Genomic DNA, 54,866 nt, shown 5'->3' with positions numbered 1-54,866 from the left:
CTCAGGTTTATGATATCAACTATGAGCAGGCATGGCCAAGAGGTTCTCTGACTACTCAGTTCATTGAAGCTCGGGAGGACTGGATGAGGGATGCGATGAAGATGTGGTCTAAGAACAAAGGTTTCTTCACAAAATTCTCATAAAGACATTGTCTCAGTTACGCTTCGGGTACAATGTAATTGAAGGTGTACATGTACTTCCAATAAGTGTTCTACGGCCAAATTTAGGGGGGGGGGGCTAATTTACACTTTCTGTATGAAAGGTTATTACAAACAAATGTATTCATGTTCATGTCAATGTTCAATAAAATATAAACTCATAAAACTATTTCATTTAGTATAACGCCCACACTCTCATTAGTTTACAGTTAAAGCTGGTCATCACAACCATCATTCAGTGACACTGGTTGTAGATCGTTAGGTCAAGATCACACCAGCTACATAACGCAACCAGGTAAAATGAACAGGTAACAACAACAGGTAAAGTCAGTAATGTCTGAAGCGTTTAGCCTCTGCTGTTGAATCAAGTTGCTTTTTTAAGTGATGCGATGATAGAGAAACAAAACTTTGCCCCGACTGTCTTTATAGATGTTGTTTCCTACCAATATAGAAATGATCTCATTAATAATACAAACATTGTGGGAATCTCGTCATCAAATGCTTTTTCCGGGATTGAAAAAGATATAAAATAAGTCGTCATTTTGTACGTCAAATTGCGGACGATAAGGAGGAGTTTCCTGGGATCGACGGTAAGTTGTATAAGGTAATGTTACTCCTCGTCCACTATTTTGTTCTTTTCTTTTTTTCTTTTTATTATTTCTTTCGCAAAACTTAATTTAGAAACCCGGAAATTGTTATTATAAACAGGAAACACTATGTATTTTAAATGTGTATTCTCAGTTAGAGCTTAACCTGTTTTGGTATAGACCCAAATATGACAAACGTATACAGCAATTATCTTCAGTTTTGTGTATTATATGTTAAGTATATGATTCCATCAGTTAAAATGCTTGAATTATAATGTCCCGAAGAGAAAAATCACATATTGATACATCTTTTACCATATCAATAATCATTTAACTATAGCAGATTTCAAAACGATATGTGTAGTTAGCTGTGTGTAATCGGCATTCAACTCATCATTTCATAACATCAGAAAAAAAAACCTCGAGAACGACATAGTTGTTTACTTTGATATTCTCGGCTTTTATAATAAGTGAATTAGCAATACGTCTAAAATGAAAGTAAAGGTAGAAGAGTTTACGTATAAAAACTGATAGATTAAGCTAACAAGGCATTGACACGTGAATGCGATGTGTCTTGTAAAATGTCCACTTTCAATCAAATGCACTATCAAAAACTGATACAAAAATTATTAGAACGGTTTTTGTTTTCCTGGTACTCCATTTACAGCCTCTCCTTAATGACATAACAACGACCAGTACACTATGACGTACGAACTAACGTCCTTCGACAATAATTATATACGGTAGGTTTTTTGTCATACTTGAAAATGACATCACTGGTAGGTGACCCATAAACAAACTGAACACACACGTAGTCAACGACAGTGACAGCTATTAAGGCCGAACAATGATTAAGGTAACTGCTCTAAATAATTGCATAACGGTGTTATGAGGATGGCAAGTTTAATAAATTATGTTACTTTAATTGTCCTATTTTTTTGTGTTAACGGGATGCTACCTCTGCCAAGTAAAAACAACTTTAAGTAAACCCATTTGTGAGTCCATAGTCCAACACAAATATCTTATATGTACCAAATATGTAGTTAAAACATCTCGGGAAGACAACTTTTAGCATATTTTATTGTGATACAGTAGGCATAGGTTTCGCTGCAAGCTTTTCCAATTCAGTCATCTCCAAAATACCTACGGTAAAGGGGCAATATAACTAAAGTTAATTGCATACCAGACTAAATGATGAATAAATTAAGTTGCTATGACGAGAGAACAATTTCTAAAAATCTATTCCTAATATCAACAATTTGATCTTATTATTATAATTAAAGAGTTTCATGATATCAGAATGAATAAATGAATTCTTCTCTTTATCAGCTGTTTATGGATTGTTCGGCTCTTTTTAGACCAATATAACCAAAGAAATTATAATCTTGATACCCGTAATTCAAGAAGTAGAATAACTGGTATAAATATTTTACATCAATCATTCATCAATTTATAGATACAAATGCATTTTAACTTTTAGATATAAAAAATGACCGACGTCAAAGTTATTTAACTATAAGGTGGCTATCAGGGCGTACATTACCATATGTATCTTTTTTTTCCTAGGCTGTCTCGGCCATTTTTTGTTCAACTTTTTTAAATTATAAATTATTTAAACCCTTTACTCATTTTCGCGAATCTCAAAGAATAAATTAGCTAAATACTCATTTGCCTAAATTGTGTTTCTCAAATAAAGTTAAAGGCTTATCATAAGTGGATATCATAAAAGTACAAAATGTACATGTACACGTATGCTGAATATATATACATGTTAAGGTACTGTTCTTTTCAGTCGCGATATGGTACCTTCCAGTTTCACGCTGTCCCTGTCATCCATTGAAATAGATAGGTGCATGGGGCATAGGCTTTTACCAAATTAATTTCAGTTACAGTTAATTTACATACCTTACAGCAATTATGATACAGGTATATATAAATATATATATATATATATATGAATGAAGCGCGCATTTGATCGCAACGAAAACGTAGTTACGGAGAAAAACTGTGGACAGGAAATTGAAACTATCACATCCGATCGGGTATCAAACCTCTGATCAATTTAGTGAAAGAATACAGCAATAACGTTACCAGTGTGCCAGTTAAACTCTATTAAAGGGGATACTGTTAGTTCACGATGAGAAATGTGTCCGTATTGCCTAGATAGCTGTCAAGGCTCAAGCTGTCTAGAAGTACATGTACTATCGGCAATAATGTTATGACCACCTTGCGTATACCATTACTATTCTTACATTAACTAATTTTTGAGAATGCTTATAATTGTTTTTGCAGGATGTGATAATCATCGTTTAAAGATGATTTTTAAAACCTTATTCGTTTACTTAATTTTTCTTTATATCTACTTTCGCTGTTATCGGATTAGGATAGGTGCTATCTTTACAGCTACTGTAGTTGTATATCCTGTTCAGCAACTTAAATAGCTGTCGGTACAATCTCACAGTAACGGATTGATATATCCCGGATGTATCTCATCACTTAACGGAACCGCTATAGAGAGGGCAAGACTCAGAACGTGCTACACATGATCTTTATTAATGAAGGAATGATATAAGACAATCTAACATACAAACCTTGTATTGCAGAAAGTTTGTTTCCATTTGGTGTTACACTCGATTTTCTAGCCTATCGAAGATCAACTACGGCACCTACTCAAAGAACCCGTCTAAACATTCACAAATGTGATCCAAAATAACAAATACATGTATCTATTTTAATAATGCAGACCTGAGGGAGGGATTGTTTTGGGTTATCTGATGCATAGGAAATTCCTAATTCCACCATCAACAAAGAAACGAAAGAAAATATACAGGCGATCAACGATTACCAGACCAAAGGAGTCAAAATAATTTATTGACAGAGATTTTCGGGAGAAAAGACAGCAAAAAACATTTGACAAAGTATCTTCATTGAAGAAAAAGCTCAGGTTTATGATATCAACTATGAGCAGGAATGGCCAAGAAGTTCTCTGACTACTCAGTTCATTGAAGCTCGGGAGGACTGGATGAGGGATGCGATGAAGATGTGGTCTAAGAACAAAGGTTTCTTCACAAAATTCTCATAAAGACATTGTCTCAGTTACGCTTTGGGTACAATGTAATTGAAGGTGTACATGTACTTCCAATAAGTGTTCTACGGCCAAATTTAGGGGGGGGGGGGGCTAATTTACACTTTCTGTATGAAAGGTTATTACAAACAAATGTATTCATGTTCATGTCAATGTTCAATAAAATATAAACTCATAAAACTATTTCATTTAGTATAACGCCCACACTCTCATTAGTTTACAGTTAAAGCTGGTCATCAGAACCATCACTCAATGACACAGGTAGTAGAAATCGTTAGGTCAAGATCACACCAGCTACATAACGCAACCAGGTAAAACGAACAGGTAACAACAACAGGTAAAGTCAGTAATGTCTGAAGCGCTAAGCCTCTGCTGTTGAATCACCAGTTGCTTTATTAAGTGATGCGATGATAGAGGAACAAAACTTTGCCCCGACTGTCTTTATAGATGTTGTTTCCTACCAGTATAGAAATGATCTCATTAATAATACAAACATTGTGGGAATCTCGTCATCAAATGCTTTTTCCGGGATTGAAAAAGATATAAAATAAGTCGTCATTTTGTACGTCAAATTGCGGACGATAAGGAGGAGTTTCCTGGGATCGACGGTAAGTTGTATAAGGTAATAGTACTCCTTGTCCACTATTTTGTTCTTTTCTTTTTTTCTTTTTATTATTTCTTTCGCAAAACTTAATATAGAAACCCGGAAATTGTTATTATAAACAGAAAACACTATGTATTTTAAATGTGTATTCTCAGTTAGAGCTTAACCTGTTTTGCTATAGACCCAAATATGATAACACGTCTACAGCAATTATCTTCAGTTTTGTGTATTATATGTTAAGAATAGGATTCCATCAGTTAAAATGTTTGAACTATAATGACCTGAAGAGAAAAATCACATATTGATACATCTATTATCATATCAATAATGTTGAGAACGACATAGTTGTTTACTTTGATATTCTTGTCAAAGACAACTTTTAGCATATTTTATTGTGATACAGTAGGCATAGGTTTCGCTGCAAGCTTTTACAATTCAGTCATCTCCAAAATACCTACGGTACTAAAGGGGCAATATAACTGAAGTTAATTGCATACCAGACTGTATGATGAATAAAATAAGTTGCTATGAAGAGAGAACAATGGATATATAAAGGTATCACTATGAGTGGTATTTAGATGTATGACTGTAAAAGATATGCAGATGCACTCATATGACTGTCCTGGAAATATTATAGCATGATGAGTATAGAAGTAAAAGAGAAATGAGAGTCATATAGGTATGACTACGAGAAATAGAGGTATGGCTACAAGGAATATATAGTGGTACGACTACAAAGAATATATAGAGGTATGGCTACAAGGAATATATAGTGGTACGACTACAAAGAATATATAGAGGTATGGCTACAAGGAATATATAGTGGTATGATAGCAAGGAATATATAGAGGTATGGCTACAAGGAATATATAGTGGTATGGCTACATTGAATATATAGAGGTATGGTTACAAGGAATATATAGATGTATGGATACGAGGGATATATGGAGGTATTGTTACAAGGAATATATAGAGGTATGGTTACAAGGAATATATATAAAGGTATGGTACAAGGAATATATAGATGTATGGCTACAAGGAAAATATGGAGGTATTGTTTACATTGAATATATAGAGGTATGGTTACAAGGAATATATAGAAGTATTGTTACAAGGAATATATAGAGGTATGGCTACAAGGAATATATAGAGGTATGGATACGAGGAATCTATAGAGTTATGGATACGAGGGATATATAGAGGTATTGTTACAAGGAATATATAGAGGTATGGTTACAAGGAATATATAGAGGTATTGCTTCAAGGAATATATAGAGGGATGGATACGAGGAATCTTTAGAGTTATGGATACGAGGGATATATGGAGGTATTGTTTTCATTGAATATATAGAGGTATGGTTACAAGGAATATATAGAAGTATTCTAACAATGAATATATAGAGGTATGGATACGAGGAATATATAGACGTATGGATACAAGGAATATATAGAGGTATGGTTACAAGGAATATATAGAAGTATGGCTATAAAGAATATATAGATGTATGGTTACAAGGAATATATAGAGGTATGGATACGAGGAATATATAGATGTATGGATACAAGGAATATATAAAGGAATGGATACAAGGAATATATCGTGGTACGACTACAAAGAATATATAGAGGTATGGCTACAAGGAATATATAGTGGTATGATTACAAGGAATATATAGAGGTATGGCTATAAGGAATATATAGTGGTATGATGACAAGGAATATATAGATGTATGGATACAAGGAATATATAGTGGTACGACTACAAAGAATATATAGAGGTATGGATACGAGGGATATATATAGGTATGGTTACAAGGAATATATAGAGGTATGGTTACGAGGAATATATATAAAGGTATGGTACAAGGAATATATAGATGTATGGCTACAAGGAATATATGGAGGTATTGTTTGCATTGAATATATAGAGGTATGGTTACAAGGAATATATAGATGTTTGGATACAAGGAATATATAGATGTATTGATACAAGGAATATATAGGAATGGATACAAGTAATATATAGCAGTATGGTTACAAGGAATATATAGAGGTATGGTTACAAGGAATATATAGAGGTTTGGATACGAGGAATATATAGATGTATGGATACAAGGAATATATAGGAATGGATACAAGTAATATATATCAGTATGGTTACAAGGAATATATAGAGGTATTGCTTCAAGGAATATATAGAGGTATGGCTACAAGAAATATATAGAGGTATGGTTACAAGGAATATATAGATGTATTGTTACAAGGAATATATAGAGGTATGGATACGAGGAATACATAGAGGTATGGATACAAGGAATATATAGAGGTATGGTTACAAGGAATATATAGAGGTATGGATACGATGAATATATAGATGCATGGATACAAGGAATATATAAAGGTATGAATACAAGTAATATATATAGAGGTATGGTTACAAGGAATATATAGAGGTATGGTTACAAGGAATATATAGATGTATGGTTACATGGAATATATAGAGGTATGGATACGAAGAATATATAGAGGTATGGATACAAGGAATATATAGAGGTATGGTTACAAGGAATATATAGAAGTATGGCTATAAAGAATATATAGATGTATGGTTACAAGGAATATATAGAGGTATGGATACGAGGAATATATAGAGGTATGGATACAAGGAATATATAAAGGTATGGTTACAAGGGATATATAGAGGTATGGATACGAGGAATATATAGATGTATGGATACAAGGAATATATAGTGGTATGGATACAAGTAATATATATAGGTATGGTTACTAGGAATATATAGAGGTATGGCTACGAGGAATATATAGAGGTATGGCTACGAGGATATGTAAAGGTATGAATATGATATGGGGGATACGTAGAGCGTGGGGTATGAGGGACATATAAAAGCAGAACAGTTTAGATATACAGAGGAATGGTAATTGAAATATACAGAATTCAAGATATACGTTGGGTACATACACATATGAACAGAGGACTAGTAAGCCTATTCGACTTATAAGCGACAAGGACATATACAAAAAGTGTACGGGACATAAAGGACAACAAGAGAATACCGAATTGTTGACAAAAACGTAGTTCGATTTCAAAATCGACAAATCAAAGGCCAAATATCAACAAAGTAAAGATGTTCATGGATACCCTTCAAAAAGTACAAGGAGGATAAGAAAATATTGTCTTCTGCGACATCGACGACATCCGCCATGTAAATCTAGGACTAATCCAAGTAATGTCACACCTCACATCGATAACAAAACCGAAATTCACTCTTATGAGCAAAATAAAAAAACATCGACCTTTACATCACACAAAGAGATAAATTTTCCTATAGTCTTTATCAAACTGCATCTTTAGAAACCCCGTGTCCGCCAGCAGTCAACATCTGTCATGGAATTTGCGATATTCGGAGCAAGCCTTTAATACCGAATCAACTGCAACATGTAAACACCGTATAGTAGGGAAATCAGGAATGTTACTATCAAGAAAGGGAACGTTCACGATCGGTAAGGCGAAATCGTCCCGCTTATCGTACAACCCAGTAGTAAGCCGTCCCTGTTTGTCATGTTGAAAGTGAAGATCTGGGAAAAGGGGTTAAGTAGAAAAGTCTATAGTTTCCTTGATTTCAAGCTCTGGAGGGCATATACGACCATTAAAGGAGATATAAGGCTTTTGTGTTAAGAGATTATGAGGGGGTACATGCATATTTAAGTCGATATAGATAAGGCCTAGAAACAAAATATTAGGAGGTGTATGTACATTGTAGATGTATTGGGATATATGCATTAGGTTTGTGTGTAAAAAGTTAAAACATATTTCATTGTGATAAAGCACGCACCGATTTCGCGACTAGTCATAACAACCTAGTCATCTCCTAAAAACATGAAAAGAAGCAACACAATATATGATAATTGCATATCAAACAGTATGAATATATCTAGTTGCTATAAAGATATTCTAGGGATATATAAGTGTATGAATAATACGGACATATAAAGGTGTTGTTATGAAGATAAAGTGTTATGGATATACTGTATACATGTATAAAGGTGTTATGAACATACTGTATATAAAGGTGTTATTATAACATATAAACGTATGTCAATGATAGATAAATAAAGGTATGGTTATGGGGGATATATAAAGGCAAGATTATAAGTGATATATAGAGGTATGGCAATAAGGGATATATAAAGGTTTGGTTATAAGGGAAGTAATATATAGCAGTATGGTGGGATATATAAAGGTATGTTTATAAGGGATATATAAAGGTTTGGTTATAAGGGATATATAGAGGTATGGTAATAAGGGATATATAAAGGTATGTTTATAAGGGATATATAAAGGTTTGGTTATAAGGGATATATAAAGGTATGGTTATAAGGGATATATAGAGGTAAAAAAAGGATGAGGTGCGTGTGTAGAGTAATTACGAGAGTGTATATAAAGAAATACATCATGTAACACAAGATATAACGCGGTGTGCGAAAAGATGGGGTAAAGAGAGATGAAGTTGTTATATAAAGAGGATACAATAGTATTAAGTGGTAAAGGAAGTTCAGATTGTTTTGTAAAATAAGATGGAAAATGATGTAATGGAATGTAGTTTAGGTTGCCACTGGGCTAGAATGACAAATGAATTGTAATTATAAGAGTTTTGTTTTTAAATGTAAGCGACAGTGTCGCATTCAAGTGGCAATATTTGTATTTGTGTTAATTTCTAGATGTCCCCATCTTTTTTTTTGCCAATGTCATGTATAACTTTACATATTGCTGAAATAACTTTTGGTGGATGTACAATGAAAGTACACCATATTCTGGCATTTCAATAAATGCTCATTTTCGACTTATATTAGTCTTTGTGTTATTGATTGCAAAAAAACATAGCAGAGTGACTCATGTTAGTATATAAAAAGATGATGGCATAAACAAATAACGCTCCTTTCCTAAAGCGTTCATCTATCCATCCAGCTCCTTACTGTGTTCTTAATCAAAGTGGCTGAAGGTAACAGAGTACAGACAACCATTATATGTTATACAACAAGTTCTCTTGAACAAGTTTCGCATTGAGAAACATTTGCAAATTAACAAGAGAAAGAACCCAGACGTATCAGAAGTTCAGCAAGTGACAAATACATGCAAATGTGCATTCCACGTAAACAATTTCCGTGTCCATTGCGCACTCATGCAGGCGATCCATGCATTACATTATGTCAATCAAAATGAAGTGTTCATATACAAAACATACATCAATAACATAAATCATGTAAACAATCCGAAAGTGGTTAGAATATAGATAAGTTATTTAACAATTTCTTGGTTTTAATTAAATGTTCATAAACCTTATGTTATTTATATCATACATACAACACGCGTAGTTTATATTGTTTTCATTAAACAGGCGCCTATTGTTAAATCTAACAGTCAACATGCGATCTTACGTTGTTTTATAAAATAGACAACAGTCGTAGCCAATGTTGATTATATCTTACAAATGATAATTTAGTCTATGGTGTTGTTGCATGTATCAAATAGGCAAGTTGGCTCAGAAATAAGACGTCGTCTTTTATGTTATTTTGAGTAAATCGACAACAGTAATAGGTTCGTTATATTATACACAGGTGTTGTTTATGTTACGTGAAATGCACCTGAACGCATTCAAGGTAAAACTTGCAATTAGATTCAATTTGAATATCAGACAGACGAATCTTTAATAATAAGTCATTCGTCTGCCTTGCTTTCCTTAAATCAAACGTGCATCCGAGTGATATTGCATATTACGTGACTCTAAAACGCACGCTTTAGGTGTAAGTAGGTGATTTACATTACATTTCACTAATTGTAGGTTATAACATGTATAAACTTGGAAATAGCCTCGGGAGTTTTCGCTAGAAATTTTGTAAAGCCATGTAAGTTTGTTCATAAAACCAAAAACCTTTTTCCGATGTGTCCGTGTATTACTAACGATTAAATAACATAGCAATAGCTTTCTACCGGAAATGATTATTTCTACAATGAGGGAGTTTAACGTCCAAAATTGCACACTATCTACCACGATAAAGATAGGATCATCGTGTTTAACACATGTAGTTCTTTTTTGTGGCTGAAACATTTTTGAGATTGACGAGAAATATCCTGATGGGTCCAACGTATTCTATATTTTATTTACATATAAAAAAAACGCTTCTCTACGCATCTTTTCCACTTACAGTACCACTTCATGTAGGTGACAGTTTTGATTGCATATTGTTTAGGACATTTTCAACTTGTATTTAGAAATTTAGGTCATTCCGAGAATATAGTATCCATGACAGAGTAGCAGGTCGTTAAGTACATTTATTTAAGAGAAACCACAAAACCACACCAGGATCATTTGTTTTCGTAAGAAAATTAAAATATATAAATATCATAATAATATATTGATGATCCAGTCCACTTGGACACTTTTGTAAAACTACAAGGCCAAGAGTGAAATCTAACTTAATTTTGTGAATCATGATATGGTTCAAACCACATGCATCGCAAAATAAACTGGAAATCTAGAATGGTGACACCTCACTGAAAAATCCTGGATCCGCCCCTTTACAGTCTAGAGACGCTTCACCATCCGGAGCAGAAGGGGCTATCTCCGGTTTTATATGGGACGCATGCTTTTCCTTTGAAACGGTGTTGTCTTGGTTCTTGCCTTTTTATATTGGATTTCCGATTTTTATTTGTCCTTTTTTAACGATATAGCGTTATGTTTGGTATTAAAGCGAATTTTTAATTTGCAGGAATTTTTTTATTGAGTTAGAGTATCGAGATATAATGAAATAATACTTAATTTGTATAAGTTAATGTGAAATGTTATGCATACTTCTGTACTACAAAACGATATTGAAAAAATCACTGTTAGGTAAATACATTAGTTAGTCATGTTGAAATAAAATATCATAAAAATAATACATGAGCATGCATGACCCCGCATCGAGTCAGAGCTGTATCATGGATAGTTAAAAATGTTCACATAATGACAGGAGCGGCTTAATCTTTCAACAAGAAATCTACCCAGTATTGGGGGGGGGGGGGGATTCTTTACCTTTGTTATCTCTTTCTAATTTCATAAATAAATATCTAAGAAAGCCCTTTATTTATTTTTTGTTTCTGAGAATGTAGAGTGAAAACGTATTTCATTGTAGCGTTCATATGCCATGACTCAGTTTTGGAAAATGCATGATCCTAGACGTTAAGCTTAAACAACCTTCATGAAGTGATAATTATTTTCTGTTGAAGTATTTAACGATACACTGTAGCACAAATGTCCGAAACCAGGAAATAGAATTAATCCCTTCATTCTTGAATTTCATTAACTATAGTTATTGTGTTTCCATGTTGTATCAAAACCACAATCAAGTCCATTTAAGTACTTAAGCTAACGGAAAGGAAATAGCCATTTACATAATAATATATTGTAGCTGTCTTTTTTGTGTGAGAATTTCTTTGCGGTCTGACACCGTATATCCTCTTTTGCAATACTAACGTTACAGATGTTGATAAATTGCTAGCCTATCGTTTAAGTTTAAAATCTGACCAAGTTGATAATTATTTCTGTTCGATAAATGTCGTATCAGCGAACGTGCTTACACGGAAAAAAATGTCAGACCACGAAAAGGTCTTTTTTTTTTAAGTAAAACTTCCGAAGTGTACTTCGCTTCCATTCATTATTAATTCATTAAATTTGAAATAATTTAGCAAATGTTTAATAATATCGTAGGCGGAAATTTACTTTCAAACAAAAATCAAGGTCAGAGTGATTAGGAACAAGTGTCAATGACACGTATTCGCAACTACATATACCATACTCGAGCTATAAGTTATTTATGTTAACCACTGGTGGGTAAACGGTGAAGAATTAATTAATTTCAATGTCAATTTAAGTTACAGCTATCATTTGAACATCACTTCATCACAGCTGACATTTATTAGCCTTTCTAAAGAATATTTAACATCTCAAATCGTTTGATATAGGCAGTCAACCGCAGCACACCATAACGGTGTCCTATGTGATGGTAGTTTGCAGTTAAAATGATGAGCCAGAATCCTGTATATCATCAACTGATTAGAAATTCTGAAGGAGTGTACATTTTGTAATTGATATTGCTGTCAATTACACATAGAGCACTTGTGAATACTGATGTTCATTCATATTTCGAACTTTCTTCAGAGAGACAGCAGTGTACTTGGGTCGAGGTGCTCCCACTGTTAATCAGTGTCCACTTACATCAAAACGGGAGTTACTAGTAACTTGCTAATCAACCGATTTGCAGAATAATACTAGGTATGTATATATACAAGGATCCTTACTTGTTAAGACTTTTAAGTAGACAGATCAAATGTCCTTGATATGTCCTTGATGCTTTTTATGAATGGATGTATTTCCGTGTAATATTTGTTGCGAGATTTGTATGCAATGTTTTGGTTGCATTTTTTTTGTAATCTATTATAAAGTGTCTTATATTCCTCGGTTCTGTCTAATTTAATTACGTTTGGCGGTTTCTGATAGTTTGAGTTTCATACATAACAATATTTCATAGTTACCATCATTAGACTCAGCCAACACAAAAATGACAGGAAAGCAGATCCAGTGATAGACGCAATGGACATCTTCATCTACGACTAATAGGGAACATGGCGCGCGCCATCGGACAAGAACAAATAAACCATGTAAACAGAGGAATATATTAATATTCGACTTAAAATTAGTTGCTTTTATTTGTTGTTGTTGAGTTGTTCTCGAACAACCCATTGGTTTCTACTAGTAGTACAGTAGTCCGTGAAAGGATTTGATGTGACAACATCAGTCCATAGTAATAAGATGTGACTTATCCAAACTGAACCCTGTCTGCAATCCTGTATAAACAACACTGTAGGATAATGAGAGCATAATGTGAATGCGCTGATAACTATATTGTATTGTATATATTTCTATGTACTACAAAGGTAAATCAAAATAGAATTGTATCATCCGAAATCTGTCTAAACCAGCGGTTTTTCTGGTCGGTTCTTGGTTTCAACAGGTTTCATGTTAAAACTTGATATCAATTTCTATAATGTAAGTGTAAGAAATAATTTTTAATTCCCTGTTAAACAGGTTCTTATTAAAATTTGAACAAAATAAGTTCCGCATCATCTATATAACGTGTTCATAATTATTTTGCTAACACAGTGTCAATTATTCTATGACACTGTCTTACCACTTTGTTATGAGTGCAGACAATGTTAACCGGTGCAGAATTGAAATCACATGCCGTGAAAAAAGTGCACCATTTCAAAACAAAGTCATGAATATGAAACATTTGAGGAGTAAGACTATTGGGATGGCCGATTTACGCGTGAACAGTGTCTTGTCCTTACCTTCTTTCAAAGCTGTCACATCCGTTGAATCTCGCTGTCAGATTTATTTCCGTAGGACATGAGCACGAACATGACAGGGATGTATATAAAGATGTAACCCCGTCACGTCATTACCTTAACTACTTATCATGACATTTCGTATTTCATGTTCCATTACTAAGCTTTTTAAGCGTAACGGAATGTCTATACATTGAATTCTCAGTGACACTAGAATTCATTTAGAATTTGACACCATTGTTTATTACCATGATTTGATTTTATCAGCGAGTAACCTATTTGTTTATATTTCTCAACAAATACCATAGATCATGTATGAGGTCTATACAAACACTAGTAAAACACGGTTAATGATCCCTAGACTGGTTTGATGATATTCAAGCATATTTATCGATCATCAATAAAAGATTATTGAACACAGAGGGGTTTGTTAAAGCATACATATAACCAAAACAATAAATATACAAATGAAAAGAATATGTCGTTGACAAAGCGTTCTGTAGAAGAGGTGACATTGCTTGTAAGGCTCATGTCAGATAACAATGTAAATACTTTAATTAGATTACCATTCATTAACATAGGAAAGGAGCTATCCATGTGACCCAGACGATCGCAACATCTCAGACAAACAGTAGACAATAGCCCTATAGACATTTTATTTCGATGTCATAGTAATAGAACCCACTTGATTTATTGAGTTTAAATCCAAGGATATACAATGTAACTATGCTCAATAGAGACATCGTGAAGAGTGTCAAACGTGGTACAGCAAATGAGCAACCTTCCAAAACACATTATTGTTATTCCGATGTATCGAGTGGAAGGTCATTATTCCTTTTATCATTTGTTCTTTTCTGTTCGGGTCTTTTCATTCAGTATTACTGGCATAGCAATTGGTCCTTGATTGTGGATACTGTTTCCATGCATCATGTACTTGTAAATTTATTCAGAATGCAAAGTCAGGTACGAAGCACTCTAAAAAGAACTATTTGATTTTTACAGAAAACATGGGAGCCCTTGTAACTTTGATTTTCCTGACAACCTTCAGCCTGACATTAGGTGAGTTATCAAGTTTTCTCTATATCTGGACTTTATCTTGATTCAGAATATATATCATGACTGTCAATATTTATATTGTTAATTTTCATTAATATTAATCATATATAAAATATTTAGTATCACCTGTAGACTTTTTTATTATTTCATAATGAGAAATCGGGCAGGGATTTACCTCTCAATCTTTTTACCTTGAATACAGATATATATCGCCCAGTGTTATAATTCTTATATCGTGAAATATCTAAACTGATGCGAAGAGAGATTAGAACATCAGGGCAGACACAATATGTGTTGGTTAACTCGTGGTTTAAGGCAGAAAAGAAAGTATTCTGAGAACTTTCCGACCTTACAAAATGCCTAAAATGTGCTGTGTCGATAAAGACATGTTAAACATAACCAAATATTAGGATTATAATGATATCTGATTGTCGTCAAAATTCGAATATTGCTCTGACTTTAAAAGAAAAAGAAAAGAAAACAGGAACGATGTTTAGATGATCTATACAGTTGACAATAAGTATTCTTCTACAGGAATTCCTGTGCTAAAAAGACCACTTTCTGTAGATTGATAATATTTAGAGCGAACATGATTTACCGACTTGAACAGCTGATTCTTATTTGCGAGGACGTTAGAAAATACGTTTCACTCAACATATACGTCTTACATTATGTATGTTCGTGTTGAACATGAACTTGCGAATTATAACATATTCGCTTGTAGGTGCGTAAGCTCTTTGATTTCTGGGAAAAGTTCTGAATGAATACAGATATTATATATTTCTAGTTCCAAACATAACATATATTGCCAGGTTTATAGGATGAAATAGTATGGGTATTTTGTATGAAGATATGTTTTTATCCTAAGTATTATTTTTATGACTATGACACGTTACGAATATTTTATAGATTGTTTATCTGTTAACAGGTCAATTGATTGTCCCACAAGATATAACTATCGAACAACAACAGGGAACATTGTCAGGGTTAACCCAGTTTGGGGCCAAAGGTTCTGGTGTAATCAACGGTCTTGCTTCGCCGCAGGAATTATTAGTCGCGAGTCTGGCTCCAAGCCATCACGAAAGTCGAAAGAGCAACACCATAAAAAAAAAGTTTCCGGTTGCGCCGACGTCAGATTTACTTGGTGTTGCCGACGTTCAAAAACCGAAGGAAGTGACTAATCAAGGTAAGCCACCGGACCTAATTAACAAACAAAAGTTTTCACCTCTGCCGTTAGGTGTCGACTTTCTGGGCACTTCTATATCATCCCAGGAAATTATAGAAATGACGAGCCGAGGTGATAAGAAAGGCCAAGGTCTCGTGGCTCCAAGGAGCTGGAAGAACCTAGTTAAGTCGAATCCAAGGCAAGTTGGAGACCGATTTGACATTGTCATCGAAAAACGTATGAATGGTAATGAGTTGTCTCCTAGTGCAAAGAATTCAAAACCGAAGGAAATTAGACCCATAAAAGATGTGCCAATTAACAATGCGAAAAGTTTTCTTCATGAACCGGAACTCCCATGGCTAAATGCAGCAGTGGAACTTACTCCCGAACATACATGGACGGAAAACACAATAGTGCGCTCTAGTATAGGACCCATGGAGATGGCTGAGATTTCGACAAATGCGGTGAAAGTGCGCAAGGCCAAATTAAATTCAAATGTGAATGAAATTATGAAGACTACAGCTTCAAATGCATTATACGCAAGCAGTACTCCAAATCCTGTTGCTGCTATGAATTCGAATACGGAAACACACGTTACAAACAGCTTCCATCTTAAAACGACCAACAAGAAACCAGTAGCGCCTAGTGCAGTGGGATGGACATCATGGGTGGAACCTGTTGCAACCGCGACTTCCCCGGCATGGTTTGAAGGTCAGCAAACTGTTCCAGACATAACAACGGATGGGAAATTGATAACTGGATCAGAGGTGAACTCCTTATACAGTCCAACTGAAGTTACATTAACAAAAGAAAAGAAAACAACACCCAAACCTGTCATCAATGATCTTCCTGTGGAACTCCCAACAGCAAATGTATTACAAAAACCGAAATCAAAGGGATTCTTTGCAAGTTGGAGTCCGTGGACAGGTACACATGAGCAAACTACTCATCAAAATGTGGCATTTACCGACAGCATCAACACTGGTCAACAGGAAACTGTACCAATGTCTCCCGTTACTTCCTCAACAATTCTAAGAAATGCAGAAAACGCACATAAGGATATTAACTCAGATCTAGGCAATCAAATCTTCATTCGAGAACAAGTCAAAAACGTGCAAAATACAGAGAACGTTAAGCAAGGCATCAACTCGGATCTAGACAATCAATTAACCAATCATCGAGAACTAGTCAATTATGTGCAAAATACAGAAATCGCAAACCAAGATATTAACTCCGATCTAGGGAATCATATGGTCGATCGAGAACTAGCCAATAAGGTGCAAAATGCTAAATTCGCAAACCAAGGTATCAACTCGGATCTAGGCAATCAAATGGTTAATCGAGAACTAGGCAATAACGTGCAAAGTACTGAAAACGCAAATCCAGGTATCAATTTAAATCTAGGCAATCAAATAGTCAATCGAGAACTAGTCAATAACGTGCACAATACTGAAAACGCAAATCCAGGTATCAACTCAGATCTAGGCAATCAAATAGTCAATCAGGAACTAGCCAATATCGTGCAAAATACTGAAAAAACAAACCAAGGTATCAACTCGGATCTCGGCAATCAAATAGTCAATCGAGAACTAGTCAATAACGTGCACAATACTGAAAACGCAAATCCAGGTATCAACTCAGATCTAGACAATCAAATAGTCAATCAGGAACTAGCCAATATCGTGCAAAATACTGAAAAAACAAACCAAGGTATCAACTCGGATCTCGAAAATAAAATAGTCAATCGAGAATTAGTCAATAACGTGCACAATACTGAAAACGCAAATCCAGGTATCAACTCAGATCTAGGCAATCAAACAGTCAATCAGGAACTAGCCAATATCGTGCAAAATACTGAAAAAACAAACAAAGGTATCAACTCGGATCTCGACAATCAAATAGTCAATCAAGAATTAGTCAATAACGTGGCGAACGCTGCACCAGACAAGCAAATAGTCAGTTATGCAGACATCGAAAACGTGGTCAAAAACTTAGCAGGAAAAGAGACTGCAAACCCTGAACTACTCAATGAAGTGTTAACTGCTAAAACAGGTAGACAAGAAGTCAATACTGAAGTAGTTAAACAAGCTGTTAGTACAGTACTAGAGGCAAAATCTACTAAGCTAGAAGTTGCAAACCAGGCAACAGCATCAAAGATTTTGGAGTCTTTGGACATGTTGAATTCTAATACACTCCCTTCAGACGTACTTAAAGGTGTTAGAGAACCGAAACATTCAAAGTCGAAATCGCCATTCGATACTTTGAACACATCGCAAAAGAAGGCTGAACAGTCAGCAAACACAACAAACGAAATTGTAAAAGGAAACATCACTGAAGAAATAACAATGTCTCCCGCATCAAACTTTGATCCCATCCTTCTTCCACCGGCGATATCGGCTGGAGCCAGACATGGATTTCAGCAAGAGGAAAATGGGCAAAGCTCGAATGTACAATTTGGAGTTTCATATTCACACTTGGGAACATCATCAAATACTGCACTAGATCATAACGAACTGACAGGAAGTCTCCCTAGTTTAGGAAGATCTGGTGAATCTCATCCAAAACGTCGCTTTTTTGTTTCTCCTAGTCCATCGGACCTTATTCCACCACAAGAACATCTGCATGAAGGCATCCTTTTCCCAATTGAACCGCACTTTCCTTCTGCGATGCTTGACAAGAAACATTCTACGTCCTATAATTTTGCCAACGTAAACCAAAACCTGGATCAAGGAACAATTCACTCCCTTTCACATAAAGGACATGTTGATATGATCAATCCTCTAACAGGACATAAGGATATTACGTCAGAAAAGGTTCCGTTACAGCCACAAACTACTGGTAATTCCCTAGACAAAATGCACAGCACAAATACTATAAAATCTAGGAAGAATGCAAATAGTATTTGGAACACTAGATCAGAAATAACTGACTCAAATCCCGCTGAATTCGTCCGCTCCGATAAGTTGGCAACTTCTAAGGATGAAGCAAAAGAACGCAATGTACTGTTGGAGCAGATAAGAGAAGCATTGTTCAATCTTAACGGAAATACAGCTATAATGAAACCATTAGACGGGATGAATCTTCTACCGAATGATCCTGGGTTGACGCATGCGCTTATAGGAAGTGTAAATGGTTTTGCTAATATTCCAAGAACAGTTTTAGGAAACACGGTTACAACTGATGTTGGAGTAAGCGCTAGCAAAAGAGCTGATAACCACGACCACCACCACTCATTGGAGAAACATATAGACAAGAGTCTGTTTAACGATCATAACAGTTTCCACAGAGAGCACAGCCTAACAGATCTCTCTGGTCATATCACATTAGACGAAAAGGCCATCCGACAAAAGCTGCTATCTCCTGATACAAGTTCGACTTTTAATCATTTTCCTTCACACGAGGGACACAATACACACGCTTCTTTCCACAGAAATCAGATGGGACTGACTGATTCACTCAGTAGGGCAGATGTGGATTTATCTCAGGATCTTTCGAATAGTCCTATGCTAAATACCCCTATTACAATACGAAATATGCAAAGACATATAGAGGAAACAAATAGAGAAAGTGCAAAGCTACGTTTCTTTACGAATCCTAAAAATTCGGAAAATTTTATAAATCGTAAAAACGATCCAAAATCCAAAAGGAAAGAAGAGCGAAATAAACAAAAGGAGGTGGAAAAATCTCAACAGCCAACAACAACCCAAATTCCGTCGACAAAACCAACCGAGGAAAACGGGATCTTCATCAATAATAATTCCATCTTTTTCGATCCAGACACGAATAGACCAGTTGATCCATTCAATAACGTTTCCTCGGATGTTCTCCGAAACGCTCATCATGCCTGGGAAGACGCTGTTGCAAATGTTAAAACACATATTGATCCTATTCCTGAAATAGCTGCAGTGGTCGGTGACAAGAAAAATGCAATTCGCGTTGGATCTGTTTCCGCTTTTCGCGTTGGGGAAATACCACCTTCATTAAATCAACCTCAACCACCACAAGACCCAAATGCTGCTTTTCATTTTCTTGATCCTGTCACAAATGATGTAGTACCTATTGCTGCATTACCGGATGTTTCATCTAACAACAATGCGCAGGAACCGAACCCTCACCAGCCCCATGTTCCTGATATCAGTCAAATGTTTGGCCATGCCTTGTCTAATGGAGCAAAACCTACCATTCCTTTTATCAATCCCATGGCATCTGCAGGTGACATGAATAGTGAGGATGGTTTTTTTGTTGGGCCTATTTTGTTTGGTCCTGTCGAGGATCCACCTCCTAATGGAGAAATCGAAATTAGTGGACCCGTCCTAGCAATGGGGATATCTCCTGGAGATAATACAAATGGAAACCATGGGCCTCAGGGCATTGATATGAAAAAAATTCTTCAAGGAATTTTCAAAAACAATAATAATCAGCAACACAAAACTAAGATAAATACTTTTAACTCTCCTTTTTCTTCAATTGACGGATCGTCAAATCGAACTGCAAGTAAATTGACACATGCCAATGGTTCAAAACCTAAAACGATTAAGCCAGTATCCTTAGGACGCCATGATATCAATCCATTACAACAGATGTTAGGTGGATCAAAACAGACGAGCATGCTTCCGTCTACGCATTTCCCAGTAGATTCCAGTTTAGGACATAGAACATCGACTCACACAAGTAAGCAAAGGTTGCATGCCCCACACGATCCGGATACACAGCCTAGAAAAGGAATTTCAAAGAAATTATGGAATGCTTTGGTAAATATTCTGAAGGCAAATAAGAGGAAAGAGTTTTTATCAAAACAAAAAGTCAGCACCAGTTTCCAAAAATCTTTTCCATCAACAGTTCGAAAAAACAACATTATACAGCGTCCTGCCCAAATGCAGTCAAATAAGCCAAATAAAATCGACATTCAAAAAATAATCAATCTAGTGAAAGCCAGACAGAAGTTGTTTGGACTAAAAAAGAAGTTAACAGCTACCCAAACTATGAAGAAACACCACACTATGACCGGCATTTCGAAATCCCCACTGGGAGGAAGGAGCCAAATCCCCAACAGATCGGTAATGAAACCAATAGCATCGACAAAACATGAACCCATGCCGACTCTGAGATCATCTGCACCAATTTATACAAACTCGGAAAGACTAGAGCATTTTCAAAATAAACGTTATCAATTATTGCTTCATTTAATGAAAAATAGACGGCTCAAAAACAATCATATGATGACCAATGTGCCGAACATACGTTCAAACCTGAGGCCATCCCACATCAACAGCGTCGCCAGACCGGCACAACGAACAATTGGTCATTCGTCAGTGAACACTGATAGACATAGGTTTATTCCAAAGCTTAACTCTGCTCACAGATCAAGTGTAGTGAGACCTATCCCTCTATCGACGATACACCAATGGCCATTCTCAGCACCTGTTGCAAGCCAGCATTCGTCTATGAATACCCAACATTTCCTGCCCAGACATAGAGTATGGCCTCAAAACCAAATACGTAAGTAGCGAGTGTTTTATTGATATTTATAAAAAACATCATATAATATTATAATATAAAAATGTATCGGCGTTGACGAATTTCTATAACAGAAGATAATTCACCTAACTTTTGAAATTTTGAAGTTGGAACGATACAATTCAAATGATATCAAAGTTAAGAAAAACGTGTCATATGAAAAATATCCCTGAATATATGATTGACTGGTTTTATTCTGATATGATGTGTTTACCAACAGAACATTGAAAAACTGAGGTAAGGTTGGGTTGTTTGATAGCTTCAAAAACGTAAAAGGCCCTCTATTCACATCCACAATTACCTCTTAACATCTACACGCTTTGTTGAGTTCTAATTTTGCTCTAACCTGATTTTACGATCACATTACAATGATGCACCACATTCAATTAATGCTTGACAAATTCTTTTGACTCACCTTCACCTCTGTTTACAGCTTTCCCTTTCTAATTCACTTTTAACGTTTTGATCGTTAGACTAACATTAAACATTAACGCGATAAATATCTCCAGACAGAATTGTATTTATCCATCCAAACTTAAATTTCGCACATTTGGTGTAGACGACACACACAACTTACGATAGCATAGTTTGTAACAACTACAGTAGGCATTACCTGCATTCCGTTCGGAGTTATAATCTAATTAGATGCATAACATGTCTGCAATCTTATTCAAACTTATAGAATTATAATTCTCGACAGATTTCTTTGCAATATCTATAATAATATTTCTCTTTGATTTTTATATTAAGATTGCATATATTTTCTTCAAATCTGAGACAAATTTCATTTATTGGAACAACTAACAGCGGGTATCGGCAAACTTTCTCCAATGTTATGATTATGACGTCATAATTAGAATGATGTCATGATAATAAATCCAGGTTTATGGTTTCGAAACTGAGTTTTACTGGTTTAAATAGTGGCAATGATGAACAGAGGTAAATATATCAAAGGTATAAAGAATTCATAAGTATCCACACATTTTTTTTTAAATTGATTGACAGCTATCATTTTATATTTGCTATCATTCGTTTTCTATTTTATTTTACAGATTATGTCACCAGTCATGTTTTCATATGAATGGAAGATCTTCAAACCAATACGGAAAACTTTAAAAAATTACAAAAGTTTAAATAAATATTTCCGTCCAAAGTTGCCAGGCTATCCAGCGTCGATTTGTAAGCATAATCTGACGTTCTTTCAGTTATGTTGTTTGCATATGAGGACATTTTGAACAAAATGGCGCCAAAAGAACTTTCATTTTTAAAAATGTATTTTTTTTCTGATTCACCTTTAACAAACTTTTCTAACTGACTATCAAGTAAAAATAATACATAAATAGAAATGGCGCCGGACACATCCTGTAAAATTATGAAAACAACTTCGACGAAGAAAAGTAGACTTTTTTCTGGACTCATGTTTCCAACCCATACGTTTGGTCACAAATAGAAGTGTTCATAATATGGAATTTGATCAATAGATATCTTACATTGAACAAGTTGTTTACGAACTTGTAGCATAACTATTGTACAGGCTTGATAAATTGTTACAATAGACGACATTATATTTAGATGTGTATCATTGTATATATTGTTATTACATTAGGCAAGGGAAAAGAAGATCACTCACAGGTGATCGCTCTGTTATCAGAAAAGTATGAGTAACTCCATTAAGTATTATCTACTAGTATTCAATGATGAGTCAATTATGCTTTAAACAAATTGATTAGGAGATGGTTAATATGTGTTCCTGATTTTGTCAACCTGATCATTTATTTATTTTCCGTTGCTATTAAGATTTTATTTAAAAGTGAGTGTGAAAGTGTGAACGTTTTGTTATATGATTTTAATAAACAATAATATCTGTACTTTTTTCTATTTCTGTCTCCCATTTCTAAATCAGCTTCTAATTTTAGCTTTGTCGAAAAAAAGGACAAAAAGGTAGAACATTGATAAGAAAGATACAAATGGAAGCTTAATATATTATACAAAGGTAGAAAATTAGTAAAAAAAAAAACTAAAAAAAAACGACCGGAGGCTAAGCTTATTATCCATATATACAAAAATGGGTAAAGAAAGACATTCACTAGAAGCTAAGATGTTGCATATAAAGATATAAAAGGAACATATGAAGGTTTTATAGTAAGTGCAGCAGATCAATTGTGTAAACCCTTAATTCTACAGGGAGTCACATCAGTCGCTTCATACGAGCAATGTCATACAAGAAGGCCCAATCTTTCCTTACACTTGCTCATATAACAAAGCATATCTGGTTCATGTTGTCTTCCTTTTTCTTTTTTTTCTTCACAAACCTTATACGTTAGCTTTGTTTCTACCAACGCTTTATGTAATTTTTCACAAACAAATGAGGACACGCTCTAATAAGAAAAGGAAAAGAAAAGATGTAGTCCCAAAAAACTGAAGTTGTTAAACATAGTCTATTTACATCGAAAAAAGAAAAACTCCCGACAGTTCTAAAGTTTTACAACAATTTGGAACTTCCTTGGGTATTATTTCTGACCCTACATTGGCACGTATAAGCAATTGGTTCCATCTATTTATAGTTTAACAGCTAAATTTATAAATATCCATATTAATGGCATATAAATACACACAATAGCATCCAACGTCATTGTGATAGTTAAATATATAAGAAATGACGCATAGAGTAGTAGGGAATTAATACGAAACTATTTGTGTTATTTCATATATAGATATATTATATATGAATAAATAGAAAATCAAATTTAACAGTTTGAACCTTTTGTGGAGCTTAAGTACTCCAATCTTGTATGCATATTTGTATGTAGATACTGGGAATTAACGCTTTTAATTTGGATTAATTAGGGAAGAATTGCACAACACTCAACATTACATGCATTACATAATACCAAAAAGCATGATATCTATGCCTATGAAACATCAAGCATCAGTTAATTGTAAACCATTTTTAATGGTCGCAAAAGTGAATATCAAAATAGTAATAAGATAGATGGAGATTGTCAAGACGATTCGACATTATATATATCATACAGCTATAAAACAGCATGACACAGCAGACACAACATAATGTATGGATGTGTGTGGATTGTTACGCGTGAATTACATAACACGCCTAGTAAAGCAGTGCTTAACCGTACCAGTTATATATCTCAAAGAATTAATGTGATATTCAATATTAATCAATCTTCATATTTTTTTTTTGATGGCATTCTCAAATAATTTATGTTCAATAACTATAACTACATACATTAAATGCCATGACTCGCCTTCGCTTTCAGACACTAATAAATAACCGTTGTATCACCTTGACATGATTTCTCCTTACAGTGAGTAATATTAATCGAAAGCATATAAAAACAATGAAACAAAATCCCGAATTAAACATTTCATGATACTTTGCTTGTATAGGTATACATGTATAGACATTTTCCTGTTTTGATCTATTATGGACGTCATTAATCATACGTATATTTTGCCTAAATTCATGCAACAGCTTTCCTCCGGAAAATTGTTTGCATTTATTAATTGCAGACAATTCGATATCTGATGATTCTTTCCATTTAAATAAAGGGAATGATAATCCTTTCACTACAAATTGAAATTTGAATTATCATTTTGTGAGGATACATGTCATCAATAATAAAAATAGAGACCGATTTTCATCAGCATATTTTTAAGCTGTCAAGTACGGAAATTGTATACTTTTACATGTAGCTCGGGGCTAAAATTTTAAATTTGATAAATGAGAAAATATGAAGTTAATGGACATGTTACTGGTTTTCAATTACAAATATAGAAGATTTAAATCGATTAAAACAGACACAAATAAACCACAGCGTCAACATACTACCATAATTATACCACTGAGTCAACATACAAACAGATGATATAACACAGCCTCAACATACACCACTGAGTGGTTGAAACTAACTAACACAATATGCACCACAGTGTCAACACAAAACACAAAATATACCACAGTGTCAACAAACAAACACAAAATATACCACAGTGTCAACGCACAAACACAAAATACAACACAGCGTCAACTAACAAACACAAAATACACCACAGCGTGAACAAACAAACACAAAATACAACACAGCGTCAACTAACAAACACAAAATGTACCACAGCGTCAACTAACAAACACAAAATGTACCACAGCGTCAACAGACAAACACACAATACACCACAGCGTCAACTAACAAACACAAAATGTACCACAGCGTCAACTAACAAACACAAAATGTACCACAGCGTCAACAAACAAACACAAAATACACCACAGCGTCAACTATCAAACATAAAAGGTACCACAGTGTCACCACACAAACACAAAATACAACACAGCGTCAACTAACAAACACAAAATACACCACAGCGTCAACAAACAAACTCAAAATACACCACAGCGTCAACTAACAAACACAAAATGAACCACAGCGTCAACTAAAAACCACAAAATGTACCACAGCGTCAACAAACAAACACAAAATACACCACAGCGTCAACTATCAAACATAAAAGGTACCACAGTGTCACCACACAAACACAAAATACAACACAGCGTCAACTAACAAACACAAAATACACCACAGCGTGAACAAACAAACACAAAATGTACCACAGCGTCAACTAACAAACACAAAATACACCACAGCGTCAACATACTACCATAATTATACCACTGAGTCAACATACAAACAGATGATATAACACAGCCTCAACATACACCACTGAGTGGTGGAACTTAACTAACACAATATGCACCACAGTGTCAACACAAAACACAAAATATACCACAGTGTCAACAAACAAACACAAAATATACCAAAGTGTCAACGCACAAACACAAAATACAACACAGCGTCAACTAACAAACACAAAATACACCACAGCGTGAACAAACAAACACAAAATGTACCACAGCGTAAACTAACAAACACAAAATGTACCACAGCGTCAACAAGCAAACACAAAATACACCACAGCGTCAACTAACAAACACAAGATGTACCACAGCGTCAACAAACAAACACAAAATATACCACAGCGTCAACTAACAAACATAAAATATACCACAGTGTCAACAAACAAACACAAAATACAACACAGCGTCAACTAACAAACACAAAATACACCACAGCATCAACAAACAAACTCAAAATACACCACAGCGTCAACTAACAAACACAAAATGTACCACAGCGTCAACTAAAAGCCACAAAATGTACCACAGCGTCAACAAACAAACACAAAATACACCACAGCGTCAACTAACAAACACAAAAATGCTCCACAGCGTCAACTTACAAACACAAAATGAACCACAGCGTCAACTAACAAACACAAAATGTACCACAGCGTCAACTAACAAACACAAAATGTACCACAGTGGACACATCCAGACACAAAATATAAAACAGCGCCAACTAACAAACACCAAATATACAACAGCGTCAACTAACAAACACAGAATATACCACTGCGTCAACTAACAAACACAAAATATACCACAGCGTCAACACACAAACACGAATAAATCACAGTGGCTACATGCAAAAACACAAAATTTACTTTAACTGCGTCAACAAACACACAAAAATATATCACTGCGTCAACATACAAACAAAAATATACCATCGTGTCAGCAAACAAACGCAAATATACCACATCGTCAACAACAAAACACAAAATATACCACAGCGTCAACACACAAACACGAAATATACCACAGCCTCAACACACAAACACGAAATATACCACACAGCGTCAATAAACAAACACAATAAATACCACAGTGTCAACATACAAACACAAAATATACCACAACGTCAACATTTAGCAACCTATATGTACCACTGCGTCAACACACAAATACGAAATATACCACACAGCGTCAATAAACAACCACAACATATACTTCAGCGTCAACATATAAACACAAAATATACCACCGCGTCCAGAACGAACACAACAGCGTTTCTTAACAATCACAAAATATTCATCACCGTCAACATACAACCACAAAACATATACTAAAGCGTCAAGAACCAATGACAAAATTTACCACTGCGTCAACATACAAGCACAAAATATACCACAACGTCAACATTTAGCAACCTATATGTACAACTGCGTCGACAAACAATAACAGAATATACCACCCCGTCAACTTTCAGTAACTACGATGTCAACATACAATCTCAAAATACACTACACTGTCCACACTTAACCTAAAAAAACACAGCGTCAACAAACAACGATAAAATGTGCCCAAAGCCACAACGACAAGACAACATGATAAGTTGAAAAGACACCAAACCGAAAAGGAAGGCAACATCAAGAATCGTGGAAACCAAAGAAAAGATTACATCAGAAACCGAAGGAACATCGAAACAAGTTGAAATACAACATCATCAGTAATTTACTTTTCTGTACATGTATAATGGCAGAAATATTTACAAATGTGTTTATTTTGAATTTGATTATTAGGATATTATTTAAGTGAGCGTGATGAAAATTGTTTCATTATGAAGATTTATATAATGGCTGTTCAAATCACACTATCTAAACAATGGTATAAATCTAGTTGAATCTACTTGAATCCATGTAAGTTCAGTACAAAGATGAAATCATGCATACACTTCTTCCTGATATGCAGACTATACTTATAAATAATTGTACTTTTACACTCATAAATTATACTAACCGCCAGTCGCACCTCATGCCATCAAGTCCTTTTTAAATGTAAAACATATATTTTCTATTTTCGTTTCAGTAATTCGAGATTTTCATGATATTTTACTTTTTCAATAAATCGTGCTTTTCTGCTTATGACAAATAATCTTTCAAAAACGATATACATTCTCTGCATAAACTTTAAAATTTATAAAAACAATAAATTAAGATACAATGTTAAGCACACAAGGCTTTGACTATTTTTGCCTGTTATAATAATGAATTGCTATATATCAACATTTTGGTTAGGATAAGAGTGACAGTGAGTATCCGACAGATCCCAGGATAGAACCTATCACTGTGACCTTTACCCTACCACCATTTCCTTGTTACAGACCAGAGGAACACTTGGTATTCAACATACCGTGTGAATGCTCCTCTACTGTGACACATGTGATTATCACATGACAAGATCACACTATAAAATTACAGTTAAAAAATCTTCAGATTGATATGAATTTGTATCAGTGATTTAGTGTGTAATTTAGATTTTTTAAATGACTGAAGGAATCATAAAGCAATTTAAATTCAGTGAAGCGATATTGATTTATAGTTGTTCATGCCTTTTTACATTACATATGGCAGATTTTCACAGAATTTGCATCAAACATATTTAATCAATGATATAGGAAAGTTTGGATGACTAATATTAAGATCCAATAGCACACCAAGTAATTATAATATTTGTTAAATGATTCTTACATGTAAGGCAAGAAGAAATTATACTCTCAGAAAGAATTTTTTTTAAAGAATGTCACGTCTAAAGCATGTTCATCTCTTCAAGGAGATTCTTCAGTTTACATATATATATATGAAGATTTCCCGAATAAGAAATTAATGTTTCTATACAACATACTTCTAGTGAAGATGATGTCTACTTGATCTCTGACATCTTAGGTATAACAATGTACAATACCTTTTCCATGATAACCCAGAGCGTGCTATTCATTGATAGGTAACTACATGATAGTGACGATTTTATCGTTACCACAAATAGAAACAGCACCTGGCTGTTTTTACCTAGACCGGTTTGTAATGTAAACAAGTCATTAATTCAGTTTGTTTCAAAATTAATTAAGGAACACCCTAGATGAAAGTCACGATTTTATCCACCTCTTTTTATATTAACAATAGAAAATTCACGAAGTCCAAATTATATTCCTCTAATGAGAAAAATAATAATATCAACTTTACTCATTTGATTTCACAATAGCAATAAACATACATGTCTGCCTGTTGCATTAATTTTACTTGTTACAGCTGATTTACTTCTCAAAAGCCTAATATTATCAAGATGAAATGTATAGATGTGCCCCGTTGTCCACTTATAAAGGGATCTCAGGCATCGAGGCTTCAATGTCTGGCTGTTATTTTGATCTGATTTTCATCTGTTGTTTAAGTGGCTATTATGATACAGACTTTTCTTGATTGTGTGACCTACAATCGTACTGTATTTGACAAAATACATAAATGCGGCAACGCATGTAATGCAGGAAACCGTTTTGCTCTTCGAGAACGTCTGGTTTTGTGGGCTTTCGTCAGAGATGGAAATTATGTTTTTTTACTTTTTCGATGGGTTTTTTGTTCGTGTTGACAGTTGTAAAGTGTCGATTCGGATATTTTCCTTTGGTATCAAAGACGCATTAGATTTTGAGTTCGGATTGTGCCCTGATGTGATATACATTTACGATAAGGTACCTACTGGTTTCATTTTTTCTTTTTTGTCAGTGTCTATACAGACCTGACGAATGTTAGATATTCTGGAGACCAGTAAAACAGTAGAACAAATAGGCTGGTATTCTATTGATCAAGCAAGTTAATTATTCAATTCCATATCCCCTCCCTCTCCCACCCCCACTCCCACTCCAATAACACATGCTTACGCTTATATGTACAACGATACATACATATTAGTACAAATTACATCCAAAAGCATCATTAATATCAATAGAAAATTTATTAATTTCGTTACATTGACAGGCCTTATAAATAATTAATAAATTATTTTATGACAGTCAACCGCCCACAAAAAAATAATACATTTGACTTTTTATACCGGACACGAACAAATCATATTTCAATTACATGCATGGTTTAATGTCGCACAATTAGTTTTAAAACATTTTCTTAATCGATTGATATACAGGCATTTTATTGAACCCCATACCAATAGGTATTCAATATTCTATACAGGAATGTAAATGAAATACAGAAGGGCAAATGGCCTATTAATGTCAGTTCAAATTACCTGAAATACGTCGAGAACATTAATGTATAATGACAGGAAATGAATTACTTTTCGCCCGCATTCTTGCCTGGCGTTTATATATAAAGTAGATTGAATGAAGGACATATTTCATTTGAATTACAGGTATTGCTACCCTTTTTTCATCACAAAAACAGTCAATTGACGGAAAAATCTATCTTCATTATGCAATAAGTATATGATTACAATTACTTTTTTTGTTTTTTGTTTGTGTTTTACGTCCTATCAACAGCTATGGTCATTCAAGAAAGTGCCAGATTTTGGTGTTGGAGGATAACTGGAGTTTCAGGAGAAAAGTTACCGACCTACGGCCATTACCTGGCGACTGCCTCACGTAGGTCTAGGGCCCACGTCCCAGTGGTGGAGGGCTAGTGGTACATGTAGCAGACTGTTAGACGTCTTAACGACTTCGACACCACGGCCCCAAACAATTTATTGACATTTCAAACCAAATACTAATTAAAAGAATAATTTCATAACATCGTTTTACAGAAACATCCGGCATTCTGGCAATGGAAAAATATATTTATTTTATTATTGAAAATATTTGTTAGGGTACAATCAGAATTCTGCAAATAGAACATAAGCATTGTTTTACTTTTTTCGGTACGTTACATATTCCTAGTCGTAGCAATATTTTTATAGAGTTGAGGTGGATCATTGATTTCAAACATCCTGCATGTGAAAACAATATCAAATATAATCAAAAAGACCAATCACCGAGACAGTGTAACCTATCGACTATTAAGAAGCGCATATGAGAACTAAAAATACACCGTAGCAATGTTTTAAAGCAAAAACTAATGAAGAAAAAAGATATTATATAATGCCATGTCAAGTCCTTTCCAAAGAAAGGAGGGCACGCTGAATAACAGATACTCAAAGTCCCTTACTGGGAAAAGGGAGAAAACTGAAAAACAAACAAGGTCGAAATAAAAATTGATAAAATTATGTCAAAAAATTATGGAAGGAAATATTTACATGGAGACCATTGAGAAAGTACGGGGAACAATACTAGGTGTTCCGATAGGGTTTGTTTTTGTAGGGAAGGGAGAGGAAACAGTGTATAACAGACCTTTATTACCTTACTGAAGACGGAGAAGGAAGGACGGTAAAGCCTTCATTATCAAAAGAGGATGTACATGAAGCAAAATATAAAACAAAGTTCCTTTCGCATTCTTGAAAATATTTCAATGTCTCCTACAGATAAATGAATAGTGCCTTTGAACTCTCGTTTGACATTGGGTTTCAAAATATACAACATGTAGCAAAATTGAAGGAACATTCAAATCTCTTACATGTATGCAATTGTGTTGCTATGTACATACATGTACACATACACAAACAACATTAATTAAAAATATAAATAAGAATTTTCATAATAGTTTTGGAGCAATATTTAAGAAATAGTTATTTGAAATTTGTTTTATAGGTTTAAACATTTTTATAGATTAAGGGGCCAGAAAATTCCCAAACAAGAAAGTCTTAGGACCTTCGGTTTAATTATGTGTATTATTTCCATGATTTTTTTTCTTTCTGTAAAATGTCCTGTTACAGACCAATATAACACAATCTTATAGTGTTTCACGAGGAATAACTATAAAATGCACCAGTCTGTATAAACAAGGAGATGTTCGACTGTAAACCTGACCCTTGGTGTTTTTTTTAATTTATCATATATAAACACAAAAGTCATACACGGATGAAAATATCCACCTCGATTGTATCACTGCCCTCCAAGACGACGTTTTCATACTTTTTAACGAAATGGGTCACATGAACAATAAATCCCGTCGATCAGCAGTGACTACGTGTTTGTACCAATTATGCATGCATGTGTCTGGGACATGATTGAATGTAAACAAGGCCATAATTTAATCAATGCGAAAATGTTTGTATATTATGAATAAAAGATTAACAAAAAATTCGTAACGAAATTTAAGTTATTTAAGAAAGAATTAGATTAATTGGTTAAACAGCTCAACTTGACAATTGAACCACATTTCAATCTATAATATAGACCGACGATTGATTACACCTGAAATATATAAAGCTGTCATCTTTCGACAAGCTTGTAGGACAGTAGAAGGCTATCACAACGAGTTAAACGACCGGAACAGTACTACATGATATATGTTACCTAGCTGTGATGTGCAAGAGCTGAATACTTAGACTGCATCACGATGTATAACACAATTTTTATCAGGTTTGTATGCATATGAATATTAAAAGCTTGTCAATTAAATATTAAAATGAATATTTAATCAGGTAGATCGAGTTTTGGTCTATAATAAAACAAAGTGCACGGGATTTACGTTTAGTGCATACATTCAGTACCAGGTACAATATAAACTGTTCACAGAAATTGGTTTGGCATCCTAGCCTAAACTTTGAACTTTATATATTTGCATGTTGAATTAATTAATGTTTGCATTTTTTATTATTCTTGGAAATGAGACAGTAATTTCTTGTTCTTTGAACATCATAAAGCATTCCAGATAGAGCTCTACGTTTCCTGCTATAATGAAATTGGAGACAAAACAACACTTTGTGAATGTTCATTAAAAGATGAGCTACGAAGATGAAAAAGTAGCACCCTGGTTAAACGAAATAGGAAGCAGATATTTTAAAAATATGTACACCACTTGGGTCGTCATTGTAATTATTCCTCGAACCATCAAAACCAAGTGTCCGTTACAAATAACGTTAAAACACAAAGTGAATAAGTCTTTATTCAAAGTAACTACTGAAAAGGAATCACTAAAAGTTATGTAAAAATGGCGACAACAACGCACTTGAAAGCTAAGAGATCGTTGTTAATCGCATCTATAAAAGCATCCTGATACTAAGGACAGATTTTGAAGTATTGACTGCAATGTTATATAATGATCCCATACGCAGGGAAAGGATGTATGTCAGAACTGACAAAAGGACATTTATAAAATCTTGAAATTAAAGCATTTATGTTTGCCATGGAGAGAACGCTCTTGTCATTTTGATAGTATAATGCTGAAAAACAGGAGTCGGTGATTTCTTTTATTTCAAGTTCCACAGGATAAGAAAGATGCTAGATGTTCTAAAAATCCTTGTTATTCGGAGACAAAAAAAAAACATATACATATAAATATATAATAAAGGATCAGGTTAATATCTCTATCGTTACTTTCAGCAAAACACTAACAAATTCCTTAACAAAGTCAACACAAACACAGATAAGCTAGAAGTTGTGAGCAGTTATTCCTCATTGAATTTTTTTGGATTTTTGGTTTTAAACAGTCTTGCACTAATCTGAATGAAAAATAATGCCAATCGCTAAGTTTAGCATGCGTGGATTTAATCATCCTCTGCTAATTTTGTCTTGACATCAGCATAATTGAATTATTTAACAATTCTATACAATTATATTGAGTGCATGCTATCTGTCTCCAACACTTCACAGGTGCATTCTCGTATTTTTAAGGGAAATACAAATGTGTCTGTGTCTGCAGAGGAAAAGACCTTTCACTGCATGTTACAGCTGTCATCATAACTCCTGTATTATCGGTAATTTATTGAAGTCATCAAAACTTCATGTCATAGTAATCAAGAAATAGGGTTTACGTTGAATTCGCATGTAGATAGAAATAGTCATGACGACGATCGCAAATCATTCTTATGTAAATTAGAATTATTTTGTTACAATCTTTTGTGTCATCATGTAGACTGTCAGTACATTGGAACAGTCAGTCAACTTTTACACAGTACATCACCATAAATAATTTTGTAACATGATAAAGCAATAAATTAGATGCTATAGAAACGTATCGTCACAATGAGTGAAAAACTTATCCATTAATCGAAAAAAATAATTCCTGTACTGTAGGACGAAAGAGATCACTAAATAAGTACTCATCGAATATAAAACTGGGTCACCTGAAATAAGTCCGCGGACTTCTGAGTCATCTGTTGCGATACGTTATAGCTTTAAATTATATAAAATGTTTAATTTATGGAAAGGAGCTTATTTTTTTAATAAATCTAAATCTCATTTTATAGTAAGAATTACCTCACATCAATTTCTATATAGAATCTATAAAAACAAATCAAAACAAAAAAAATAAAAATCCAACAATAAAACCCCAAAACTAAATTCAAAATTTAAAACAACAAAATCGACTTATACAACAACAAAATCCAACGAAATCAACGAAATACACAAGCATCGCTAGTGTGATATATTGCTTTCGCCAATCTTAATAAAAATGCTGTCGATCAGAACATTTATAACACACGAACCCTATTACCCTCTGGTAATTACTTTTGCCAGCAGTATTATTGATTCGGAAGTACTTTAAAGCTTTACTCTAATTTTTGTATCGAGAGCACGAAGTCTGTGTGTCCCACATTTCACAGGTGCATTCCAGTTTGTTTGTTTTTTGTCTTTAATTTTATTTAATTTTTGCTTGGGGAAGATCAGTCTTTTCCTGCATTTGAAACGTGCACTCGCGCTAAATAAATCTGTCTGGTGCATTCGTAATGATAAATCCCGTCTAATCGAGTAACGCATGGAAATTATCAAAACTCTAAGTCATATTGATCAAGTGTTGTGGTAACATGGAAAACCGAATATAGTCATGCAGATAACCGCAAATCAGTGTTTGATGTGAACTGTAGGTATGTGGTATGTGGTATGTGGTGTGTTACCTTTTACTTAGGCTGTTTTCATGAAATAGGATCAATAATAAATTAAACAGTATAAAGATTAAATCGACAAACTGAGTCACACAAAAGAACCTAATCCTTGGAACACTACATCTTACGCGATAACTCAGCATTTAAAATAACTGAGAGCAATTTAGAAAGCCCTATTTATTGAATTAATCTAATTTTCATAATTGCAATTATATAACAGTTTCAATAGGTTTTTTTTTATGTTTTAGTCACAATGAAGACTACTACTAACATTCACGCCTTCAATCTATACAGCTCAACTGAGACATCCTATGCTCTCTATACGTATGGACAAGTTGTCTCCCTTGGACTCAGTAAACTAATATTTATTATTATTAGGTATTTTATTCCATGATACAACTTTCTCTTGTGATATCTAAGTACAGCTTATTCATGTTTACATTAGGGAAATCAGCGTCGATATGTAGAGGTAGCACAAAATACAAAGGAAATTTCAAAACAAAACAGTTAGTTATGATTTAAGTCCACAAAAATATTATGGAAAAACACCTAAATTAATTAATAGAACGTATTTATTCCAAAAAAAAAAAAAAATAAATAAATAAAACGCAAAAACAAGCAAACAAAAATACCAACGCAGTCTACGATAAAAAACACAAAGTGTAAATGTCTTTATCAAATATGTATATATATTAAATACTTAAATCAGGTTGTGATGGTAATTGCCTCCATTTGTATATGAGAATAAAACCTCTGAGCTAGTTAATTCCTTGTTCATAGTTCATCGCATCTATATGAAAACTCCTGATTATTAAAACTGGCTGTGGAGTAGCGGATCAGCTGTGATATGTAGGTTCCATACACACGGAAAACTAGTATGTTACCACTGAGGAAAAGAAATTGAAAAGTAGTAAAAATAAAGTCGTCAAGATTGTTAGTGTTTTTCAATGAGATGATTGTAATTGTCATACTGTAAGTAAATATCAAGATATGGTGCTGAAGAATAGAAGGATGAGAGAAACAACAAAGGAGACGAACTGAAAAGGAAAGAAAAAAACAAAGACAACAAAGAAAAACAAAACACAAAAAAACAAAATAAATAGACATGAATACATGTCGTCTGCAAATGAGTTATACATCATTCGAATACCGCTGTAAAAGTATTCACGTATTCACTTATTAAAAACATGTTTCTTTTAATCTTTAGTATTCAACAAATAATAAAATTCTACATTTCTTTTGCACAACAAGAGGCCAATGAGTAGGTTACATAGAAGGTAAATATTAGTCACCTGAAAAGACATCCTGGAAATAACACTTGGCATTTCATTTTATAAACTTTTTTGGGTGATATGTCATATTTTAGAATATTTAATTGGCTTAAGCTCCTTATTAGGGCAGTTTAAAAATAATCAGAAATATTTGTAGTTTTTTTAAAGTTACAATTATTGATTATGTCTTTTACAAACAGAGTTGTTTACATGCTTCTTTGCTAATAACAAATGCACGTTTGTCAAATAGAAATTTAATGTACGACCATGTCAAAATCAGATGACATAATCGGAATTGAGAATCGCCCCAAGTAAAGGTACCTTCGAGTACAGAAGAGACAAGACACGAATGACCATGAGAAGGAATGAAAAACTAGATTCTTTCGAGATTTATGAGTTATTTACACCATTTATGACAACGTTATAATATATGTCAAATTCACTCAAAAAAATCTACTTAGAAACAATTTGAAGACACGACGGTATGATTCAAGTTTTAAATAATATTTCTCATTTCTGTGGACACTTATATATCTGTGCCTCCCACATAGCACACATACGTTCCCGTTTATTTTTTTATTTTTTTTGCAAGAGAAAATATGAATCTTCCAGAAACAGACATTGCACCGCAGGGTGCACCTGACATTCTTAATACCGTCAAATCTATTACAATGTAATGTATGGAGATCATTAAATATCCAAGTCATAGTGATCAAGTGTTATGGTAAATAGTCTTGACGATCACATGACGATGTTCGTCAACTGTTCTTTGACATAAGTTGGAAAAATGCTGTCACAGTCTTTGTCGACTGTTTTTACTTTTATTTAGTGACAATCTGTCAATAATATACAAAATGTTTTCATAATATGCGTTAATTATTCAAATTTATGTAGCTATCAAAGCGAATAATTTAAACAAAATGTATTTTTCTGTCAATTATGTAAGAACTTTTTATTTAAAATTCAAAAGTTGGAATTCAAGTAATTAAGAATCAATTTATTAATGTAAATATCGTTAATTTAATCAGTAATGAATATTGCATGATTTCCTCCATCAAAATAAGACTGGGTCGTCTGTCACAAAAATTACCCTTGGCAAAAGGGAGATAATTCTGTCAGATTAAAACAAAAATAAATACGATATCACACAATGCATTTACGGCATTATGTCTGTGGAACACGGGTTTCCCATGCTTTAATTAGACGAAAGGGCCTATTAGAAGATGAACCAAGAAGGGAATCGTTTTAAAAGACTAATATTTTAATAAAATTGGTAACAGCACACACGGAAATGACATAACGTTTTCTTCTTCTAATGTTTTTATCAGATTTTGACACATAAAATTTATCAAGGTATTTCGGTCACACTTTCTACATTAGTGAGCTGTTACATTTTTCCTAAAACGAACGAAATATAGAACCTAAATGATACACTTTTGAATAAAATACGTAAATTGATTTTGCATACTTTACTCCTCATACGAAAAAGAGCATCATCGATACACAAGGGGCTACACTGCGTTAGCGAGCCGTAACGTCTGAAGTATCGAGGATGGAAACAGAGTGGGAAACAGGAAAGTTTTCGTGTCTTATTTGTACAAAATATTTAGTATATATCAGAATCTGTTTTAAATCCCTCAGTACAATCTTTATACGTGTGTTTGGATAGTTGATAACTGACTAATGGTGGTGAAACGCACATTTCCTCTACCTCCTTGAATACGAAAAACAGGTAAGAAAAAAACCTTTCTCGACACTTTCACTTGCATAATTTGGACGTTTGAGACAAATGACAGATAGAATATGGCAGTTCTCAGTGCTATACTGTTGGTTACTAAAGTATAAGGGACTATTTCTTTTACTTTTCATACAAATTACTTTATTTTGTTATTCTGTGTTCTTTGTTGTTTTTGGTGAAATATTTCATGATATTGAATTCCAAGCATACACACATACACGCCTGTTATATGTTGATCATGATAACGAAAAAGGGTGTTAACCTCAAAGATAAAGTTTACAGTTATAAGATTTAGTTTATATGCATATACTTGTTCCATGACTTGTAAAATAATTTAATTTCAACTTAAAATATTATCATCAAGAGAGTGTCACGCATAGCTTACTGCTGGTGTGTCACAAGGCTCCGTTCCCGGTTCTCAGTTATTTCCTATTTATGTAAATGATAAATGAGAATTTAGAATGCTTATCTTAACAAATTTATCGGTAACACCTACCTATTATGTATTTTAGTTAATCATGTCAAACCCTTGAAAATGAAGGATGATCTTTAAAAAACAACAACACTTATATTGTAAACACTCTACCAATTGCTTTATCTTCTTCTGAATTAGACATTGATCTAGTATTTGACAGCACGGAAGTTGACTTCACACCTAGGTCCAGCTGTTCAAAATGTGATAAGCTTAATAAGTAATCAATGTAAACTTATTTTGGTGTAACTTTAAACACAACCATTTACTGCTATTTTAACCTTTCCAGAGAGAAAATTACACGCAAACTTATGAGTGTTTTACCTTGTCTACTGACCAAATTGTTAGAGGTTTGAAAAAGGCTAAGGCTGTTTCTCACTGTTAATACAGGTTGTTAATGAACTAGACTGTCCCTGCAGGTAGAGCGTAATAACTGTACCTGCTGCCCCCATAGCATGATCGTAAGAGGCGACTAAATTTGGGATCTTATCTTTTATCTTCTGTCTAAACAACTTTTATCTTCCTCGTGTCTCCCTTGACAATGCCTCACTTTTGTCCTTTAGTTGAGCGTTCGCCCCTGTGAGGAGGGCTTTGGGTTCTGTCCCCTGACTGAGACGTTTCTACTCCTGCTAAACGCTAAGAATTTAGGAGTGGGATATGGCAAGCCAACTTAACATTTATTCAAAGGAGCAATGTCGATCCTGTATTTCAAAAAAAAATATAAGATATCTTATATAGCATATGAGATATCTTAAATACTATATAAGATATCGTATATCGTATATAAGATATCTCTTATAGTATATGAGATATATCATATAGTATATGAGATATCATATATAAGGTATCTTATATACTTTATGAGATATGTTATATAGAAATTAAATGAGATGCTATATAAGATATCTTATATGATATATAAGATATCTTACATAGTATATATGATATCTTATATACTTTTATAAGATATCTCATTTAATTTCTATATGAGATATCTCATATCGCATATAAGATATCTTATATCGTATATAAGATATCTCATATAGATATAAGATATCTTCATTGTATATGAGATATCTTATATAATTATATAAGTCATCTCATATAATAAGATAAGATAATAAGATATCTTATATAATTCGATGAAATACAGGATCGACATTGCTCCTTGATAATGTTAAGTTGGCTTGCCATAGTGGGACTTTGCCTATAAGATAAAATGAAATACCACACTTTATTACCAATTCTAGAATATGTGTGTGAGGTTTAGTGTGGTTGGAGTACGACTTGGAAGCAGCACGTGCAGTAACAGGTTCACCCTCCTATGCTGATAGAAAATCCCTACACTAAAAACTACAAAGGAGACAATAGCTTAGAAACAGACTCGTAAAACACTTTCTAATCAATAACATCACAGACCTATTCCTCATATCTAACTTACTGTCTCCCTCTACGAATAGAAAATAAAACTAATTATATTCTAAGGAATGCAGGTAATTACATAACCCCACCCAATTGCATCACTGTCATGTCATTTTCTCCCTTCTACCATTAGATTTTAGAAAAAACTCACTATCCGTACATCAACCCTTCAAAAGTGTTTTACATTTTAAAAAGCGGTAAAAATACAAACCTAAATTTCATTCCAAATTTGTTTTTGTGAGGTTAACTAAAACATTGCGAAATTCCTTAGGTTATTAGTTTAACTTAATATGATATTAGGAATTAAATAATTTCTGCTTACAACTATTTAAAACTTTGTGGAAAAAATACCCATTTGCCAATGCGATAACCAATATCCTCCTTGATGCGATATATGTAGCATACTATCGCTCGGGAATACGACCAGTTAATGTTGAATCTATCACTGCTTTATTCCAGAAGGAAAACGATGTCATTACTGTCGTCTTGATTGACCTATACAGTTCACTTGACAGATACATATTCACGATGTTTGCTTATAAAATAGTATATGTGTGTGTTAGGTCTGTCGGTTGTTACATATTACGATCTTAATTAAATCCACAGACCCAAGGACCACCCATGTCTTAGCCCAATAGATAGAGTAATTTTAACACGTGTTAAACTTATTTAGCACTATTACAATTTATAGATCACTGGCATTGTCAAAGTATTTCATTTCAGAAAAAACCAATACGTTTGAAACAAAAGTCAGCTTTTGAAAGCTTAGAAACTTGACACACATTTCGAACTTAAACACGTAAATCAGAGAGGACTCGGATTGGCACCCGGAATGGCTAATATTATATCTGTTTCAAGGGATATAACTCAAAAGCAGTTTATAAGACAATAACTCTGATCAACCGTTCAAGTTTACTGTCACATGAAATGACCTGCCAAATTAATGATGAAAACATAATTCGATATAGAGGTAACCAAAGGACTGAATAATTATGTTCATGCCACAATTCAGAAATTCATATCTACTGCATTACCCTAAGACAACGTTTCGTTATGAACGCTTTAAATGAAATTTTAAAAAATCTATTGTTCTCCCGATTTTTTGGTTTTTTTTCTTATATATCACTAGTCTGTTCGAAGTCAATTTTTTTTATTTATGTTTGCTTTAGGTTGATGATTTGAGTGATTAATTGGTGATGACTTATTTGAAATATATTTTTTCATAGCAACATTCAATCAGAATATGTTTGAATACTTCTTTTGAATTTTTGTCCGAAGAAAACACGAAATATGCAATTCTAGGAAAAATGAAACTGCTGCGGTAAGATCCGATTGTTACGTCCTGTTTAAGGTTTTCTTCTGCTTTAACAGACCAGCAAATTTGATACTTTTTTTGTCAACAACAATAAAGGTTTCGTCATACAATAAAGATCAATTTATTATAACAAGGAGTTAATTAGGAGACCACAAAGACGTGAACATAAAAAAAAATAACAAACCAATATATTTTATTACAGTTTAACAACCGTACCGCTTCGTACGGATAGTGTAATGTCGCCAATATTTCGGGGGAAATAACGAAAAAAAAAAGTATATCAAGGAAACCAAACTTTGATGCATCGGTTGGTTCGTCAGGGCGTAACGATTTTCAGTATATCATCCGTGTTGACCTTACCTTACATGTGCCGGAGAGTTTCGTATTTGTTAGCTTCACATACATCTCTCAAACTGTTAAAATATATAGACAACCGTTCTATACGTTGAAATGAATTTGTTTTCATTTAATTTTTATTATTTCAAAGTGTTTATTTAGGAAACAAGCATAAATACACTCTTGTTTACTTTGGATTGAAAGTAAACAAAGCAATATCTATTTTAGATATTTCTTAATACGTTATTTAATAAGGTCTCGGGAACGCGTCCTACTTGACTGTATCATTTGGCCACACGATGGACTAGCTCTCGTTGGCGACTAGCCAATATAAGGAAATATGCACAGTTGTCTGCGCACACACTGGTGTACCTGCGTCACGCCTGCACTCTCATATACATGTACATACGCCATAACCAAGCGTGTGCATGCCTTGTCAGGACGTGACCTCCGATGTCAATGCTCCTCTGAATGTATAGTGACCATAACATAATGTCATCTGTCCATTGTGTGGCAAACCATACCGTACAAGGGGGTGTAAGAAAACACTGACCGCTCCCAACGTGACGGCAACATCGTCTTAGTGAAAATGGGGCACAGTAAACAGGGTCTGTCGGAAGTTCGAACCAATGAAAAAAAGTTCGTTTGTCTTATTTTACTTAAACAAAATGTATATATCGTTTGAGGGCTCCCGTACCACTGCCAAACCCAGTCACTATGCATTGGAAACGTGTAACCGGTATGGCAAATTACTTTTAATCAATCAATTCTAAAATGAAGCCAATGCCTTGCGAAGCTTAACGAAAAATAGTAATTAAGAGAAAAGTTCACCAACGATCTCAGAATAAAAATGCAATAAGACAAGACCGGGATCGAAACATTGACAGCAAAGTACGGTCCCTAACCCACAAGTTATATCAATAGCGAAATTCATGGGAGGTTTCTATATTTATGAAAAACGACAGTGACATTTTCCCGTATTTTGAGACAGGCATTCTTAATGCAGTTGATGTATAGTGTGTACAATATGAAACATTTCTCTGTATTTTCTTTCGCGGGGGACGTTTAAAAATTGTTCCATTGACACAAACAATTCCGTATGACTTTAGTTACTTAAGTTGTACTCTTATAAACATTAATATATGTTGTTCTATTGAATCGAAGAAACCCGCCAAAGTTACACAGGTAATAACCTACAATCTGAGTTCATGCTGCAAGCCGAATTCTGTTGGCGAACTCGTATCTGTGCAATTGTTTTTTACCCGAGTAACCGAGGCTTCTCTTGAAAAGGTGGTGTCAATATTTGACTCCATATCAATCTCTTTTATTGTTTCAGATACATATCTACAACTGGTGTCATTATATACTTTCGGCAAAAATGGCCTCACGCTTTTTTTTTTATCTACAGTTAAATTTTGATTTGAAAAAAAAAAGATTTGGTACAATGTAAAAACACTTGTGAAAATAAATAACATTTGAATATGAATATTTATTATAACTAAGATACCTACATCTTTACTTTTTTCACTCCATTGTAATGCTGCACACATAACATTGAGCAAACTTTAAAAATTAGTGAATTGGTTATAAGATCCTAAAACTATTTGCAAAGATAAGAATTCATGTCGAGTACATATGGAGAAACAAGACTTCGGTTTATATTGTATTTATCTATAAACACATGTACAGTATTGTTATTGATCTTATTTGCTTCGTTCCACCTTCAATAAAAGAACAAACAGTCGACACGAAACAGGTTAATCCAAATTTAAGTCTGAACTAAGCTAAACTTAAATGTTAACCTTCCTGATCGACTCCTCGCGGTGTTTTTTTTTTACATTTGATTCTTTCGACTTTGAATAAAAGTCAATGTCACAAACGTTTGGACAAACTAACTATCAAGATTGATGCCTTTTGTCTTTAATTTTTCAAAAATACGTCTCAAAATAAAGTTTGATAAAGAAGAGGACAGAACCCAATAAAATAATACATCATGTATCCTTTCGATTTAATGTCTTGATATACTTGTTAATCGGTTAATTGTTTTTCTGGTAAAACACACACGGATCCCCTAAGTTCCTTTCCATTGAAGACGAGCAATATTTCACGCCTGGTTATAAGACCGTTTGCTGGCCAGTTTTTTCGTATCGTTAGGCCGAAGCCTTCCAATTGCAAAATCCGTAGGCCGAAAGCTCTAACATAACCACAGTGTACTCACCCACTTTGCTCACCACAAACATTTATTATTGCGGTAATAAACATCGGTCACAATAAACGCCATTGGTCAACTAGAGTGTATACTGACCACTGCTATAAAGTGACCCCATGTGATATATGTGCAATAACTTACCGATCTGATTACAGTACACAAAGCTCTAAGATTGTGTACACATATATGGCAGAGACTCGTGTCAATAGGTATACCATGAATGAAACGTCTTCACTCATGTGACACAAGACAACATGGTCTAGTACTGATTTCAGGCAGGAAACACGTGTTCTACATCCATGTCAATCACTTCCGTTATGCCGCCCGTACGTGTGTGGGCGCGTCACTATAAACATTCGAACTAAAATTATTAATGAAGATTCCATGTAGTAATGTTGCCCTTACATACATTGTTCTATCAAGGTAGGAGGACCGGTGCATAGTGTAAGGTCATCTCTGCCATTACAGATATTCCATCAGCCTTTCGACAATGCTCAACTCGGCCTCCTGTCACATTACATGTTCTGTGCCACCAAACATGATATATGGACGTCGCTATAAAAATTGGGCTCCGTAACAAACCACGTTTTCCTGCAGAAAGAGTTTCAGGTGATTTCATTTACAGTGATCCTTTCGGGTTTTTTTGGTTTTCTTTTGCAACCCATTAATCGCGCGATGCTGTGCCTACGCAATGATATTGACCTCAACTGGCTCTAAACATAAAAAGGCCCAAGACCTGAGTAAAAAACAATGCAATATATTTCAATGAATCGCAACAAAAAACATGTTTGCACTCCGACAAGCAGGCATATTGCCCCCAAAGCACTTCTCTTACAAGCTCAAGTTCAAGTTCTTTATTAACTTTAAGTCTTGAGACTTAACTTATCAGTGTAAACTTACAAATACAATTCAATCACGAAGTCCAGGACACGGCCACATAAAAGTTTTCGCATGTTGATATAAAGAAAAGGTCAAATACCTTGAATGTTGGAAGATGACCTCTGGAGGATGACAAATGCCCGCCGTCTTGACTGAGCAATCTATTGTGTTTTATAACTAACAACAGGTTGTAATATTAGATTATGACATGCAGCTATTGCGCATCAAAGCATTCCTCCAGTAAACGGGAAGACTCGAGTCTCTTGTATCCATAAATATTTCGAAGCTTGTTCATCGTTACGCATAAATAATTATTTTTGAAATACAGTGGGATGCATCTATAGTCCCGAATGACAGATATGTTACCACTCTCTGATTATTAAATATTTGAGGATTTTTATGACATGGAAACTCATTTCATACTTCTTACTTTTACTTCATAAAATCTTTATGAAATGCATGATTATGATAAATTCTTCTTACATCGATTATTCACGGATATAAAAATGCCTTATTGTAATAAATGCGAAAAAACTAACAAGAAATGTTGAAAGTGGGTTTCTTTGGCGCCAACGGAGGTATGTTTTAATACAAATGAAACATGTATTAGACATTGTTTCCAAAATATGACGGAAAAAAATGATAAAATACCGTATTTGTTTTAGAATGTACTTTGTGTAAATGTAATAAAGGAAAATTCCAGAAACGTCTTGGCCTAAAACAGTGTTATATAGTCACCAATCCTTGTGTGAAAAGCACACACTTTCATTTTCAATACACAAAAGACGCTATAGGAGATTTGTGTTTTGAACCTAGAGCCAAGAATTTAGAACTTTTGATCGAACAAGTATTAATGTAGTGTAGTATTTTGAAACAGCTCCAAGCCAAACAATAAAATAAAGTAACTCCAAATTCTGCTTGCGATGAATTATCGGTAATTGTAATAAGGAAAACAACTCACTTTAACTGAGGACGACTACACCAATTGAGAAAAGCATATTAAAAATGTAAAAATACCAATCAGCTCGTGGAAAGATATTACCAAGGCAGCAATTTTGTCGCTTATAAAGCGGCATTATATGCGTTACATTTGGAAAAGTGATGCTCATATATTTAATTTCGCTGATTTTGTGTAACTCATATATAGTAGCTACACTGAATATGTGTGTGATACATTATGTATTCTTCCGCTCAGCACGGTCATTAGGGGCACCAGGTGAAAGATGAAGGTAAATGGATGCAACAGCTCAATCTAAACAGCAGGTCAATGGGCTAAATGTTGGTTTCTTTAATATCTCTCGGCAGGGGACACGAAATTAAAGTGAGAAAAAATGTATCTGCAGGATACCCCACATTAGTCGTTAAATTCAATGATGTAGTGGAACGCAAGCCATGTGTTCTTTCTCTCTGGGAACTTCGTGTAGGTTCTAAATAAATAATATCAAACGTTAGTTACGCGGCAACGCAACTAAACATGTGTAACATCACACGACTAGATGACTAGCTAGACTAGAGTGTAAATATTGACTTAAATAACCGTCAGTCCGATCGTGTTTTATCGATGTATCATCGCGAGTATCATTGACGTGTGACGTAGGCCTAGCTAGGGACCCATCATACAGTGACCCCTAGGCAACTGGTTCGCCCTATTTTCATACCTTCTCGGGATACCTTTAATTTGTTGACTATTATGGTTACACACTCGGAATATCCTCGGGTGATTACGAGTAGGCATTGGAGGCCCTTGAAAGAATGGCAGATGCTATTTTTAAATGTTTTGTCTGTTGTTAGTGATGTCATTGCATATAAATCATAGTTATGAAGAAAGATACTACAGCTGGATGCCGGCTGCCCAATGATGCGTCAATATTCTCCTCAGAAGCTCATGCTATTTATTTCGGCCCTGAGCACATCAAAGCAAGTGATGTACCGCAATCAGGTATCTATTCTGATTCTCCATCTGTTCTACAGAGCATTCGCAACACAAATTTGGAGAATATTTCAATTCGAAAAATCTGAACATTATTACACAATATTCCCTCAAAATGTCATATTACCTTTTGCTGGGTTCCCGGTCAGGTGGGGAAACCAGGTAATGAAAAGGCAGATCGTGCCGCGAAAGCAACACTATTACTACCACCTGAAGATTTTAAACTTCATTTTACTGATTTAAAACCACTAATCACAACATGTATAAGATCACAGGGGCAAAATAATTGGAATCAATGCGTCGATAACAAATTACATTCTATTAAACCTGAAATCGTTGAATGGCTACAGAGAGAGGCGCCGAGACGAGGGTGACCTTGCCCGTCCCCGGACATAGGTGGTGGGCACGTCTATCAAAAAAAAAAAAAAAAGAATATATAAAACTAGAAAGGTGAGGAACTCAGCCCCTACCAGCGGCTGGCAAAATTGAGGTAATTTTGTTTGAAGTGTCACAGAAATTGTATCCGCTAAAATCCTTCCCACAGCGTAGTCTCGATCGAAAGTAGGGACATTAATCTTTAAATAACACCCATTATATATCTTCAAAACAGTGTAGTTATTTCGTAAGCAGTTTCGAAGCTCGCGAAAATCACCGATTTGTGTTACCTCGGACACGATCCGGAACATTTTTTCGAAACAAATTCTTCATTCGGTACACAGAATAGCGGACGACGTAACATTAATAAACCATTGTATACTCAAAGATAAGGTCAAAACAAACTTGCTTACTTGTTTTACGCACCACTAAATTTCTCCTCTCGTGTCCCTCAAGTATTTTCTCCGCAAGATTTCACATCAGCCCTCCTTCGTCCACCATCTTGGAGAATTTTATAATATGCAAGCTGATTGGTCGAGCTATTTTCGTCTATTTTTAACCGGCCGTTAGACCAATCAGCTTGCGTGTTACATATTATAAAATTCTCCAAGATGGTGGACGAAGGAGGGCTGAATGTGAAATCTTGCGGAGAAAATACTTGAGGGACACGAGAGGAGAAATTTAGTGGTGCGTAAAACAAGTAAGCAAGTTTGTTTTGACCTTATCTTTGAGTATACAATGGTTTATTAATGTTACGTCGTCCGCTATTCTGTGTACCGAATGAAGAATTTGTTTCGAAAAAATGTTCCGGATCGTGTCCGAGGTAACACAAATCGGTGATTTTCGCGAGCTTCGAAACTGCTTACGAAATAACTACACTGTTTTGAAGATATATAATGGGTGTTATTTAAAGATTAATGTCCCTACTTTCGATCGAGACTACGCTGTGGGAAGGATTTTAGCGGATAAAATTTCTGTGACACTTCAAACAAAATTACCTCAATTTTGCCAGCCGCTGGTAGGGGCTGAGTTCCTCACCTTTCTAGTTTTATATATTTATTTATTTTTGATAGACGTGCCCACCACCTATGCCCCGGATGGGTCCTTCATACATTACCCATTGTTATTTATTAAAACCTCTGGCCTCAATGCATAGCGTGTCATGAACCATTTACTGTATAGTACTTGTTACTAGATTGTATCGGCCTTCAAGTCAACTCGAGAAAATTTCGATAATAGCATTACATGTCTTAAATCTTTTTTTGGAAACATAACTGTCTCTTCAATTTTAGGCTATCTGAACGCTGCTGGTCTTTTTAATAAAATTTGAGTCACCATACCCAATTTCAATATTCAATTTGACGTTTGTCTTTTACCTTTCAGTTTGGTTTGACGTTTTTATTTAGCATTTGTTTTTGTCGAACATTTGTTGGCCCTAATGACCTATCCTGTGTTGATAGGCCGTTAAGCATTGATAATGATATCGTATTGTCCAGTCCAGATATTAACTATCCGAAAATCAAACACAAATTTGAATCAACCTCGTTGCATCACCGGAACCGGTAACCCATGTAATCAGTGAAAGCAAAGCGTTGACACACAGGCATTGTGGTCTGATGTTTTTATGACAAAACTAAGGTACATATACTGAAACTGGTTCAAAGCAATATATCAGTAACAAATCGTTATAGGGATCTCATCGTACAATACTTTTGAGCATAATTAGTCATACGTCTAAGGAATGGGGTCGGTTTTCTCTATGTTATTTATAGTGCGTAAGGTTAATGCAATACAATACGTTCTGCGGTCTATAGTTTTGCTCATTTCCTCTTTCCCTCGGTACATACGTGTTGATTGTGTTCTATTTAACAGACATATTTTATCTTTTCTGACACCAAATCAAGTCCAACGTCAGTCAAAGCCACCTGAGGAAGTGTCCAGTCTGGTCAGGTCCGACAGTTCTAGGTCAGTGTAATTCCATAAGAGCTGACAGGTCAAGGTACCGGTGTTGACTGTGTATGGCCGTGCACCTAGACCGCGTGTTTTACGTAAAACGTTCAGGGGAAAAAAGACATGACGTATTTATATAGATATATATAATTATTTCGTTATATAATCTCTCGGTATATAATCACTGTAGGAAAGAATTGGTCCATATAGACAAACACGTTCGGAGCTGTTTTTTTTCTTCACGAGAAAGTTTAGCCGAAGGTACATAAAGTTGAAACTAAGAAGTGAGTATCAAGAAATAAATTGCATAAAAAGTTGGTATGAAATACATAATAACTGATAGACGATAGCCAAAAATAAAGAAACATATAAACGTTCGTACCTTTAGTATAGCCTACAAACGAACAGTGCTAGTTATCTAGTTATAAAGGACCTGCGTTCTTGATAACTGGCTACATGTATAGAAATCGTAAACGATTAGCGTACTAGTTTAGTCGTCAAATAGGAGCTGTTAATGACCAATGACATACTACATGTAGGTAACTAGTTATTGCGAATCGTTAACTAGCAGTGTACTTGTTTACTATAGGAATAGTTTAATTCCAGCATACGAGTTAACTAGTTATATAAAAATGTCAGAATATTAATATGCAACTACCAGAGTTTGTTTTTGGTTTAACGTCACCGCAACAGCAGAGGTCACACGAATAGAAAGAGATAGAAAGTGAGAGAAGAACACATACAGAAACAAAGCGTTGCAATGGGGCAGAGGATCAACCCGATCTCTTCCAAGTTAACCTCGGAGGGTACACACAAGAAAAACAACGATTATGCAAGGGCCCCACATTAGTCACCACGTAAGACAATTCTTTCCACAGAGCTACTGGCGTACTAGTTTATTAGATATAAAGGGAAAGGAACAACACTGACAAGGAAGTTATGAAGGATACGGTTACATCTAGAACACTATCAAACAAGTTATATACATGTACGAATCGTTAACTACCAGCGTACTAGTTTATTAGTAATAAATTATAGTCAACGATCAGCGCACTAGTTTACCAGAAATAAATCAAAGTTTACGATCAGCGCACAGTTAACCAGAAATAAACAATAGTTAACGACCAGCGTACAGTACTAGTTAACTAGCTTTAAAGGAAATGGAAAAGCACTATCAAACAAGTTATATACATGTACGAATCGTTAACTACCAGCGTACTAGTTTACTAGTAATACATTATAGTCAATGATCAGCGCACTAGTTTTCAAGGAATAAATAAAGGTTAACGATCAGCGCACTAGTTTACCAGAAATAAATCAAAGTTTACGATCAGCGCACAGTTAACCAGAAATAAACAATAGTTAACGACCAGCGTACTAGTTAACCAGTAATAAATAACAGTTACCGATCAGCGCACTAGTTAACCAGTAATAAATCATAATTAACGACCAGTGCACTAGTTAACCAGTAATAAATAATAGTTAACGGTCAGCGCACTAGTTACCCAGTAATAAATAATAGTTTACGGTGAGCGCACTAGTTAACCAGTAATAATTAATAGTTAACGACCAGCGCACTAGTTAACTTGTAGTAAATAATAGTTAACGATCAGCGCACTAGTTAACCAGTAATAAATCAAAGTTTACGATCAGCGCACAGTTAACCAGAAATAAACAATAGTTAACGACCAGCGTACTAGTTAACCAGTAATAAATAACAGTTACCGATCAGCGCACTAGTTAACCAGTAATAAATCATAATTAACGACCAGTGCACTAGTTAACCAGTAATAAATAATAGTTAACGGTCAGCGCACTAGTTACCCAGTAATAAATAATAGTTTACGGTGAGCGCACTAGTAAACCAGTAATAAATAATAGTTAACGACCAGCGCACTAGTTAACTTGTAATAAATAATAGTTAACGACCAGCGCACTAGTTAACCAGTTATAAATAATAGTTAACGACCAGCGCACTAGTTAATCAGTAATAAATAATAGTTAACGGTCAGCGTACTAGTTAACCAGTAATAAATAATAGTTAACAATCAGCGCACTAGTTAAGCAGTAATAACTAAAAGTTAACGATCAGCGCTCTAGTTATGTACAAATGTGATCAGTATCAGTATACTAGATGATTTGTCCCCTCTTGCATGTTTGGAAAATAATAGACTTGTCTGTTAACCACTGCTTGTTATTTGAAGGGGCGGCTATTGTTGGCCCCTGCAGAATCAGCGGTTTTCGTTTGTGTATTCCACTATGACGGAAAACAGCAACAAAATTGTCTGCTGCCCCAATGCATCTCTTTGGATTTCTGTCTTCTTTCTTTTTCTCATACACATTTTTTTTCTGTTTTCTCCCTAGATACCCGTCTTCATATTACTCTTAATGTTGCGATTACGTTTAACCTCAAAGTGAACCCGTTAAAATTAAGCATTGAACTGCTTTCAGTTGGCATTCATAGGCAATATGAATGCAGACTGATGGTATTTGTAATCATTTATGCTAGCCATCATTATTATTATGACGTCATATTAATGATGACGACAACAATCGAGTCATGGCATTCATAGCTGCTATGAATGGCATGACCAGTCAACGACCTGTCGTTATTTATCAATAACCAATATTTTTTTCGTTAAAAGATAATCGGTGCCCTATACTTTTCGTGTAACTACCTCCATAATACTAGTAAAAAGTACGGGTGTAGATGTCAGTCTGATAGCTGAGGTAAAGAATACCGTATTATCATAACCATTGTATTTTGTCTGTTATAATTTCACAATTAGAAGCAAAATTATGAACAATATAAATTTATACTCATAAATATATTGTAACACTTTATCACTGTCTTTGTTAAAAAAAAAGACCTATTACATGAAATGTACACACATATATATCAATATGTAGTGACATTTTTCTACACCGACTATTGTTATATGAGATTCTTTTTTTTCAGAAAAAAATAATTCTAACATACTATCTATAAATCTAGGAAGTGTCTGTTCCTACTTACCGTTTTTTCCCCATTCATATATAAGTGAACGCCCTCTGAGCAACTCATCAGATTAGCACCTGGTGATAAATCTGTAATTTGATTGGTCAGTGTTTATGATGAGGTGTGTGTATATACGTATATACGTATGACCTCTCTAGCCATCATAAAGTGTCTTTATCGCGTGTGGGGGACAGGTCGGATCGCAAATAGGATATTCTTGAAGTACCTAAACAACACTACAGATCATACACCGAGATGCGCAAGAACTACTGTCGTTTCATGTTAAATATGTCTCGGTCCGGCAAAATAATTAATTAAGTATCTAAGGTAATATTTCCCCTGCCTGTACAAGTATATTACAGGTAAATACTATATGTGTCTCATCCCAAAGCCATCTCTCAAATCTGCAGCAACCGTGGTTGAGTGATTTGAGCCTGGGCACCTAAATGGACAGCCTCACCTAACGGAGTGGAGGTGACGGGAAATACCTGGCCATACCTGTGAAGAATGCGGTGACTTTCACACCTGGTTATTTTTGGGATCGGACTTTTTATCCTTGGATTTTTTTAACATGGTAAGTTTAATGTTTGGCTTTGATAATAAATTCTGAGCTTCAATGTATCATCTAGGCATTTTTTCAATTATAAACATTAAAATGTTATCCTGTGTTATCCTGTGAGCGTAGTGAACGATTCATAAGAACCTCTTTCTTTAATTTGATTATTAAACCAAGTTTCGATTTGGGTTTACCTTTTTTTTATGAGACGACTATGACGATAGTGTTACGGCCATAGCCACTGTTCGTAACATGGCTACTGTGGGTCATGTCATATAAAATAATAAAAAGCCACATACTGCAGACGATTGATAAAAATATATTGGATTGATTAAAAAGAAGCTTTATACATGAACATACTATGTATGTATTTGAGAGAGAAAAAATGCTGTCGTTCATTTAATCAAAACTTACTGTAAAGCTACATGTCAGTTTTCGAGATTTTTGCCTGTAAGTTATCATAAACAATTATTCCAGTAGAAATGATAAGAAATATACATTGCACCATGGGTCCCGCCCCATCCTTATATTGAGTAGTAGACCATAATTTCGTTTACTTTTTGTACTCACAAATGATAAAATTACAATAAGTATTCTGTAGAGTCGACTGGACTTCCAATGCCCGCTTACTAAGCCCGGGCTTTTGATGTTCGATTACTATGTCCGGACTGTTGATGTCCGGTTTTCTATATCCGGAGTATTGGTACCTGTTTTCTATATCCAGACTATTGGTGTCCGGGTATATGTCCGGAGTATTGGTGTCTGGTTTCTATGTCCGGACTAATGGTCTCTGATTTCTATATCCAGACTATTGGTGTCCGGTTCTATATCCGGAGTATTGGTGTCTGATATCTATGTCCCGACTATTGGTGTCCGATTTATATGTCCGGACTATTGGTACCTGTTTTCTATGTCCGGGCTTGTTTTCGTCTGTTTACTATGTCCGGACTTATTTTCGTCTGTTTTCTATGTCCGAACTTATTTTCGTCTGTTTTCTATGTCCGGACTAATGGTGTCTGTTTTCTATATCCAGACTATTGGTGTCCGGTTCTATGTCCGGAGTATTGGTGTCTGATTTCTATGTCCGGACTATTGGTGTCTGGTTTCTATATCCGGACTATTGGTGTCTGTTTTCTATATCCAGACTATTTGTATCCGGTTCTATATCCGGACTAATGGTGTCTGATATCTACAGTTGTGGGACCGCACAACGCACCAAAAATGGCGTGCGCACACCGTGCATACATCGTTCACACACCGTCCGCACATCGTCCACACATGGTGCGCACAACTGTGCGATTTAGCAATCGTTCGCCCCGTTGTGCGCTTCTCTCCGCACAACTGTGCGATTTGGTATCGTTTGTAGATCAAAATTACGGAATGACAAAAATACGGAAGGCTTGTATGCGATAATGTACACTGTGTATATATCTGTAATTTCTCATCCCAATAATCAAGATTATACAATTTCACAATGCGTATTACACAGTATTACAGTGACCGTTAGGCTGTCAAGAAAGGGTTTGGCTCCAAGGTAACAGAACAGGTAAATAACAATTTTATGAGTGTCCGGAGTTTTACCTGACCAGTGCCTGACACACAGAGCTGATATGCGATACCGTTTGACCGTAATAAAAAGGATTTGTTATTTGCATTCGTTTACCTATATATAGCTCCCCTTCACCTGGATTTTCACACCCCCGGCCTTACCCGACGAGTTACGTAAATGCCCCAGGCGGGGAGAAAACTACGGTCCAGGTACATGTACACAATGGTTATGTTTACCTGTATACGGGGTTGTGTTGTAATTTTACATGTGTCGATTAAGTTTGTTTAAAAACACAGAAAACACAATTCCTAAATATAAGAATTTATAGACAGAAAGATAAGTTTATAGATGTTGCTAGAATATAGAAACATACGTAAACATCAAGTTTATATGTTTAACAAGAAACCGTATAAATTGTTAAGGCATTCCTCAATTTACACCAACCACGATTGTTATCGCACAACGTCCGTCCATCGTGCGCACATATGTGCGCAAGCAATGATCGTTCAGCTTTTTATCGTTCGCCCATCGTGCACACACCGTTCACACACCGTGCACACATCGTGCGCACACCGCACATCGTGTAACGTTGTGCGATCCCACA

General features: G+C 34.7%; 2 protein-coding genes across 4 annotated transcripts in view; both read left to right on the top strand.

Moving 5' to 3' along the window:
* The first annotated feature begins 731 nt into the window (after window positions 1-731).
* LOC110445631 lies at window positions 732-23,451 on the top strand. Of its 3 annotated transcripts, XM_021490336.1 has the most exons (6): window positions 4,198-4,438; window positions 12,654-12,767; window positions 14,843-14,899; window positions 15,825-21,560; window positions 21,799-21,815; window positions 22,631-23,451. In XM_021490336.1, exons 3-5 carry the CDS (start codon window positions 14,848-14,850, stop codon window positions 21,804-21,806), a joined length of 5,796 nt encoding a protein of 1,931 aa, XP_021346011.1. In that variant the 5' UTR covers window positions 4,198-4,438; window positions 12,654-12,767; window positions 14,843-14,847; the 3' UTR covers window positions 21,807-21,815; window positions 22,631-23,451. The 3 variants fall into 3 exon arrangements, with proteins under 3 accessions (XP_021346010.1, XP_021346011.1, XP_021346009.1); XM_021490335.1 differs by lacking the exons at window positions 4,198-4,438; window positions 21,799-21,815 and adding an exon at window positions 732-748; XM_021490334.1 differs by lacking the exon at window positions 21,799-21,815.
* A 28,897-nt stretch (window positions 23,452-52,348) lies between these two features.
* Window positions 52,349-54,866, top strand: part of LOC110445630 — an 18,684-nt gene continuing 16,166 nt past the window's right edge. The window contains exon 1 of the mRNA XM_021490333.1: window positions 52,349-52,731. Coding sequence (XP_021346008.1) covers window positions 52,729-52,731 — 3 coding nt within the window. The 5' untranslated portion in view covers window positions 52,349-52,728. The remainder of the gene's footprint in view (window positions 52,732-54,866) is intronic.

This window comes from Mizuhopecten yessoensis, unplaced genomic scaffold (genome assembly GCF_002113885.1).
Source record: "Mizuhopecten yessoensis strain PY_sf001 unplaced genomic scaffold, ASM211388v2 scaffold2329, whole genome shotgun sequence".
Lineage (NCBI taxonomy): Eukaryota > Metazoa > Mollusca > Bivalvia > Pectinida > Pectinidae > Mizuhopecten > Mizuhopecten yessoensis.
The sequence above is the reverse complement of the archived record's forward strand: the minus strand, read 5'-3'. Positions and strand labels throughout refer to the sequence as shown.

Excerpts from the sequence above, each read along its gene's own strand:
- LOC110445631 (XM_021490335.1), top strand. The coding sequence starts at position 14,848 with ATGGGAGCCCTTGTAACTTTGATTTTCCTGACAACCTTCAGCCTGACA. Across the intron at positions 14,900-15,824 it reads AACCTTCAGCCTGACATTAG|GTCAATTGATTGTCCCACAA; the intron begins GTGAGTTATCAA and ends ATCTGTTAACAG. Across the intron at positions 21,561-22,630 it reads ATGGCCTCAAAACCAAATAC|ATTATGTCACCAGTCATGTT; the intron begins GTAAGTAGCGAG and ends TTTATTTTACAG.